General features: G+C 41.1%; 2 protein-coding genes across 3 annotated transcripts; both read right to left on the bottom strand.

Moving 5' to 3' along the window:
* Nucleotides 1–22,793: 22,793 nt before the first annotated feature.
* On the bottom strand, nt 22,794–49,328 carry AMER1 (APC membrane recruitment protein 1). 2 transcript variants are annotated; one of them, XM_056130120.1, is made up of 3 exons: nt 45,202–45,264; nt 28,053–28,184; nt 22,794–26,801 (listed from the first exon to the last, which is right to left on the bottom strand). In XM_056130120.1, the coding sequence occupies exon 3, from the start codon at nt 26,701–26,703 to the stop codon at nt 23,350–23,352; it is 3,354 nt and encodes a 1,117-aa protein (XP_055986095.1). In that variant the 5' UTR covers nt 26,704–26,801; nt 28,053–28,184; nt 45,202–45,264; the 3' UTR covers nt 22,794–23,349. The 2 variants fall into 2 exon arrangements, with proteins under 2 accessions (XP_055986095.1, XP_055986096.1); XM_056130121.1 differs by lacking the exons at nt 28,053–28,184; nt 45,202–45,264 and adding an exon at nt 49,248–49,328.
* ASB12 (ankyrin repeat and SOCS box containing 12) lies at nt 48,035–50,078 on the bottom strand. Its single transcript, XM_056130122.1, is given in 2 exon segments — nt 48,035–48,168; nt 49,248–50,078. Coding segments are annotated over 2 exon segments (960 nt in total). The 5' UTR covers nt 50,074–50,078.
* Between the last annotated feature and the right edge of the window lie 22,011 nt (nt 50,079–72,089).

The raw sequence follows: 72,089 nt of genomic DNA, 5'->3' as shown, positions 1-72,089 counted from the left end.
GATCTCTGCAGGCCCCTATACTGAGTCAGTTTCATCAGGGCATCCCAGATGGAGCAGGTGCAGTCTCCTCGCCTACTTCAGATGGAATCCCTTTGACCAAGAGCTTCCACAAGCAAGGCCCAGGTATGCAGGTTCCAGGACTAAATATCCCTGCCACGTGGTGGCAGAGGCACTGGGCTATTCCTCCCCGGGTCCCCACCTGCTTGTCGGGTTGGGCGTCACCCCCATAATGTGCCTCCGGGCGCCATCTTAGAGCACCAACAGCCCTGATCCAAAGATGTCCAAGTGAATCCCAAAATGGATTAGTGCCCTACAGAAATGTCTCTGGAACCCAACCATTTACAATCTAGGATTCCAGAAGTGTGTGGCCATAGCACCCATGATATTCAAAATGAGCAATGGGCAATAAATGATCTAGCATCAACCCCTGGCAGTCAGGTTTGAATGGTGGAGGGAAAATCAAGTAAAACATAATGCTCCAAAGAAGAGAAAGAGTATTGGGGAAATTGCCTGCCATGGAGGTAGGGTGAGGACTGGGATGGGGGGAATATACTGAGGACACTGGTTTTGGAAAGTGCACACTGGTGGAGGGATGGGTGTTTGATTATTATACGATTGAATCTCAAACATATGAACTTTGTAACTGTATCTCACGATGATTCGATTTAAAAAAACTGTAATGTGGAGCTCATGCTCAATTCAATCAGCGTGATCAATGACTGAAAAAAGGCAGTACTCCTACATTTAAAAATAAATAAAATCATGTCCAAAACACCAAATCCTTAGGAATCAACTTAACAAAAGCGGTAAGAGACCTATACCAAGAAAACGTCAAAACAAGAAAGAAATTGAAGAAATTTCTTTCTTAGGAAATGGAAAATTTTTCCATGCACATGAACTGGAAGAATCACAGTTGCTAAAATGACCACATATAGATTGAATACAATCCCTATTCAAATACGACAACATACTTCAAAGAGTTAGAACAGTCAGTTGTAAAGTTTATGTGGAATCATAAAAGACCCGGTATAAGCAAAAATACTGAAGAACAAGAAATGGTTGTCATTTCACTACCTAACTTGAATTTATATTATAAAGCCATTGTAATCCAAACAGTATGGTACTTGAATAAAGAAAACTTCTGCAACAAATGGATCAAAATAGAATATCCAAGAATAAAACCCCATATATATGGTAAACTAAACTTTGAAAAAAGATCTGAGAGCACAAAATGGAATATAGACAGCCTTTTCAAAAACGGTGTTGGGAGAATTGGTAACTACGTGCAAGAAATTAACATAGGGCCTATATCTAACACCTTATAGAAAATAAATTCAAAGTGGATCAAAAACCTTGAGATCAGACCTGAATCTATAAAGTACATTGAGGAAAATATAGGCAGAACATTCCAAAGTCTAGATTTTAAAGGAGTCCTCAATGTTACAATGACAAATGCTACAGAATCAAAACTAAAATGGGACTACATCAAACTGAAAAGTCTCTGTACGGCCAAAGAAACACGAGCTTAAACTAAGTAAAAGCTGAGTGGGATAAAATATTTTCACTCAACACATTAGAAAAAGGGTTGATATCCAGGATCGATATTGTACTCATAGCAATCAACAACAACAAGAGAAAAGCCCCAAAGCCTCATAAAAATGGGGAGAGAACATGAATAGACACTTCTCTGAGGATGCCCAGTGGGTGGTCAACAGGCATATGAAACATTGATGCTTTATTGAAAAAGTAAAAAAAATTTCACAAACTTGAAATACACTAGGTATTTTTTGGCTTTTGGGTCACATAGGCGATACACAGGGGTTACTCCTGGTTTTGCACTCAGGAACTACTCCTGGCGGTGCTCAGGGAACCATATGGGATGCTGGGGATCAAACCCGGATCATCCATGTGCAAGGCAATTGCACTACCCAGTGTACTATTGCTCCGGCCCCTAAACTTGGTATTTTTTAATCTAGTAGTGGAAAACCATGAGAACAATGAGTGAATGTCTTATTTAGTGGTAAACTGCTAAGAAGTTCGTCTTGTCTGTTAAGGAAAGTATAGATTCCTTAAACGATTGTCCTATAATAAATATAGTTTAATATATATTAATATAGTTAATATATTTAAAAAGATCTGTGTCATTTCTTCATGATATTCTATCAAGATAGTGTTAGTTCGTTTCATTTGGAATGTTAGTACATGTGCTGGCAAATTGAGCACTTCACTGATATTTTTAGCTATAACCTATTTTTTGGTGTATAGAGTTCCATTTGATGGATAAATCTATGAATATTATGAGTATTCTTTTGTATTTATATTCCTTTATTATCTTGCCGCTTTCAATATTCTGTGTCTTTATGTCTTTAAAATTCTTATTATAATGTGTCTTGTACTTCAGTCTATTTTCACTGAAACACTTCAGACCTCCTAGAACTTATACTTACACTCCTGAATTCTGGGAAATTATTATCTATGATTTCTTCACCTAGTCTCTTCATATAATTTGCCTTCTTTTTCTTCAGTGCCTCCTGTGATTCTTATATTGTTCCTCATTAACTTACCTCTGTAATTCTGTGGTGTGCTTTTCTTTTCAGATTTTTCCATCTATAGCTTTTAGAGGTGTTCTGCATCTCATCTTAGAGCTTACTAATCTTTTTCTCAGCAGCTATTATTATCCTGCTCAATCCTTCTATTGAGGGTTGATATGCAGTTCAGGAGCTGTGGAGTAGAGGTAAGGCCTGGAGTCTTTTGAGATCTCAAATGGAAGGGAGATAATTCCAATTCAGGTTCTAAAAAGCCTCTGGTATGTCAGCTAGGAGGTTCAGCTTACCTGGTTGTTGGAGGAGCAAGCAGAATTTCTGGTATCTGGAAGTGAGCATGCAACACCACTCCCTTTTCTTTCTGTGATTCATTTTGTCTTTCGTTGCATTTGGTTTAAAATATGCTTGGTACAATTGCTATTTTTATGACTTTATGTACATTTAGCATAGCGGGTAGGGCGTTTGCCTTACAAGCGGCCAACATGGCCGACCCGAGTTCGATTCCTCCGCCCCTCTCGGAGAGCCCGGCAAGCTACCGAGAGTATTCGATATGCCAGACACAGTAACAACAAAGTCTCCAATGGAGACGTTACTGGGCCCGCTCGAGCAAATCGACAAAGGGAGGGCCTTTACCTTTACCTTTTACCTGAATTATATCCAAATATATGGTCTATCCTGGAGAATAATCTTTGTGCACTATAAAGAATGTGTACGTAAACTTTCGAGAGTGCAGACATAGTTTATGTGACTTAATTCTAGTTTTTTCAGGGTTCTTTTTTTCTTGCTGACATTCTATTTGTTTGATATGCCCAAAGGTGGAAGTTGGGTGTTGGGTGTTGAGTTTTCCTATTTTTTTTTTTGTATTTTGGAGAGCCCAGCAAGCTACCGAGAGTATCGGGCCCGCACGGCAAAGCCTGGCATGCTAGCCATGATGTATTCGATATGCCAAACACAGTAACAAGTCTCAAGCAAATCAATGAACAACAGGAAGACAGTGACAGTGACAGATCCATAAGTATTTATAAGTCTCTGAGCAACAAATTTTGTTACCTTGCTATTTTGTGCATATATGTTTAAAAGAGTCAGAACCTCTTAATCTATTTACGCCTTATCTAGTATATTATAAATGTCTATATCTGACATAAAATTTACTATTTTATACTATACTATACAAAATCATAGATATTCTCTGTGATAATATAAAACAGTGTGAAAGTATAGTTTTCTCTACAGTGTTACCCCTACCTTTAGATTGTATAATGGTTGTCCATCATTTTACTCTGAGCCTGCCTTCATCTCATAAATTCATGTGCATAGCTCCAAACATTAGAGGTTGGAGTTTATTTCCTTATTCATCCAGACATTCTACACACTTTATGGACTAGTTCAGTTCATTTACATTCAGAGAAACTATTGATATTTTCCAGGTGGAATTTGGGTGGTTTTGCAATTAGACTTTTGCTTTTTTTAAGTAGACTTTGAGTAATTTTGAAGGTTTGGTTTAAATGTAGCAAATGTAATAACTCATTTGTCTGAAAATGATTTTATCCGTTGCATATCTAAACTATAACTTTCAGGTTAGTGGACTCTAAGTTGTAGATTTTGTTCATTCATTACTTTGAATATGTCATCCCATTTACTCCTTGCTGTATGGAAGATGAGTTGTAGCTTATTGACTATTTCCCTTGTAGTTGATACTTTGCTTCTTTTCTATTGATTTAATTAATCTACTTCTATGTTTGTTTCTTTCCATTTTATTTCAATGTGTTGTTCTTTTTGAGTCTATGCTGCTTCATACACATGGGGGCTCTTGAATCTGTGCACAGGTCTCCTTCCAGAGAGGAGGGAATTTCTGAGCTATTGTCTCTTTTACCAGTCTTTTGTTCCCTTTCTATTTTTCCTCTTCTTCTATAATTTGGACATTAATCCTCTTGCTGTTATCTATTTAGCATATCAAATTTCTTCTGTTTTATATGCTGTTATCTATTTAGCATATAAGATTTCTTCTGTTTTATAACATCTAATTTCTTTTGTCTCTCTGTTTTTCTTGATCTGTTTTTTTCAATTGTTCTGATAATATTTGGCATTCAGAATTGCTACACTGATCTGAAGTCATATTCTTTAACTTTGTCAATTCAATTTGTATGAATTCTATACTATTATACATTGGTTTCCCTTTGAGTTTCTTGAGTTTCAGTTCTTTCGTATTTTACACTACCATCATATTGAGTATCTTTCTGAGGTCTGACTCAATAAAGAAAAATAATTCTTGTGATCTTGAGAACTTATCTGCACTTTTGTTCCTTATCTGCTGGGGAAGCTGAATTCATTTGTTTTGCTTTACCACTGTTCTTAAAGTTTCATGGGGATGAATATGGAGCTACAGATTCCAGAACATCTGTGTGTTGACTTGAAGAGTTTACACTATAGGGGTATTCCTCATTTCTCTATTCCTTTTTGACTATCTGCCTTGTGAATATATTCCAACAGGAAAGAAAATAGTGGTGCTAAGTCCACTGTTCTAAAAGTGGGAAATTTTATGGGATATCCTGGAATTAAAGTAAAAACCCTTTGGATCCCCAGAAACCTTAGAGTATGTGAAGTGAGTGATGCACAGCTTTTGCATTGTTGCATAAGCAGCCACTTGGGTCCCAGTGGATACTGCTGTAGGGTGTGCTAGGAAGATCCCCGTTTGAGCTGGAGCAGATGCACACCTATAGAAGTGAGATATTGCCAGAGTTCCATGGGGCAGGGATGTTGTCATCTTTCATTTTCTGGTGGGTTCTCTGGTGGGGTCAGGATACCCAAGATTAACTTTTATGCATGTAGAGAAGTCCAGACGAAAGAAATTTGGAAATTATCCATATATAGTTCCTCTCTCAAGACCATTCAAGACTCTTTCCCCTCTGGAGAACCCATATTCTCTTGAATTCATGGCTCACCCTTGGATCTATCCCCTCTAAATTAGCCTATTTTCTCTCTTAAACACCTCTCTCAAACATATCTTGAATGTTGTTCTCATTCTCTAATCCACACACTCTCTCCTATATACCCCACATGTTTTTTTATAAATTATTTTATTTTGATATTTGTCTTCTCCTGGAATCTCTTCTATTGCAGTAGATAATGGGTCTGGAATGCTAGGTGGAAGTTAGAAAGTAAATTCCTTTTCCTGCAAAGACCTTTCCCTCACCCCAGCCTGAGGCCACAACTCCTCAAGAACTTGGGTGTTACGGTCAAGTTTCCATGCCATGGATATCAAATGAACCTCAGATTCAACTTGATGATTGAACAGTTGGACTGGTGGAATGCATAGTAGACAGATTCTTGTGACAACAGTACTAGTTGGAACATCTGGGGAACTTACCATGGAAACTGAGGTGTGTTGAGCAGGAAAATTCATACTTTCCCTCTTGAGTCATCTTTCCAGGTTAAAACCAGCTATGTCAACAAATGACTAGACTTTGATATAAGTCTCACAGACATACCTATACCTCTAATTCCATTGCAGACTTAAAACTTATTTTTAAGAGAAACTAGACACTAATATTCTCTTTTAAAAGCTAAATAATGAGTCTTTCTATAACCAATACAAACAGAAGTTAATATTTCTTTCAGTAAATTAACCATTATGAAAAATAAGAGACACCAAGTTCATGCTGTGATCATGGCTTTGATATTTATACTGGTATATGAAACTTTAAAAATTATTTGCTTACTATAATGCTTTCTCATGGGCATAATTCCACCACCACACCAATCATCACTGTAACCATCTTCCTTGCTCAAGGATCTCACACCCTCCCTCTCACCCATCCGACTGTGTGACAGTTCCTCCATTATGTTTCCTTTGGTTCTGAGTGAAGTCAATCAGAATAATTATTTTTTCTGGGATATTATTTCCCTGTTCTTATTATATTTTCCTGGTCTTATTAAAAATAAAGGTTGCAAGGGTTTTAATCCCTTATGTAGATAGGCCTACATAGTTATGTAGATTACAATTGAAGATAGGTTTTCAAACATACACCCCATAAGTATTTAAGGGAGTTAAATATCTAAGGGTGCAGGAAGGAAGATAAGGGAATTATAGCAGAATTATATGGAAGTACTAGAAAAATTATCCTTTCACCAGTCTTGAAGCAACCTAACAGCATAAAAGGCCACAACCCTTTGGATACGTAGAAAACTAAAGGACCATCCAGAGAAAAATATACTCCCTAAGGAAAGGAAAACTTCAAATAGGAAAAATGGCTGTGATAAGAACATGAAAAGACAAGCAAATATTCAAAGTTATTTCCCTTCCCTCTAACAACATAAATATGTTTATGTATGCAGAGAACCCCAAGTCAATAAAATGTTGGGAATGTATCTATCTATCTATCTATCTATCTATCTATCTATCTATCTATCTATCTATCTATCTATAGACTCTCAAATAGCCATTCAAGGCTCTCTCCTTTCTAGAGAACCCCACATTCTTTAAACAGAGCTTCTTCAGATCTCTCTTTAAATACTACTCTTTCTACCCCCTCATATTTTCCTAAATAAAATTGTTTTACTCTGCTATTAATCTCCTCCTTGAATTATTTCTTGGAGGGAGAAAAAGTGGATGCAGAAACCTTGATGGCTGCTAGAACTGATTTTCTTTTTTCCTGCAAAGATACCCTTAATTCAGCATGAGTCAATAGCTTCCCAAAAATTTGGTTGTGGGGATGACTTGCCATGACCTGTAGATGAAGTGAAACTCAGGTGCATCTTTATGGCTACTGATTAGTGCTGGTGGAATGGTCATCCAAATCAGACAGCTATTTGTGGCAGACTTAATCAGTTAGAAGTTCCCCAGGCATTTCTTATGGAGATTAATGTGAGTGAAAGAGGAAGGTGTTAGCACTTTCTCTTAAACTGTTACTTCACTTGATCCCCATTTCACCAAAGTCACCTACAACACAAAAAAAATAGTCAGAAGTCAATGGTTTGTGTAGAGTGTGACTTGGGTAAAGCATGGACCAGTGCTAACAGTGCTTTCACCTCTCTTCTTGACTCACCTGTGCCACCCAGGAATGCTTAGAATGGTCAGAACTGATAAAGGCTACTACAAGCTCCTACATAGCATTGGGGCTCATATCCCACTAGCCCTACGAGGCAGCCATGAAGGTTCACCTGAGCCCACTTGCTCTGAACAGCATGGGAAGTTGTCCCCACCACTTGAGATCTTGGGGAGTCATGGACTGAGGCTGTAGCAATGAATTGTTCAATATGTTATTATTGATGGGCTGGAGCGATAGCACAGCGGTAGGGCGTTTGCCTTACAATTGGCCAACATGGCCGACCCGAGTTCGATTTCTCTGCCCCTCTCGGAGATCCCAGCAAGCTACCGAGAGTATCTCACCCACACGGCAGAGCCTGGCAAGCTACCCATGACATATTCGATATGCCAATACACAGTAACAACAAGTCTCATGATGGAGACATTACTGGGCCCGCTCGAGCAAATCAATGAACAATGGGAGGACTGTGACCGTGACCGTTATTATTGATATAGCAGGACTGGAAGAGTGGAGAACCTGGTGAAATTATTAATTTAGATGGTCAGTTTAAAACTTTCCCACCAAAAATGGTATCAATTAAAGTAGATAATGGGATTATTGAGGTTGAAGGTGATAGTAGATAAAAGAAATTCCCAGTCGAGTTCTCTTTTTTTCTAGCCAAGTTCTCTCTTTTAATTCTAACACTCATCTAATGCCCAAGGCAGAGAGCAGAGTCACAGTTGTTGCCCAAAAAGAATGTAGAATGAAGTAGGGCTCATATGCCTAGATGAGCACTGTCAGCACTGTCCTCCCGTTGTTTATCGATTTGCTCTAGCATGCACCAGTAACATCTCCATTGTGAGACTTGTTGTTACTGTTTTTGGCATATCGAATATGCCATGGGAAGCTTGCCAGGTTCTGCCGTGCGGTGGGATACTCATGGTAGCTTGTCAGAATCTCCTAGAGGGATGGAGGAATCAAACCCGGGTCGACCGCATGCAAGGCAAACGCCCTACCTGCTGTGCTATGAATCAGGGCTCTTGTGCAAAGACAAAAGGCAGGACAGCAGGTATAACACCCATACATATGTGGCCATAACATCAGGGAACCGATGTCATAAATATTTCCAGGTTTGTTGTGATACACCTTTGATACCTACGATATGTAATGCCATTTAATATGGGCAGATAACAGAACTGAAGAGTTAGTCAACAGAACTTAACTTAACCGTTAGGTAAATATAAGAAGGGTCCTTAGGACATTGGTCTAGGGAAGCAGTGGTGGGTGTTGTATTGGATCAGAATGCATAGAACTATCATTAGCACTATTACAAATCACAGTACCTCAATAAAAACAAATAAAACAACAGGGCTGAAGAGATAGTACAGTGTGTAGGCTGCTTGCTTTCCAGACAGTCAACTCAGGCTAGAACTCTGGTACCCCATTTAGTTCAAGCTCCATCAAGAGCAATCCCTGGGTATGAAACCAGGACTAAACCATGAACACTGCCAGATGTGGGCCCTTAAAATAAATATAACCAAGAAATGGTAGTAAAAAAAATTTTTACCAAAGAAGATGTTTAGATACCCAACAGTTAAATGAAAAAAAATCATTATTATTTATGATCAGGAAAATGCAAATCAAATCAATGATATATCATCTAATATCTGTGAGAACAGCCTAAATATCAAAAGTGAAATAAGAATATACATGGAGGAAAAGGGACCTTCATTCACATTAGTAAAAATATAAATTGTTTTTATTGGAAACAGTACAATTTCTCAAAATATTAAAAGTAGAACTATCCGCCTTCGCCCGATGGAATCCCGGTGACCATGAGCTTCTACAAGGATGGCTCTGGTATGCGGACACCAGGACTATTTTCTGAACTGCATAGGGACCGCCCCAGTTCCCAAGCAACCTCTGATTCTGGTAGTCAGACCCACAATCCGCCCCCAGCGCCATCTTACAGCACACAGCAGCGAAGAAAACTGGCTGGTGGGCTCCACAACTCCCAGAGAATTCTCTGGGCCCCATACTAAGCCGATATCACTGGGAGGTCCCAGGTGGGGTAGGTGCTATCTCGGCACCTTCTCCCAATGGAATCCCGGTGACCATGAGCTTCTACAAGCATGGCTCTGGTATGTGGGCACCAGGACTATTTTTTTTAGAATGGTTAGTGTTTTTATTTTTTATTTATTTTTTTTTATTAGTGAAACACCATGAGGTAGTTATAGACTTACAAATTTTTGTGCTTGGGTTTCAGTTATACAATGATCAAGTACCCATCCCTCCACCAGTGCCCATTTACCACCACGGGTCCCAGCATCCCTCCCATGCCCCAACCCCCCATCCCAACCTGCCTCTGTGGCAGGGCATTCCCTTTTGTTCTCTCTCTCCTTCTGGGTCCTGTGGTTTGCAAGAGAGGCATTGAGGGGCAATCATGTTTGGTCTATAGTCTACTTTCAGCATGCTTCTCCCATCCTGGGAGGATCCTCCCAACACTCTTTATTTGGTGCTCCCTTCTCTATCTGAGCTTCCTTTTCCCGTAGCACGTGTGGCTGGCCTCCAAGTCATGGAGCAAAATTACTGGTACTAATCTCGGCCACTCCTGGGCACTCGGCCTCCCATTTTGTTACTTTATGTTCCCCAGATGAATGCAATCTTTCTGTGTCTACCCTGCTCTTTCTGACTCATTTCGCTTAACATGATACCAGGACTATTTTAAGAAATGCACGGCTGCTTACGCAGCCGCGTGACACTTCCTGATATGCAAAGTGATCAATAGAAAGTAAATGATCTAGTGTTTGTCCCTGAAAAACAGGTTTGAATTGTGGTGGGAAAATCTGAGCAAAATATAATGCCCAAACGAAATGCATCTAGGCTGTGCATTATACTATGGTACTATGCCGCCCTGGGAGGGGAAGGGTGTCTGTCCCTCCGCCTGTTTCCCCTTGCGGCAGCGGCACGGTGGTCTGCATCTCTTAGGGCCTAATGAACAGCCAGGTATGACCCTGCATTGACGAGGCATATGGGGCCTCATAGGATGGGGGGTGGAATCGGCCCTGCTCCTCACCATGACAAAGCTCCAGATTGCCACCCTCAAACGCCTCCTCTGGCTTCTGAATGAATGTAGGATAACACTCTTTTGTTCTTCCTCAGGTAGCTTAGTTTTATCGGATCACACCCATCTAAGGACACTGAACTTGTATTGTAAGCAATGTCCTTTCTGTGTGGACACAGGAAGACAGTTAATATTGTGCTTTGTAACTTGTGAGTTGATTGACTCCGAATAATATTTACTCCTGGGCATCTGATTTCTTGACTCAGTTGCCCTTAGTTCCTAGCACCCCAAAAGCAGGGTCCCGACAAGGGATTGAATGGACGCAGGGCAAGCTGTGAGCTACCCTGGCATCAAAATGGGCCAGGCCAAAGAGCCACGATACTCAACTATAAGTTGAGGACATGATCATGGACAAATGCTGTCATGATCCAAAAGTAAGTAACTACGAGACTAGGACCCTACTGGAGCTAGGAAGATTAACCTGGCCTGAGGACTGTGGAATGTATAGTGAGATGTTCTCAGGAAGAACCAAACTAAGTTTATATCTCTTACTGTGCTCATACAGAATGACATTGCTAGAAATATTAGAAGTAGATTTATTACAACTATTTAAGTAGATTACTAACTGAGGGAAGAACACACCCTTGTTGGGATCCCACCCTTGAGCGGATCTCCTAGTAATCTGGAGTAATCTCTGTAGATGAGATTTTATCCTTGAGTTAATCTCCTGGAGGAGTGGTCTTACCTCTCTTTGTTGATTCGTCAATATTCAACCCACCTTTATGTCACCACCTTATGTGACTGCTATATAAACTAAGACTGTAAGCTGGGGGGAAGAGAGTCAGAGAGAGAGGGACTCAAGCTTGAGAGAAAGAACAGTCATCCTGATCCAGGCCACACACAGGACTCAAGAGCACCGAACGCAGGCGGTGAGAAAGAGCCATCCAGTGCGCCTGTGAACACACAACCTTCGGCGTGGTAAGATCTTACAAACGACCATGATCCCAGAGACACAAAAACCAATCTCGGAACCCAGGGACTTTTGGCAGCAATCCCTCTAGATTACTAAAAATTTATAATTCTAAATTCATGTGGCCGCTATTGTGGCCACATGACATCATATGCTCTTCATAATCAGTAATAGAAAACAAACTATCTAATGATGTCTTTTTGGCAGGTCTGAATGTTGGGGAAAATTCCAAATAATAATGTTGGGTCTTTTGTCATAATATTGAATGTGATCAACGTAGAGAGAGAGAGAGAGAGTAAAGTGGAAATCTGCCACACAGGTGGGGGATGGGTGGTGGGGTATACTGGGGTTTTTGGTGGTGAAAAATGTGCACTGGTGACGGGACGGGTGTTTGATCATTGCATGACTGACCGAGACTTGAACTGAAAGGCTTTGTGACTGTTCTCACGGTTATTCAATAAATAAATTTAAAAATGGGCTGGAGCGATAGCACAGCAGGTAGGGTGTCTGCCTTGCACGCAGCCAACATGGCCGACCCGAGTTCGATTCCTCCGCCCCTCTCGGAGAGCCCGGCAAGCTACCGAGAGTATTCGATATGCCAGACACAGTAACAACAAAGTCTCCAATGGAGACGTTACTGGGCCCGCTCGAGCAAATCGATGATCAACGGGAGGGCCTTTACTTTACTTTTACTTTACTTTTTTTAAAAAAGAACTACCATAAGATCTGGCATATTGACTCCTAATTTTCTATTAAAAGAACACATAACTACTAATTGAAAAGATATATGTATGCCTGTTGATTAAAGTACTATGTACAGTAGTCAAGCTCTGTAAACAAGCCAAGTATCCCCAAACCTGTAAATTGATAACAATTTTATATTTGTATTCATAATGGAGGGCTGGAGCGGTAGCACAGTGGTAGGGCATTTGCCTTGTGCGCAGCCAGCCCGGCCGAGCTGAGTTCGATTCCTCCGTTCCTCTCGGAGAGCCCAGCAAGCTACCGAGAGTATCTCGCCTGCACAGCAAAGCCTGGCAAGCTACTCGTTATGTATTCTTATGCCAAACACAGTAACAAGAAGTCTCAAAATGGAGATGTTACTGGGCCCGCGCGAGCAAATCAATGAAAAACGGGAGGACAGTGCTATAGTGCTATTCATAATGGAATACTACTCACTATTAGAAAAGATGAAATATGGCATTTTGCTGCATGGACGGAACTGTGGGAATTATATTGAGTAAAATAGGCTAGAAGGAGAAAGACAAAAATGCGATGATCATACTCATATTGGTATATTTTTTTAAAAGCAAAAGAATAGACAATATTCAATTAAAAACTCAGACTGACAAAACTAGGACTATCAAATTTGATGGATATTAAGACAGATGAAAAGATTCAATGAACTACGATGGAGGTATATTAGCACTTTGGTTTGGATCTGGTGTAATATTATACCCATAAAAATAAATATTTTCAGTCTTGTTAAACTGTTCTTTCAAAAACATCAATTAAAATGTGAAATAAATAAATAAATAAATAAGAAGCCAAAATCACATGCTCCCTAGTAAATTTCACAATTAAATATGTAACGAAAGAATCTGTTTGGTTCTGCCTGAGTAAAAGATGTCATTCCGACAGTGTAGCCTCAGTCTCACTACTGGATTCATTTTGCTGTTGTTTTGGGAACTATTCTCTGTCCTGAAAAGCTTACTTATGGTTCTTTGGTCAGGGATTACTCCTGTTGGGGCCCAGGGGAATCATATAGGGTGTTAGGGATTGAACTTGGATTAGATCTAAGGCAAGCATCATTATGCTCTCACTGGTCCCTGGACTCATTTTTTGACAGAGCTGTCAATATGAGGGTACTAGCTCTGTCCCTCTGGCTGGTGTGGAGACAAGAACACTAATATAAACTGAGATTCATTTAAGAAATGTTGGACAGACCTATCAGTTTTCAGAGTAAGGAAGTGTAGTAGGTAAAATATAAACAAATCATGAGATTAGAATGGAAGGACTGTCTTGGATGAAGTACTGAATTTTCCTCCACTTTCAGTTAAAGCTCTGGCTTAGGTTTTCCTTACTGGATTCATCTATCTTAGGTTTTCCTTACTGGGATCATCTTCTATCTTTTTTCCTTTTCCTTTTTAAAATAATTTTATTTAATGATAGAACAGTGATTTACAAGTTATTGATATTTGAGCTTTAAGAATATAATAAATCAAAACCAATTCCAAATCCAGTGTCAACTTTACTTCACTCGTGTTTGTATAAAACATCTCCCACACTTAACTTAGAGGCCAGCCGGGTATCCTAGAGGAAAGGGCTATTCAGATAGAGAAGGGAGCACCAAATAAAGGATGTTTGGAGGATCCTCCCAGGAGGGGAGATGCATGTGGAAAGTAGACTATGGACTGAACATGTTTGCCACTCAATGCCTCTTTTGCAGACCACAACACCCAAAAGGAGAGAGAGAACACAGGGGATTGCCCTGCCACAGAGACGGGGGGATGGGGGGATGTGGGTGGGAGGGATATTATCCATGGTGGTGGAAAATGGGCACTGGTGGAGGGATGGGTATCTGATCATTGTATAATTGAAACCAAAGCACAAAAAATTGCAAATCTACAACTTTAAAAAAAATAAAATAAAATAAAGGGAAAAAAAAAAAACATCTCCCACACTAAAATGCCATGCCCACCTTCAACCTTGACAGACACATTTCAAAGTCTGTTGCTTGAAGTTTAGATGTCATATATTCAGTGTTTTTAGTCTGTGCTTTGGATATGTAGCTATACCATTATCCCACATCACAATTATAATCAAACCCCCGGCCACTGTTACCCCCAATACTTACCTTTTTATCTTCTTTACCCGCTGATTTCCTTCTCTACCCCTTTCCTCCCTAAACTCCAGAGTTAAAAGATATGCCCCCTTTACTATATTACATTTCCAGATCCAGGAATTCTATATAAAACAGATAAGTGAGGTCATCCTGTGTTTGTCTTCTTTCTCACTTACTTCAATCAACTTATCTTCCAGGTCCAACCAGGTTTCAGAAATTGCATGAGTTAATCTTTCCTTGCAGCTGCATAATATTCTATTGTGCATATATACCACATCTTCATAATCATTCATCTGTCTTTGGGCACATGGGTTGAGTCTTAGCTATTGTACTAAGTGCAGCAATTAACAAGTGTGCATATATTCTTTTCAGTGAATATTTTTTGTCCTTGGGTTAGATTTACCCAAAATGAAAATTCTGGGTCATATGGCAGCTCTTTTCTAAGTTTACTGAGGACTCTCTGCTGTCTTGATATGGATTTTCCGAATCATAAGTGATGCTGAGGACTTTTCCATATACCTACTGGCTGTCTGATGTCTTCTTCTGAGAAGTGTCTGTTCATTTTCTCTGCCATATTTTGATATGATTTTTGAATTATTTTGTTGATCTTTGTGAGTACTTTATATATCCATATATCCTAGATATAATCTGATGTGCAGAATGTGAATATTTTGTCCCATTCAGTTAGCTTTTAGTTTCAGCCTGCGTTTCTTTTGCAATACAGAATTTTTTTACTTTGATGTAGTTCCATTGTTTGCATTTTATTTTGTTGCCTTTAGATGATTAAAGATGCCTTTAAGGTTCAAATCTTGAAGCATTCAGACTATATTTTCCTCAGTGTACTTTACAGTTCATGGGCAGAAGATCCTTGATCTACTTTTTCCTGTAACAGTTATCCCATTTTCCCATAACCATTGTTTATTCCATTTCATTTTCTCAGCTTCTTTATTGAAAATTAATAGTCCACATATATGGGGTTTTTGTCCATGGGAATTTGACTGAGATTCATTGATCAAAGAGCTTATATTATTCCAGTACCATGCAGCTTTGATCATTATTGCTTTAGTTCCTAATTCCAAATTAGGTTATCCCCTAATTTCTGATTTTTCACTATCAATTTGTATATTCATGTTCTCTTCTAATTTCTTACAAATTTTATTATTTACTTTTCTAGATTCGTGAATGATGTTATATGAATTTGATTGGGGATTGCATTGGGTATAAAATCGCTTCGTTAGGACAGTCATTTTGCATTATTGATTTTTCTATGAGCAATGGAAATTTTTCCATTTCCTAAAGTTTTCTTCCTTTTCTTACATGATTTAAAAATCACAGTGTAGGTCTCCCATATATTTTGCTAACTTGTGTCCTAGATACTCACTTGATGTTTTGGATACTATTTTCAATGGGATAGAATTCTTTCTTGCTTTCTTCTTTGTTTCATTCTTTGATTATAAAAATGAAACAGATTTTTTCTGTACTGAATTTTTAGCTGGCTACTTTGCTGTAGTTCTTTATGATTTGTAGGAGCTTTTTTGTCAACCCTTAAGGGTTTTCTGTATATACATACTATCATTTCATCTGCAAATGGTGATAACTTTACTTTTTATTTTCCATTTCAGATCCCTTTGATTTATTTTTCTTGCCTAATTTCTGTGGCCAGAGTTTCTAATACTATATTGAATAAAAGTGAAGAAAGTGGATATCCTTGTCCTATACCTGATGTCAAAGGGAATGCTTTCAGTTTTCCACCATTAAGAATTATACTCACATATAGTATAGTGAAAGCTATATTCTTCTTAGAGTCAGTGTGGGCAGCATCCCCCTTGCCCTGTACTCCCCAAAGCCCTGACAGCCCTGCCACCTCCTATGATCACCACCATTTTAATTCACACACCTTCCCTGCTCAAATAATTCTTGTCTAAATCTCTGAGGAAACACACACCAAGCAACTGAAATTCATGGAAACACTGGTACCTGAAGCTGAAAATTCTGAGGAGCTTTCAGGAGGCGGGTGGGCTACGTAAGTTCCCTGGCAAACCTTGGCAGCTATATACACACACCACACTGCTGTAGCCACCCAAGGGCTTAACTTTACCTCTTATTGAACATACTCTGCACTCTGTGAATAATTTAAGGTATCCCAGTGTGCATGTTAAGACTCTGGAGTCTTTTTGGAGTCAGAGTGGGCAGTCTCCCCAATATCCCATGCTTTTGGAAGTCCCTCTCTTCTTATTGTGGTTAGCTTCTACTTTCATGGCACTGTGGTTTGAGAAGACACCATATAATTTCTATATTTGTAAATTCATGTATGTTTGAGTTATGTTTATAATATTTTATGTATCCTAGAAAAAAGTTCCATGTGCAGTAGAGAATTTTATTGTATATTATTGTTTGGAGAGATGAAAATCCCAGTATATGTCCAACAATCCCAGTTCTATAGTTCTTTAGAACTTTTGTCTCATTGCTGATATTCTGTTGTTGATCTGTCTAGTGGTGAAAGTGGGGTTTTGAATTACTACACTACTATTGTTTCTGACAATGTATTTATGTAGGTTCTTGAGTAGAAGTTTTATGAACTTTGCTGAGCCTTCATTTCATGCATAAATGTTGATGACAGTATTTTTGCTGGGGGTAGGTTTGGGGCCACATCTGCTTGGTGATTACTCCTGGCACTACACTCAGGAATGACTCCAGGCAGGCTTTGGGGACCATATTTAATGCCATGTCTGAAACCCTGGTCTGCTGTGTGCATGGCAAACACTGTCCCCACTGTACAGTCTTTGTGGCTCCAGATGACAGTTCTTCTTGATATATTGTTCCTTTTTCCAATAAGTAGTGTCCAACACTATTTCTAATTACTTTATTTATATTGAATGCTATTTGGTATGATATAAATATGACTGTTCAGGCCATTTTTCCCCCTCATTGAATTGTTTTCTGTTCTTTCACTCTAGATTTGTATTTAACCTGAGTTTAATTGTTTCCTATAGGCACCAGATGGATATTTTTCTTTCCTGATCCACACACCTACTCGATACCTTTTTACTTGGCAGTTCAATCCATTAACAGTGAGAAAAAATTTCAATATAAAGGGATGTGTTGTCTTAAGTAGTATGTCTTGGTCTTTTGATTTTACCATTCTGAGTCCATGGTGCCTTGGCATTGTTTTGTTTGTGTCTATTTTGTTTGGTGTTCTCTGGGTCTCTTGGAACTGAGCAAGAGCCTATCTCCAGAGATCAGCAAAGTTCTTAAGTATCATTTCTTCCACCAGCTCTTCTTCCCCTTTCTTTTTCCTCTCCTTCTTGTTTTCCTATGTTTCCAAGATTATTCCTCTTGTTAGTATCTATCACAAACCTTACATTCTTTTCCATTCGTTTACTTCTCTTTTCTTTTTTCACTTCATTATTGGTGATAGCTAGTATTTTGTCTTAAATATCACTGACATGATTCTTTGCGTGTAGAATCATTGTGGCTTGCTGTTGTATTTTTTTAAGCCTTTAATTCATTTGTAGGGACTTTTTGATATCCTAAATCAGTTCATCTTTGAGTTGGTTGAATTTTTCTTCCAGTGACTGCTCTATTTCATGGCAATTGCATGGATCATTGATTTAAATCCCTTATCAATGAGGTCTGAGGCTTTATTTGAGGTGGATTTGCTGGGACTTGCACTTTGTCTGCCACACAAATGATTCCCTCCCTCCATTTATCTTAAATATCTGTTGGTGCTGTTATTTGATCTTCAGATTCCCAATATCTGAGGACTGATATGATTTATAGCAAGCTGTTACTCCAACTAATCTGTTAATCTAACAATCTTGGGGCTTTAAAATGCTGTTTCAGTGGCCATTCAGGTGATTATCTAATATTCCTGTTTGCATAGCAAAATTATTATGGACATATTTTAGGAAAGGTTTCTAAATCAACAACCTTTATAGTTGGCGGGTTGAAGTGGTGTAATTAACACATTCACTCAGCTTTGGGTTCAAGAAGTGGGCAGCGGGGTTTCCTCTTTTCAGGCACCCAGGAAGAGGTTGCTGTCCGGGGACAATGAGGTAGGAAGAGGTTCAGAGACCTTGACACACCTAGATGATCAGACAGGCCAGTGTTATCATAATGGAACCATAGAGATGTGTCCTGGGTTTTGAGAGCTGGGAAGCAGGGGGCTTTATTAGTTCAGGGGACCAGTGAAGAGGTTGTGGTGCAGGGGCAACAGGGCAGGTACTCTATCTTGCTTTCTTGCTTTCCCCACTTCCCATCAGGAGAAACCAAATTAAACATGGTTTATAGGCACATTGCTATGGAATAAACAAGAATGCACTTTAGTAACTGGAGGGGAGGGCTCTTCTTGAACCAAGTTTATTAGCAATCATCAAGATAAATATGTTGTTACAAACAGGCATTGTATCAACATATCAGGATGTCAGTAGGAGAAAGGATTGGGGAGGTACTAGTTTAAAATTTATTCACTCTTCCCATCCCCCAGCCATTTTATTTAACATGATCTAAATATAAGTTCCTGGTTTCTTCCTCCCTCCTTCCTTCATTATACAGCAGGGAATGTAAGCACCAATAGTAACCATAATAATGTACCACCTCTCTGTAGCTCCAACCCTTTCACATAGATATGCCATATAGATTTTCTTTGGAGCGACTATAAGGTATAACAGTGGGATATGGCCAGCAAGCCACCACCCTTACAGTCACTGTTCACCAAAGTACCACCCAATTGTGTGTTGGAGCAGTGTAGGCATAAAACAATGGGGATAATGGGAGAAATTATCCTAAAGCAGCAACAAGAATAAATTTATCTTTTGAGTAAACTCACAATCAACTAAGCTCCTGAAAAGTCCCATGTAAGGAATCCCTCAATTAGTCAATTCCTAGTGACTTAAGCATCACTGCCATCTGTCTCCCAAAGCTTCCTGGAGAGAGTGGGCATAGATGAAAACTCTTGCCCACCCCATTAAGTATATAATGACCCAGATGTCTGTTTGGAGAAATTTAATATGAAAAATAGCAAACCATGAGTACTTGTATTTAAAAAAATCATACAAAAGGGCAGGAGAGGGAGATGAGTGCTTTCAAAAGGACTATACATAGGAAAGGGTGGGGCAAGGTCCAAAACCAAAAAAAAAAAAGCCATAAAACATATTATTTACCAGGTTCTACATGCCTGTGTCACCCAGCATTTGTCTTCAATACCCATATCTTCTGCTTGTCCCTATCATAGAGACAAAGGATGGACAGTGAGATGTATCAGTACTGGAAGGAGAAAGAGGGCTCTGGGCAATTGAGATGCCAGCCCTCTGCACAAGCAGCAACATTTTTTAAATCTTTGTTTGGTTTAAAACTGTAAACAGCACCACTTTAAAACAAAATATATCAGAAAAACAACTGATAAACATTGTTCTCCATGAATACAAAATGCAAATAATACAAAAATAGATAATTGGCTTTGATATATATTAAAAAAAACTTGGGATACAACATGTACTTGGATAAACTTGGGAAGTCTCCCTACTAAACCATCCATGCCTTCTAGCAATTGAGCCTGGGGACCAAGAAAAGGTCGATTGGTGGCGTTGGCAAGGATAATAATTTTGTTGGAAGGAGGAAGAGAGACAAAATACTGAGTATAGAAAGCTACTCATCTCCTTGGTATAGCATGAAGACAGGAGGAAGACAGGTGTTGACCAAAACATTTAGCCCAGGAGGCTCATGGACTGTTACCAAGCTGAGTGAAAATTGTCAGGTCAGGCCTAAATAGGTCCCAATGGTTTCTTTGAAGATACTAAATTACTGAGAAACTAGAAACCCTGGGAGAACTTTGTTAGGTGACCTCCATTAATAGTCACTCGTCCCTAAGGGCCATCCATCTGAAAATTATTTGGATCAAAGCTAACACTAGATAAGATTCCAGCACTTTACAATGGAGATATAGTGTTCATGTACTATTTAACTTAGGTATTATAGACTGGATATTGACATGTGTTTTCTAGGACGTAATTGGTATTAGCAAAGTAAGTACTAACTGGGAATAGGCCTAGAACTTTTCTGGCTCTGTTGCGTCACCTTGTGCTATTATCACTGTTTGTCATGAGCTTGGTATTTCTTCCTTTGCCATGCTGCAGTTGGGATTTGGCTATAAACACTTGGAACTAGAATCAGATTCAAAGGAGCCTGTTTCAGAAGCCATGCACCCTTACTGTTTCTGATAGCACGTGTATTTTTACCGGGAACGGCCAGGATAGTGAATGTACTTATAGCAAATGGTGTCCAAACAATGTGCCACTCTACAATGCTCTACCTTTGAAAAATCCAAAGTTTGTCACAGCTATGACTCTTCCCCTCAGACAGTATCTCTGGTTGTCATGTTTTCCTTAAGAATAACTCTGACCCTATTGCTTAGGGCTAAATATCTATTTTTCTTCCCAAATAGTCTAATGGCCTAATGGGCTCTAGAGGCTGGTGATAGCTCTACTGCTTGCTGTAGTTGGCACAGTCCACATAAAAAAGGAGTTCAAAATGCCCTGAAGGAAATGAGATAAAGGAGGAAAGTGGTGGGTTTTCCCCATTTGTAAAGGCATTTGGTGAGTGTAGACATTTTGCCATACAGGCCAATTTCAGTCCCACCTTTCCAGGACAGCTTTAGTGAAAGACCAAGATAGTTCTTGCCTTAAAAACTTGTAATAGAAGAAGGAACTTCCTTACCCTCTTTTACTTTTCAAATCCATGATGAATTTCTTCATAGTGTAGAAAAAGTCATCCTGCAGAGCAGGTCTTGGTCCCTTGAGGGATGGTTTTTGTATCATTCAAACTTATGGTGCTTCCACAGATGTAGTTTCCATCAATCCATCTGTTCTTTTAGAAAAGGGGCACTGGCCCAACCTCAACCTAACAAATGGTGACAAAGACCAGTACAAACACATTTTCTAGCTAAGAATTAATTTGTCCACAAAGTCACTTAGATTCAGAGAGTTCACAGGATCTGTTCCCAAGCAAGAGATTTGTTGTCCTCTTTCTTCTCTTAAAAGGCATGGAGGTGGGTAGGTGTGGGGGCCTGAGAGCAGGAACAGGGGGCAGAATCATAATTTGGGCCAATATATCCAAGCAAAACTGTTCTATAGTCTGGTCCAGGGAGATAGACCAGTGGATTATAGCACATGCTTTGCATTCCAGAGGACTGCACAGTATCCAGAGCACTACTGAGAGTGACTCTGAGTACTGCTGGAAATGACCCTCCAATAAAAAGGTTTCATTTCTAATAAAAGGAATTTAGGATGAGTAGACCCATATTAGTGACTAGTGAGAGGTTGTGCCTGGTAAGATTACCCTGTTGCAATGGCTTCCTGAAAATAATTCTAAGATCACATTCGCATTTTCAAACTAGTTTGACATGAAATCTATGTGAACATAGCACAAAGTAAGGATTCATTAATTCCATATAGGGTTGCAACTAATATGCAAATCAGAGTTTTAGAAGTTTAGCAAGGATGAGTGTAAGTAGATCAGTCATTTTTCTCAAGAAGCTTGGTCCTATGACTATGCCAAGAACTTGGTTAATTGGAAAATGACAGCTCTCTTAAGATAACTTGGATAAACAGTCTAAGATGCCTTTGGAATCCTGTATTTTGGCAGTGTTAACCTACAGCTTCTTTATGGCATTTAAATATAGGGGTGGGTAAAGTTTAAGAGACTTTTTAAGGAAAGGCATTTTTATATAAGAAGTTAGGGTGTCTCAAGCTCTACAATGTGAAGTGCTCTCTCCTTTTGACTGAGACAGATAGACAAGCAGTTTTCCTATCCTTTCCCTGAAACCAACAAAATCCTCAACACCAACAATTAGGCATAATTTAGGCCATTCTTCATTGAAAAGAATGTGTTCAAGCTAGAGTGATAATACATCAGGTGGAGCATTTGCCTTGAATACAGCCAATCCTGATTTAATTCCTGTCCTGCCATTAGGTCCCCCAAGCCCTATCAGGAGGGACTGCTTAGCACAGCCAGAAGGTGAGGTCCTAAAACAACAAAAATGTGTTCCTTGTGATGAGACCACAAAAACTTCCTTTACAGGGCAAAAAGAATTCAAAAGCATCTGCAAATCTGACTTGAGAGGAAGGGAAAATACTATAATTTCAGAGCTCAAGATATATGGCCGTATATATATAATAGAACCCCATTTTATCTTCTGCTCGCAACTAAATAATTTTTTTGCTCCATTAATGGTATTAGCATTTGTTTTCAATTCCATCCATAGGAGACTGGGTTAAAAGGTTCCCATATGTTATGAAACCAAAATCTATCGCAAGAGGTTTTGAGACACATGCTATCTCAAACAACTGGGATAAATAGATTATAGTCACCTGGTGTAATTGTATCAGGTATGCCAAAACCAAATGGAAGAAAGATGTGAGATTGGGGAGTATAAGTACCATAATTTCACATTACTAATAGCAAACAAGACCCCTGCTCCCAATTAGGAGTCAGTACAGACCTTGATGCACAGTGGTTCCTTAAATTGAGAGGGTGGGGTATTGTTGGCAAAGGGTGCTAAGGATTCAGCCTTTGTCAAGGATACATGCTATACGTATAATCACCAAGTTGGGAACTGGAAGAGGCACAAAATTACAGCATCTGAAACCCTACATGAGTCACAAGAAGAAAACCCAAAAGCAAAGTCAGAGTAGCAGCAGCAGCTTCCCAAGGCAGATGTACTTGAGGTGAGTGTTAGAATAGATAGCAGAGAAGAAACATGGGAAAACAAAGTTAAAAACTCATATAAGCTTTCCTTGGCTAAAAGTATTTTCAAGTTAAAGGCAACCCCCCCACCCTCTGCCCAACTCCTGTTCCCCATGCTCAGGCCCCATGCCCCGACTCTAAAATAGATGATGATTACTCAGCTAGGTGGTGGGGAAAGAGGCAACTTGGTTAGCCCTTTCCTTTGACAGATCAAAGTTGGAAGCCCTGTAGTGAATGGGCTGAGGCTGCAGAGACTTAGGATGGACCCTGGACAACTGAGGGATTCCACGATTAATACCCACAGGCTTGGTCTGGGGCAGGTTATGACTGTAGTCTCCAGAATGAGAAGAGCAACTGGACCCATCAACAGGCAGAAGCACATTTAGTGGTCTTGCCCTTGTACTCTGAAAGGCCTGTGGTTGGAGGTTATAGCAACCCATGGGCACGGGTAGATGCGAAGGATGAGTTATCTGAAGCCCAGATTCGTCAGATGCCCTTAGCTCTGATCCTGGTATTGATAGCAACACTGATGAGGCCAGAGGAGACACAGAACAGGTTCCCTGCCTATATGAAAACTGGCTGGTAGATCTATTCAACTGGTTGGGACTTATTGAAGCAGATCCTGGCCCCATTGCTAGAGAACAGTGAGCCAAGGTAGGCCAGTCATAGGCCCCTGGGGGTTCAGTATAGAGGGATAAAGGACTATCTCGACCCCAGTCTTCCTCTTCTTCTTCATCTGAATCTTCGTGCTGAGCCTGAAGTGCATCAGACTCCATATAACTCTGGGCCAGGTGGGAATTAGACAACTCTAGCTTCAGAGTCTCTGCAGTTTCAAGTGAACGGCTCCTTCTATTGAGGGCCATGGCAGCAGGTGGAGGTCTAGGATGCATGCCATGTAGTCCCAAGTATCGAGGAAGACTACTCACACCCCAGGGCAGGCCTTGGTAGAAACGGCTGCTGCTGTAATTGTTAAAAGTATGTTTCTGATAGTATCCCAGCTCAAAAGCTTCCAAGGATGCTGCAAGGTCCTCATCATTGTGAAACTCAGGATTCTCTTCACACTTGCCTTCCCCATCCCGTTCAACATCAGCAATGTCAAAGGTCACCATGGGAGGCAGCTCAGGGAGGTTTTGAGTGAAGGATGAGTCAGAGTCAGAGCTGCAGGACATGCTGGAGAAGAGATTTCCATTGCTGGTAAACTCCACAAGGGCCTGTGAGAAACTCACAGTAGCACTTCCTTCCTTCTCAACTTCCTCATCGTCTGGTTCCTCAGCAGGTGAATATGTAGGGTAGGCTCTCCTGGGAGACCCTCTAAAATTTTCTTCTTGCATGTCTGGTTCAAACATAGAATCACTCTGAAAAAGCTGCATGAGGCAGGTACTTTGATCTTTTTTGGAGCAGTTTCCCTCAAAACGCTTTTCCAGAGGACGAAAGTCCCTCCAGTCAGGCTCACTGCTGCCAGTGGCAGGGAAAGCAGAGGTGGTCCCCCTGTGGGTACTCTGCGAGGCTCCGGATGCTGCAACCACCAGACCCATCACTGATGAACCAAAATGTCTTGCCTGATACTCAACGGGCTTCTCTTGCCAGACTTGGATCTCTTGTACCTGAGCATCCTGAATATGTCCATTTCTAGCAGAGCCCTTCCTGTCATAGGCCTCCTGGACTTGGGACTTTCTGACGTAAGCTTCAAGAGTATGCAATTCTCGGGAATGGGGCCCCCTGGCATGAGTTTCTTGGGTATAGGCTTCGTTGGTGAGAACCTCTCCAGCATGTGCTTCCCACACCTCTTGGGCCTCAAGCTTCTCCCGCTGAAGCTCCCAATATAACAACTGTTTCTGAATGGTTAATAGCCTTTCTTCTTCTGTCTCCATTGCACCAGGTGGCCGTGATGAAGAAAAGGGCTCAAAAGTGAAGAAGGGGTCAAATATTTCAGAACTATGACCATGGAGGTCATAAATACAGTCATCCCCAGATGGAGAATTCTCAAGACTATTATCTGGCTCATAGAACTCATAAAGGGCATCTCCACTATAGCTGTCTCGGGGCAGGCAATCTCTGTGGACAAGTCCTAAAGCCTCACCAGAATCATCTTCAAATCCAGGTGTGGTAGAGTCATAATAACCCTCATCACTATTGGGTGCAGAATCTTGCTGGTCACTCTGAGGTGTCAAAAGATCCCCAGGGACTAGGTCAGGATAAAACTGAACTGGGTCATGGACCATGTAACCAGGATGCCTTGGGAATGTAGTGGAATGATAGTCCAGGTTCAAATTGGACCTTGAATACATCTGAGTACTTGCCCACACATATTCTAAGTCATCATCCTCTTCCTTGACTTCTTCCTCAATCTCTAATTCTAATTCCTCTTCCTCCTCATCATCATCATCTGGCAAGGCCATCTCCTCCCCACCACCTTGGTATGTCACCAGGCAGGAACTTCGCTTGGTCCCATCCCGGTTGGCCCTCTGGCCTCCAGAAGCCATGCTGTCTGTCATACTGTCCATGTCCTGCTCTGCTATGATGTCACCACAACCTGTCAGTGAGTCAAAGCTTTTCAGAGATGTGACATCACCAAATATAAGGCTCAGCTGGTCTCCTGCTGGACTGCTGGATGGATTTACCTCTCCTGCCATCACCTTCTCCCCTGCTTCTGGGCTATGTGGTTCCTCTAGGCCACTAGATTTAAGGGCAGGTTTAGGCTGCAGGAGTGCTAAGACACAGGCCTCCATGGGTTTTTCTGTATCTTTATAGACTCTCTTCTCAGAGGCTGCTAGAGAAGGCTGTGGTGCTGAAGAAACTTCTGGCTCAGGAAATGGTTGGAGTTTGGCATTTTCCTTTTTGAGAACTTGGGAGGACTCCTCAGCATGGCTCAGAAGGGCTGAACTCACATGCTCATGAGGCCTCACTCTAACTAATGACTCGTTGGAACCTGGCTCAATTTGTCCAGCCCCAGAGACCTTACTCTTCCGGTGACGACGGATACTACTAAAAAACCCTTTTAGGCCTTTTTTTGGCTTAGATACAGAGGAAACTTTATTGGCCGCAGCCTTTTCTGTAGCTCTAGTCACAGGTATCTTGCTTCTGGAGCCTACCTCTAAAGTCTCGTGGGTACTCCAGGAACTAGGAAGCTGGCAAGGTGGCTGAAGCAAAGGGATGGATAAGCTTGTTCCCTCGCTGACAATGTCTTCAGGGACTTCGTCTACTTCAGTCAAGCGAACATGAGTTTTGCTTTGGCTAAGGCCCTTCTTAGTGTGGCTTTTTCCAGAACCTTTGCTTCGGCTCCCTCCAAAGAAATTAGGAAGGGTACAGATACCCTTCTTTCCGCCAAAGAGTTTCATTGCAGTTTTCTTTAGCCTACCTGGGCCAGATGAAGGTGACTCTGACACTTCTTTCATGGTCCCTTCAATCATCTCAACTACTTTGTTTTTGGCCCCTTTATCTTCATTTTGGCACTGGGATTCCCCAGAGGCTGTGGGTCTTTTAGTCTGAGCAGTTTCATCTTTCCGGGTATCCATGGTGATGGTGATAACTGGAGTATGTTCAGTCAAAAATGTGATGTTGAACTTCTGGACACTGTTATAACATCATCAGTCAGAAATCATCAGAATTGGATCTAGAGGATATGAGAAAGACAGACAATGCTGGTAAGCAAACATACAAGCTTGTTTGTTTTCATAAATGTCTATGATTTCAGGTTTGACTAGAACTAGAAATAAATGGAAGATATAAGAAAATACTTAATGCACTATATGCTTAGCTAGATGGGCCATTCTCTTCTGGGACCCAAGACCACAATACCCTACATTAAGCAACAGACAGTCATTACCACAGCACCTCAACACTTTTTTCAGGTATTTCAGTGCTTTTGGTTGCTGGAGAGATTCTCAAAGGGTTTGGAGAAGGATGGCAGAAATAATGTGGGCTCCGACATCACAGAATTTTAAAAAACATCTAGTAAAACAGTCTACTGAGTTCTCATTAGATTTCAGGGTCCAGGCCACAATTTTACAATGTTCTCACTAACATTTTGCCTGGGGTTAGAAAGAAAATTCAACTAGACATTTTACCATCTCTCCAGTCTCCCTAAATGCCTGTAGGGCGATGCTAGAAACTTCAGAAGGTCAGAATTTCAAAGACCTGTGCTGCAATCCAAGATCAGATAACATCTGATTGCCTCCTAGCAAGACTTTCACTGTAGTTCACTATTCACAATCTAAGAGTCACAAGGAGTAGTACTATAGCCCTCAGCAACTAGAACTCTAAGTCTCACTTCAGATCTCTAAGGCAAACTATTTCCTCTCCATTTATCTCATCATTGTGGTCCTCTTCTAGTTACCTAACTTAAAAGGGACTTTCTGAAGGTATATGATTTATGTTTGAGGCCTGGCAATTAGGCTTTCAGCAGCTATTTACATAAATAAAACAGGTATTAAAGTACCTTCTAAACTAGGCTCTAATCCACCAAGTTTTCAAATATCACAAAGACAGAATAAAAAGGACTAGCTATTCCTATGAAGTCTGATATATTCATTCCAGTGACTTCAACTGGTGGACAGCTGGATCAGGGACCCCCCTACCTGGAAAACTCCTCACCACTATGTGTCCTCTGTATAATATCCAACAGTAGATGAAATCTTGAGCCAGGAAGGAAAGGGAGCCAGAAAGAAAGGGAGCCAGAAAATAAGAGCAGTCTGTAGTATGGTTGTTCTAGAAAGAGTTGGCCAACACACCAGTCCTACAACTGGTTGCCACTGTAGTCAAAATCCACATTCACTTTCACTGAGAACCTACAGAACAGCACTGTGGGCAGAGAGAATCTAGAAGCTACAATAATCTTACTTCTGGCCTCATTAGAGGAACCTACCTGAGGTTTCAGATCTTTGTAAACATTAATTCTGTACTTTGTGTCTTTCTTCGCTTGAAACATCAGCGTTATCCAGGATTCCATCAGGAATACTTTGCAGTGTTGAATTTTAAACTTGGAGCAAAATAATGGCTGTTATATAGAAAATAAAAAAGAAAAAATAACAATCTCATCTGCAAACCTCTCTGCTGATACTGCTATTGCTGTTTGCTTGGTTTAGTTTTTTCCCTGTGTGACATATAATTTTTATAAATTTTATTTTATTAAAGCACTGTGATTTACAAAGCAATGCACTGTATGGCATATTTTATCTAATATTGTTTTAGTTCAGCCCTGCAACATTAGCCCTACAACTGAAAATGTCACCAACATTCCTTCTCTCAAACACACAAATCATACATACAATATAACCAGAGTCTTCTGCTTTGGGGTATAATTGACTGTATACCCTCACTTTTCAAACTGATGTTTTTCACTTTGTAAATCACTTTTCAGAGAGGCTTTTACCTCAGGCCTGCAACTTCTGACAATGCTGTCATGATGAGGGTGAGCTAGCAAGGGTGAGCTAGGTTTATAGTAATGAAGTTGTTTCTTAAATTCCTCTCTGTAATTCATAAAATAAATTTCTCCCTAATATTTGGCAAGTTTACAGACATTAAGCTCAGTGACTCAAAAGAGCCCAAGAAATATCCACACCTCCAGCTCTTTCCTTCCCCAGCAAATACAAGTAGGATAGATAGGGAACCAGGACAATGGAAAACTGTCAAATATCAGCCCAAGCCGTTCAGCCCAGAGGGTTGCTCAGGCAGACACACCCCTCCCAGATTCCATACAATTATATATTAAAACTCTCTAGGAATGCAGTCTCACATCCTGCATTCAACAACTAAGACTGACCAAGAGTCACCATTAACCTAACAAATCACCCTGATACCACTCTGGATTCTTCCCTTAATCCCATAATAAAAAAAGGTCTGAAACATCCAGTATGCATCTTCCCTCTGACTTTGTTTAATAAAATACCTTCCAGTTTCATTGATATTACAGTGGTCTTGCAGCAAGACTTTATAATGTTGTATAACGGCAAAATAATCCATTATATATATACATATATATATACATATATATTACAACTTCTCAATCCATTCACCTGTCATTAGACATTTGTGTTGTCTTCATATTCTGGCTATCATAATAAGCACTATAATGAACATAGGTGTACATATATCTTCTAGAATAATTCTTTTTGCTTTTTGCTTTGTGCCAAGAAAATTGTGAATATGAATTTATTTTTGGAAATCTTCACATTGGTTTTCATATAGCGACTGAATCTGACAACATTCCCATTAACAGAGAATGAGGTCTCCTTACCAAACCACATCTCTACCAACACTAGTTGTTTCTATTTTTGTATATGCCATTCTCCCTAGTGTGTGATGATATCTCATTATGGTTCTGACTTATATTTATCTAATAACAAATGGTTATGAGCAATTTATCATATGCCTACAGACCATCTGTATGTCTTTATTGTGAAAGGTATGTTCATCTCTACACATGTTTTGATGCAGCTACTGTATTTTTGTTGTTGTTGTTCTTGAAGTTTATGAGTGCATTATGTATTTTAGATATGAGACCATTGTTTGATGTCTTGGGTGCCAATATGTTCACTCATTCAATAAGATGACTTTTAATTTTAGCCTGTATTTCTCTTTCCATGCAAAGCTTTTTCATTTTGGGGGCTAGAAAGATAGTACAGGTAGTAAGGTGCCCCTCCAGGGTATATGCTTCCCTGAGCACTTCCAAGAGCAATACATGAGAACTGAGCCAGAAATAAGTCCTGAGACCCACTGGGTATGCCATCTCCCAAAATTAATTTGATGCAGTCCCGTTTGTTTATTTTTGGTTTTGTTGATTTTACCTCTGGAGTCAAATTATTGAAGACACTTCTGAGGTTTATTTCCTGTAAATTTCTGCTCATATTTTAATGCATTTTAAAGACTCTGGTATAGTCTTGAGGTCTTTAATCTATTATTATAAACTTTTGTGAATAGTGTTAGATACAGTTTTAGTTTCATCATTTTAACTTGTTTCTCCGATACCATTTGCTAATAATATTTCCTTTGAGACATATCATGTTCTTAGCTCCTTTGCCATGGAATAACTGTCCTTAAATCTGAGATTTTATCTCAGGACTCACAATTCTGTTACATTAGTCTGAGAATCAACCTCAATTCCAGTACCAAGCAGATTTGATTACTATAGCTTTCTAGTCAGGAAGCTCCCTTTTGTTGTTTTATTTTTCATTTTCTTAAAATAGCTTTGGCTATTCAGGGAGTTTTAGGGTTTCATGCAATTATAAATAGATTTGTTTCAACTTCTTGAAGAACATCACATACATTTTAATGGCAATTGCAATAAGTCTTCATAATGATTTGGGAAGGTTGGTCATTTTGCCACAGTTATTTCTTTCAAACCATGACTAAGAAGTGATTTTCCATTTAATGTTGTCCTCTACTATTTCTCTCAATAATGGCTTATAATTTTCACATGTCTTTTACATTCTTTTACCGGTTTAAAGGTATCTGCTGTTTGGAACACTTTTATTTACTATTTTTGAGACACATCTGGCAGTGCTCAAGGTTTACTCCTGGTTCTGCAAAAAGGTAACAACACTCCGGGCAGTTCTCAGGGAACCATATAGGGGGATCCAGGGATCAAACCTGGGTCAGCCACATGCAAGGCAAGCATGCTGCCCACTGCACTAACTCTCCAGCTCATGGGGCAACATGTTAAAGGGAGTTGTCTTCTTTCTCCTTCAATTCTTTATTTGCATAAAAAAATGCCACAGATGTTTGCATTTTAATTCTGTGACACTGCTGCACCACTTTGTTTCTAAGAGGTTTTTTTGGTGTAATATCTAGGGTTTCCTACATATAAAGTATCATATAGGGTTCAAATGGTTTATAGGGATCATATATAATATATATCAGGTTTATATTATAAACTGTCATATGGAATTTATATTATGCATTATATAGGGTTTTCTATATATTTTCATGGCATTTGCAAATAATAAATTTAACTTTCTCTTTTCCAATCTTGATTCCTTTGATTTCTTTTTCTTGCCTGACTACTGTGGCAAGAATTTCCATAAATTTATTGATGAATACTGTGAAGAAAAAGGGCAACCTTTACATTCTCTGTTCAAGGGTCAGAATAGAATATCCAAGGACACACCCCACATATCTGGTCAGTTAATTTTTGACAAAAGAGTGTGATAGCATGAAATGGAGTAAAGAAAGCCTCTTCAACAATTGGTCCTAGCAAAAATGGATCACAATGTGAAAAAATTAAAGCTGGATCTGTATCTTGCACCTTACCCAAAAAATAATTCAAAGTGGACAAAAACTTTGAGATCATACCAGAAATTTTAAAACACACTGAGAAAAATATAGGCATAATTCCCCAAGCTTTGGAATTCAATGATATTTTCAGTGATACAATGCCACTGGCAAAGGTGAAAGAATTAAAAGAAAAGGAATGAGACTACATAAAATTAAAGAGTTTCTGTATGGCAAATTAAATATTGCCTAAAACTTAAAGAAAGTTACCTGAATGGGATAAAATATTTGCCCTCAACACATCAGATAAAGTGTTGATATCCAGGATATATGAAATACAAAGATCAACAACCAAAAAGCCCATCAAAATATGGGTAGAGCAAAAGCAGACAGAGAGACCACAAAGAAAAAGAATAACAGGCCGACATTCCAGATCAACACAGATGCAAAGATTCTCAACCAAATACGAGCAAACACAATCCAATGAATGATTCACCAAAAAAATCATACACCACGACAAAATAGAATTCATCCAGGGATACGAGGATGGTTTATCGCTCAAGTCAATCAACATAATACAACATGCAAATAAAAGAAAAGATAAAACCATATAATCATATCAATAGATACAGAGAAAGCATTTGACAAGATCCAGCACCTATTCACGATAAAAACTCTCAACAGAATGGGAGTTGAAGGAACTTTCCTTAGTATAGTCAAAACCATCTACAACAATCCCACAGCAACCATTATTCTCAATGGGGAAAAACTAAAAAGCCTTCCCTCTAAGATTAGGGACAAGACAAGGTTGCCCATTCTTGCTACTTGTATTTAAGATAGTGCTAGAAGTACATGATATAGCAGTTAAGCAAGAAAAAGATATCAAAGGAATCCAGATATGAAAGGAAGGGGTCAAGCTATCACTATTAGCAGATGACATGATACTATATATAGAAAATCCTAAATACTCTACAAAAGAGCTCCTAGAAATAATACATTTTTATAGTAAAGTGACAGGTTACGAAAATCAATACCCCAAAATCCATGGCTTTCCTATATACAAGTAATGAAAAAGAAGAAAGAGATACTAAAAAAAAAATCCCATCCAAAATAGTGCCGCATAAAATCAAGTACTTTGGAATCAGCTTAACTAATGAAGTAAAAGACCTATATAAAGAAAACTAAAAAACACTACTTCAGTTAAAAAAAAGGGGGGGGACCCTAGGAAATGAAGACAGAGCCCCTACTCCTGGATTGGGAGTACTAACATTGTCAAAATGGCAGCATTTCCCTAAGCATTATACCCATTCAATGAGGATACCCATGACATTTTTCAAAAAAAAATAGACAAAACATTCCTGAAATTCATATGGAACAATAACCCCCACAAATAACTAAAGCAATCCTTGGAAAAAAGAAGTTGGATGGCATGAACTTCCCCAATTTTGAACTGTACTACAAAGCATGGTATTGGAATAGAAACAAACCCACAGACCAATGGAATAGAGTTGAATATTCTGACACAGACTCTCAATTAAACGATCACTTAATGTTTGATAATGGAGCAAAAAATGTGAAGTGGAGCAAAGAAAGTCTCTTCACCTAGTGGTGCTGGGAAAACTGGACAACTACAAGTAATAAATAAATAAACAAACTTCCTAATAGAAACAAAAGCAAGACCAAACTCTTGCCTTGTTCTTTTCTACATGGTGTTTTAAAACTTTCACAGAGCAAAAGAAATTGCTACACCTGCAAAAAGGCAGCCTGGGGATTACAAAAGTAATTATCTGTATATCATATATTCAACAAGGGATTATTATTAGCTACATTCAAGGCAAATGCACTACCCACTGTACTATTTCTCTGGTCCCAAGAAATGGTAGGCATTATTCTTTGTCAGAAAGAACGAAACTACCTAAGTTTGAGAAAAGACTTGCCTATAAAATCACACAATGGAATGCTAAAGAGACAAGGCAACTCCCAGGCATCTTGAGTTCAAAATTAATGCCATAACCAGTTGTCTGTTCTCAGGCACTCATATTGTTTCCAGATTCTGGTTACTGTGAATAGCGCTGCAATGAACACAGAAGAGCAGATGGCATTTGTGCTGTGTGTGTTTGTGCTCCTGGGTTATATCCCCAGAATTGTTATAGTAGGGTCATATGGAAGCTCAATTTCTAGTTTTTTGAGGAATGCCCATATTGTTTTCCAAAAAGTTTGGACTAGTTAGTATTCCCACCAACAATAAATGACAGTCTCTTTCTCCCCACATTGGCACCAACACTGGTTGTTCTTGTTCCTTTTGGTGTGTGTCTCTGTGGTATGAATTTATATCTCAGAAACTATAGTACACCTACACAATGGAACCCTATGCAGCTGTTAGAAAAAATGAAGTCATGAAATTCACTTATAAATGAACATTAAGAGTATTGTGCTGAGTGAAATAAGTCAGATGGAGACTGACAGGCATAGAATGACTGCACTCATTTGTGGGATATAAACAAACATAATATGAGACTAATATCCAAGGAGAGTAGAAACACAGGCCAGGAGGATTGGTCCACTATTGGAAGTCTGCCTCAAGTAATGGGCAAGAAGGCATCTGTGATATAGAAGGAATCACTATGACAATGATAGTTGGAAATTATCATTCTGGGTAAGAACTGCATGCTGAATAGTTGGTAAAGGAACAAACATGATCACTTCTCAGTTATCTATATTGCAAATCATAATGCCCAAAAGGGGAGAGACAGATAGAATGAGAAAGAGAGATAGAAAGAAAAGTACCTGCCATACAGGCAGGCTGGCGGGGGATTGGTGAGATTGGCAAGAGAAAAACTGGGGACATTGGTGGTAGGAAACGTACACGTGTGGATGGATGGGTGTTGGAATATTGTATGACTAAAACTTGATTGTGAACAGCTTTGTAACTGTGTATCCCACAGTGATTCAATTAAAAACAACAACAACAAAACCTTGTTAGGTCTGTAAATATTGAATGACTTCAGACATGAGAGACTGTGACTGAGGACTGAGGGTTATGTTCCTATCACACCTGTAAGAGCTCCTGGTTCTCCCACTCCCGACACAGCCCACCTGAGCTTTCTAGATAGGATTTCCAGTATGGAGGTATCTGTTTTGGTCCACCAAGTACATTCTAGAACACCTGCTGAGTTCAACTTCCATTCATCAGCAATCCCATAATCACCACCAGGACCACCACTCCCAAACTGTGTAACATGTTCGAAAACAAGTTTGAGAAGTAGAAAAAAGGCAAAAAGGAAAAAAAGTTCAAACACTGATTATGGGAACAAAAATGCAGAATTTGAGGTATTCAATTAAAATGACCTCTGCGATAATTCTGAATTTGAATTCCTCAGCCAAGACCTACAATCAAAACAATTTGTCTTTAGGCATAAACAATCTCCAAAACATTTTTTCAGTCAGGGCTTTAAGAAAGGATTATCATCTGGGTACCTCCTTTGTAGAGCTCTAGAGGCTAATAGCAGAGGCCAACTCAAGCTGTATCTTCAACCACCTCTACTTAATTTGCAGCCAGCTGTCAGGGAGACTTCCAGAAAGGGCATCTCCAATTCAAAATATGTAGTAGACTCTAAAATAGGTCCTGTCATATTTACTTTTATTACTTCACCAATAGATTCCTGAGTTATATTTGTCTGGAGGCCCCAGTGAATCTATTCATCTCTCTCTCAGATAGACTATCCTTTATCCTCTAGTCAAAACACTTCAGCTAGAATATGTAAATGTGAAACTAAAACATTGGCATCCACATCCTGAGACTTAAATCTGTGAAATAAAGAAAATGCTACTCACCTAAATTAAGGATTAGAGATGATAAATTTAAAAGGCAAACTGCTCTCTAGAGTTCCTGGTCTGGAAAGATAGTAGACTTGCCTTGCACATGGCTGGTCCCATATATAATCCCCAGCATTATATATGGTCCCCTGAATACCACTACTATTAGGTGTGACCCACCCACAATTCCCCAAATAAAATTGCTCACTAGGGTCTGAGTAGATTTTCAATAAAGAGCCCTTCTGATTGAGCATAATACAGCTAATTCTTCTACTTCAACTCCTCAGTTACCAACTCTTAAAATGGTCCAAGTCTCTTAGTTGAACCGATCCACTTCCCTGCAACAATGCTGAAATTCTGCCCCCTCTGACTCCTCTTCTCCTTCTCATCCAACTTGTGCATCCTCTCCAAATTAATTTTACAACTCTGATTTCAGTGCACCATACCTCTATTTATAAATTATTCTGCACTGCCTACAAATCAGTGCCAAACACCTTTTCCTGACCTTCAAGCCTTCAAGCCTTGCTTTCCTTTCACACCCCTTATAGATTTTCTAGGTTTCTTTCCTGGTCTTTACCCCCAAATCCAAATATACTGGGACTTCTCCAGTTTTCTCTGCAGTCTGACAGAGTTCCCTGTCCAGTTTTCCTGGGGGTTCTGAGAGCCATCTACTTGCAACTTACCTCAGGTTCCCAAATAAGCATATGCATAGTAAGGGCTCCACTATCTCAGTTCTAATCCAACAGGTGCAGAAAAACAAATGCCAAAATACTCTTCTCCAAGCTCAAATGAACAAGAGAGGAGCTATCCCCAGGGAAATGGAAGCAACAAGAGCTGAGGAAAGCCTAGAGAAGAGTAGTTGGACCAAGTGAGCAATGGAGAACCCTGGATTTCCTATATGTCAATATCTATACTCACATCTTGGTGAAATGCCAGGTAAATGAAGGCAAGTGAATTGAGCTTGGAAGGCATCTGGAAAATGATATCATAGGATGAAGCCTTGAGTTAAGGACTAAGAATATTGTGACCCTGTGGAATATTAATTAAATCCATTCCCTGTTATGTGCCTCTGTTTACCTATGAAAAATAGGAAACAGTACCAGGGTGTTGTACATTTGCTTGCCAAAGGATGTGTAAGAAGTCAGGGTTGGTCATGATCCCAGTTTCTAACCATTTCTGAGGTATGATGGGGGATGTGATTTGGGGGGGTATGGGGCCTTGATGGCAGGCCTAGGTATCTAGATGATTAGGTAGATCAATGTACACAACTCTTAGCCTCACTCCTCACAACTCTCCTTATCTCTGTATCCTTAAAGTGAACCCTTGCTCACAGCCTTACCCAATATTTTACATTCTTAATGTATTAGTTTTTCCTATGAATATTTTCTGCACACTCAGAGAGAAGATGGGCCAGAACCAGACCCATCCAAACCTTCCCCCTTTTTCCCCTCAAAAGAGCTGCAGCACTCATGGAGGTTAAGCAGATGATAAGGGATTTTTGAGGAGTCTTGACTTTGAGGAGGTGATCAGCTTGGAAGCCAGTAGAGGAAAAAAACCTGTAGTAGATAAAAGTGATAAATATTATGCAACAAAAAATGGAGATCAAAAGTTCAAAAAGTCGGGGGTATGGTGCCACCAGCAGGTCAATCTGTATCTGTGAGGCGAGTGCATCAGCAGCCTGTTGGCACCGCCAGACTTTCAGATACCCCCAAATTGCTGCTGTGCCTTTGGTCAGACCCCAAAAACTTGGGGGAAAGTTTACCAGTAAAGTAAATGGCCAAAATTTAGGTATGTGGGAAACATACCCACAAACCACCACCAGCTCGGCTATATAATTGGAGACATGGCCTCTCTGTTTCCTAATCAAACTGCTTAATGGCCATGATCCCCGAGACTCAGAAACGAATCTCAGAACGCAAAGGCTTTTGGCAGAAATGCGTCCTGTACCTGCAGTAGGTTACTGGTGCTGGGCCACTGCAGGTGGGAATAGGTTTCGTGCCTTGGCCTGTTCCCCTTGGCGGCCCGGTGACCGCCATCCTCCAGAGGCCACTAGACAGTCAGGTTTGGGCCTGCAATGATGAGACACACGGGGCCTCACCAGATGGGGGTGGAACCGGCCCTTTCCTCCCCATCCCAGCGAGACCCCAAGTTGCCGCCTACAAATGGCCTCTCTGGTGCCTGATCAATCTGCTTAACGTCCGTGAACCCAGAGACTCAGAAACAAATCTCGAAACCCAGCGGCTTTTGGCAGAAATGCATCTGGACCGCATACAAGGTGGCCATCACCTCAGAGCTTATTGGAAAGCCAGGTATGGGCCAGTGGTGACAGGGCAACTGCAGTCTCATGGGAAGGGGGGCAGTACCGGCTCGTCCTTCATGCCCTACTGAGGTCATGAGTTGCCCCCCACAAGCGGCTCTCTGGCACAGCCATGGCTCCAGAGGCAAAAGGACTTAATCCAGAGCTCGGCAGCTTGCAGCAGAAAAGTAAATGGACCATGTGTTAAACTATGGCGCCATGCAGAGCTTACTGGAAATCCAGGTATGAGCAAGCGGTGACGGGGCAACTGCAGTCTCATGGGAAGGGGGATGGTACCAGCTCGTCCTTCAAGCCCCACCGAGGTCACGAGCTGCCCCCCACAAGCAGGTCTCCGGCACGCCATGGCTCCAAAGGCAAAAGGACTTAATCCAGAGCCTGGCAGCTTGCAGCAGAAAAGTGAATGAATCATGCGTTAAACTCCGGCACCATGCCTCCCCGGGAGGGAAAGTGGGTTGCTCCCTTCCGCCTTTCTTCCCACCTCCCTCCCCCCCCCAACAGCAAGGTGGCCGCCGCCTCAGAGCGTATAGGAAAGTCAGGTATGAGCCAGTGGTGATGGGGAAACTGCAGTCTCATGGGAAGGGGGGCGGTAACGGCTCATCTTTCACACCCTACCGAGGTCATGAGTTGCCCCCCACAAGGGGTTCTCTGGCACAGCCATGGCTCCAGAGGCAAAAGGACTTAATCCAGAGCCCAGAAGCTTGTGACAGAAAAGCGAATGGATCATGCGTTAAACTACAGCACCATGCATCCCCGGGAGGGAAAGGGTGTTGCTGCCTTCCGCCTTTCTCCCCACAGGCAGCAAGGTGGCTGCCACCTCAGAGCTTATTGAAAGTCCAGGTATGAGCCAGTGGTGATGGAGCAACTGCAGTCTCATGGGAAGGGGGGCAGTACAGACTCGTCCTTCACGCCCTACCGAAGTCACGAGTTGTCCCCCACAAGCGGCTCTCAGGTACAGCCATAACACCAGACATACAGAAACCAATCTCGTAATTATCTGGCTCTTTGCAGAAATCCAAAATCATTATATGATTCTCATAACCAGCTATAGAAAATAAAGTATTTCACAATGCCTTTTCAGCAATTCTTATTGTTGGGGGGTAAATTCTAAAGAATAATGCTGCATCTTTTGTCAAAATAATGAATGTAATCAATGTAAAGAAAAGTTAAGTGGAAATCATCTGCCTCACAGGCATTATTGGGAGGGGTGGGAGGGGGGTATATTGGGGCTCTTGGTGGTGAAAAATGATTACTGGTGAAGGGAGAGGTGTTTGGTCATTGTATGACTGAGACTTAAACCTGAAAGCTTAGTAACTTTTCCCACAGTGATTCAATAAATAAATATAAGAAGAAAAATAAATAAACTATGGGAAAAAAAGTAAGGTGGATTCATGCCCAAATCAATCAGCTAATCAGTAGCTGAATAAATAGCAGTACTCCTACATTAAAAAAAAACAGAGAATGACCAATGCCAAATTATCTTGTGAAGAAATAAAAACTTGCTCCTGTGTTTTCTCCTCGGAGCTATGTAATTTTAGCTCTATTTTTTTGTTGTTTGTTTTGTTTTTGAGGCCACACCTGGTGGTGCTCAGGGCTTACTCCTGGCTCTGCACTCAGGGCTCACCCCTGCTAAAGCAAGTGCCTTCCCTGCTGTACGGCCCCTATGGTGTAACTGGGTCAGATTTTACCAAATACCTTTTCTGTAGACGTTGACATGAATGTGAGGTTGGAGTTTTTTTCTCTCTTCGACCTGATGCTGCTTATTGCACTAAGTTTGTCCTAATATTGAACCATACTGCATTCATTCACTGACCTCACAAATGAGAAAAAATATTATATGGGGCCAAACTGATAATACGGCAGAGAGGGCTCTTGCCTGGTTCATGGCCAACCCAGGTTTGATCTCCGGCACCCCAGATGGTCTCTCGTGTCTGCCAGGAGTGATCTGTAAGCTCAGAGCCAGGAGGAAGCCCTGAGTACCACTGGGTGAGTCACAAAAAGCAAAAACAAAAAACAACAAAAATAATTTACAACTTCGGGCCAGATAGTACAGCAGGTTAACAGCAGGCTTCGGTCCCCAGCACCCTATAAGTTCTCCTGAGCCCCACCAGGAATGTTCCCTGAACACTGTTGGGTGTGACCCAAAAGAACAATAAAAAAATTACAACTTCAATGGGAGTAAGGTCTTAAGAGGAATTCCTGAAGTTCTATTATATTTTAAATAATAAGTTGGTAAAAAAATAGATTTTTCAAGAATAGCCGAGATCAGTACCAGGAGGATTATTCCATGGCTTAGAGGCCAGCCGGGCATTCTAGGGGAAAGGGCAGCTCAGATAGAGAAGGAAGCACCAAATAAAGGTTGTTTGGAGGATCCTCCCAGGATGGGAGATGCATGTTGAAAGTAAACTATGGACTGAACATGATTGCCACTCAATGCCTCTTTTGCAGACCACAACACCCAAAAGGAGAGAGAGAACAAAAGGGAATGCCCTGCCACAGAGGCAGGGTGGGATGGGGGGGGGATCGGGATGGGAGGGATACTGGGATCCATGGTGGTGGGAAATGGGCACTGGTGGAGGGATGGGTATTTGATCATTGTATAATCGAAACCCAAGCACAAAAATTTGTAAATCTACAACTGTACCTCATGGTGTTTCACTAATAAAAATTAATTAAAAAAATAAATTTTTAAGTGTAAAGAAGGGACTGAGGGCTGAAGCAATAGCACAGTGGGTAGGGTGTTTGCCTTGCGCGCGGCCAACCCAGGTTTGATCCCCAGCACCCCATATGGTCCCCTGAGCACCACCAGGAGTGACTCCTGAGTACATGAGCCAGGAGTAACCCCTGTGCATCACCAGGTGTGACCACCACCCCTCAAAAAAAAGAATTGGCCAGAAGCTGACTTCACCGGAGCAACTCAGAGAAGGGTGGGTGAATCCCCCTCCCCACCCCAGCAGAGCCCTAGTAGCCAAAAACCTCCAGAACTCCAATGCCACCGTACTCATGGCTGCCCTCCACAGTCTCGAACGAGCCTCCCCCATGAGGAATCTGCTGTAGAATCATTCTAAATTTTAGAATTCCTGGAGCACGCAGCTGCTATTGTGGCCGTGACCTCTCATACTCTACACCACTGATGTACTAAGAGCAGCACATACAGGCTTACTGACTCCAGGATGAAATACAATAATCTTTACACACTTACCTCTAAGGAAACTTTATTGGACCATTTTTACCAGATTATTCATAAAAAGCAATACAAAATTAATTGTTCCGTTACTGCTTTGGGAGGCACGGCTTGGGATGTGGAGTGGAAATATTCGAAATATGGTGGTGGGACAGTGCAATGTGGTAGGATTGGTGCTCGAATATTGAATGTAATGAATTTTTGTGAAAAACTTTATAAAAATTAAATTTTAAAAAAGTTCAAAAAGTCCATTTTCTGAAGCACAATTATAACCAACTCTAATTTCATAAAACTTCTCAGTATTTTCTCCACAGATTATATTATCCCATAACCCTAAAAGGAAGATGAAGGAACTGACAATACCCTCACTCAGCTGGAAAAATAAAACCAAGGAGAGGAAATGAAAGACTGTAATTATTTTAATCAGAAGACAGAATTTGAAATGGGAGGGTTACATTTCCATGAAATTTCCAATGCATTGTTAATAAGAAGAGAAACGTGGCCAACTCTCTCTCTCACACAAACACACACACATGCAAACAATGAGTTTATAAAGCACAAGAGGTTAATATACCCAAGAAAGAAATAACTTCCTAATGATGAGACAAGGAATGAGAGGCACAGTAAAGTTATGAAATGCTTCTTCTGGAATCTTAACGTTTACAATCTAGTTTATTCACCTGGAGAGGATTTGAGGCCAGGGAAAATGATAGCATAGCATAGCATGGATCTTCCTTTTCTAGCCTCAAGTTGTCTATAAAAGTAAAAGTCAAGTAAAAGAATCAAGAAATACCTATTGAATCTCCATTTAGAACCTCTTTGGATCTACAAGCAAGTCAGTAACCTCCAGGGTTTCCTGGTATTTCTCTCATTCTCTATTCCCCGCCATAAAACAGAGCAGGAATATTCCACACACATCCAGGTTAGGGAAATGTAAAAAAAATTTGAGGAATTTTTAGCACCTCTATTATACTAGGAGAGAAACATTGGAGTACCAACATTTCCAGCTACTGAAATTTTCAGCTTCTGACTGCCTGAGGACCAAGATCAAGAAGGAAAAGAAATGAAATAGGGACAGTGTTACCTCGATGGAATCCCCAAGCTAAGACAGTTACTCTTTACTCTTAATGAATGCATAAAGTGAGATTAGAAGTCCTTGTTTCTCTCCAAATCTCAGGATAGTCATCTGTAAGTACAATCAAAACCAGTGCTCCATAAAAACCCATCACACTGTGATGAATGGGTTTAGCATAGGCTTAGGAGACACTTAAACCCACAAAATCAGTATGTGATCCAGGTTTCCTGTTTTCCATACTCACCCCTACAACTTCCCTTAATCTACTTGGCTGCCTCCAGTTCTACTTACAGGTTCAAACATGGTCTTGAACCTTACTGTCACTGTCACTGTCACTGTCCTGCCACTGTTCATCAATTTGCTAGAGCGGGCCCAGTAACATCTCCATTGTGACACTTGTTACTGTGTTTGGCATATTGAATGTCACGGGTAGCTTGCCAGGCTTTGCTGTGCGGGCAAAATACTCTCGGTAGCTTGCTGAGCTCTCCAAGAGGGGTGGAGGAATTGAACTCAGTTTGGCCATGTTGGCTGCATGCAAGACAAACGCCCTACCTGCTGAGCTATTGCTCCAGTCCGGTCTTGAACCTACAGATAATTTTTAGATCCCTTTCTAAAACCATTTTTAAAATCCTGTTTTTTAATGGTACACACAAAAATGTTTAATGCCCTCAATTCCTTATTCTTTGATAGATAGCCTCTTTCCCCATTATCAGATATCCCACTCTATAGATTGCATCTCGGGGACCCCCACCCACTGGACACCACCTTTCCTGAACTTTAGAACCACACAATCTCAGCCAGAAAAATTTTAGTTACCTCACCCTGTCTGACTATATGTCATCCCCCATTCCTGATTTTGCTTTTTGATTGGTACTTTTTGCCTAGCCTTATACTCTTTGGAAACTTCTCAGAATGATCCCCTCATTCCCCTGAATGTATAGACATCTCTTATCTCTCTAGAGGAGTTTGTCTCTTGCCTTGTGAAGGAGAAATTAAAGGTATATAACTTAGTTTGGGGGTCTTGGCAATATAGATACAAAGCTTGCTTTGTTGTTGAATGAAGACGTCATGATTTTTTTCGTTATTCGCAACCCATGTCTCTTCTCTACCCTCATTAGGCATTGTCAAGAAATATCTGAGTCATGGGTATTATTTCCATAATCACTTGTTTGGAGGAGCCACACCCAACAATGACTGGGGTCACTCCTGTTGATGCTCAGGGATTGAACCCAAGACTGCCAGGTACAAATTATGTGCCTCAGCACTTTAAGCCATCGCAGCTGTTCCTAATCACTTTCCTATGCCTCAGAAGAAGCTGCAAGTTCTTAACATTCTAAAAAGACTGGCATTATACCTATCTGAATCAAACTATTAAAAATATAACCTAAACATCAATAATTTAAAATAAAATGTGAGGCAATTTGAGGTGATACAATTACTTTGTATAAGAGAACTATTGATATATTAAACTACTTTAACCATGTTACTCAAACTATAATTAAAAAATCTTAGCTTTCTGAAAACAAAATACAATAAAATAAAAGTATGAGCATTAGTCGATCTCCAGTACTACGTATGTCCACCAAGCACTGTCAGGAGTGATTTTTGAGCACAGAGCCAGGAATAATACACTCATACATATATGTGTGTGTGCGTGTGTGTGTGTTTGTGAAATAAAATAAAAAGACTTGAAAAGCTTTCATTAATTGCTATGCATTTCTAGGTTTTGATGGTGTTGTAGCTTACTTCCAGGTTCTCTTTAGCTCTCTTAGGAGTTCTTAGCCATCTTTGTTATCACAGATTTGAGACAGAAAAACTTAATTATAATTTGTGTACTACTGTAACTTAAGCCTGAAAATGATCAGGGATCCAAAAAGCCTGGAAGAGTTCTGAGAAAGAAGAGGTCGGGTTTTAAAAATACACAAAAGCAATGAGTCCAGAGCTGAGGAGAGAGGATTTGAACAGTAAACAGATTTAGGTGTGGAAGGGAATTATATAGGACATATATGCTCAGGTGACATAAGGTTTGAAGCAGGATAGAGGGCCTGAGATGGAACTACCTAGCAACAAACAAGGGAGCCAGTCAAGTCCCTCAGCTACTCCCTCTCCAGTTCTTCATAAAGGCCTAGAGTGAGCAACAACTGGACCATAATGGTGTAGGGTGGGTATGAGCAAAAGAAGAACTGCACTGGGGTGGGGGGGAGCTTTGCTGTACTCCTCTAGTTGGGAGTACAACATAGTGCCCTCCACCATGCCTATTCCTAAAAAGCTGCAGTATGCTGGCAGTACTGCAGAGGAAAGTATTTGAGGGGGGAGATGCAAAGCTCACCTTGATCCCACAATCCACACAAGCATAATCCTGGCCAAATGGAAGTCAGTTTTGTGGTCCAGTCCAGCTGCTGTCAGGTTATCTGGGTTGAATGGTCTTTGGAAGACACAACCCCTCACAGTATACTGTTGGAGCACAGATAAAGCCTGATGATCATCAGTGTCAGAAGTGTCTACAGAAGACAACAGCAGCAGTTTAGTGTGTTGATATTATTAAAAAAAAAACCTGAAAAGTTGAAGGTTTTGGCTTTGTGTATCACAACCCAGACAATATGTACCATGCTACAATAATTGATCCCTTGGCCTCTGACACAGAACCCCCCCACACACACACACATACACATACATACACATAACACCTTACTTAATACTATTTTTAAACAGGAGTCTGTAAAGAAAAAAATACCTTCATGCCCTCTGTAGAAGAGGAAGTAAGACAAGGCCAGAGGAGTGGAGATACAGGCAGTCTTGCAGTTCTAATCCAAAGACTAGCTTGAGCTACAGGTCTACAGAAAACCTCCGGTTAGGAGTCAGCGTATATCCAAATCCACATCAAAATTAAACAGGCCCAGGTTAGATCACTGGATTCCTATGCAGTGCCCAGAGCCCAGAGAAGAGGGGGAAGCAAGTGATGCACTGGAGAAGGAAGGGTAGGGCGGAGGCAGGGCCTTCAGGGTGAGAGGTACTCGCCCTAACAGTAGTTTCAGCAAATGTGTTACAAAAACGCAGTGGTTTCCCAGGTTTACAAAAGCACCACTGTGGGTGCTAGCTGACGGTTCCCCTCCCAGGACCACGAGGCGGCAAGTCCGGGCCCATCCGTGACTCCCCAGAGAGGAGAATCTAGAGGTATGGCCCACGACGGCCCACCAACCTACCCACCTCTTCTTCCCGCTCTAGCTTAGGCCGCCCGCGTCCAGCTGCATCCGGGGACCTAGCGGCTGCTTCGCGAAACGGATTGTAAGGCGAACCGGAGTGAGGCCCAGACGACAAACAGCCCAGCCCTTACTCTCTAGACTGCAGGAGCAGGGCGCTCGAACTGCAACAGGACGACCCGCAGGCGGAGCCTCCTGGCCGCACACAACGCTTACCCGGCCGGGTCCGGTTCCCGGCTTTGCTCTAGCCGGGCTGAAACCTTGGCTGCCAGGGTTAAGGACACAGCCAACACAACAGCCGCGGTCGCCTCCTGCACTGGACCCCCCTTCTCCAGGCTCTGGGCAGGTCCCCCCCCCATAACACGCCCCCCCGCCCCCCCGCTCACACATACAATTCCACAACCATAGGGTGGGGCGTCTGCGAACTGATCGGCAGGCCTGTGGTCCAATCACCACCGCGAGAAGACATACCTAGTCCACTCCCCTTTCTTGGTGCGTTTTCCTTTAAATGAGGGCGTGGCGTTGTCCGGGGGAAGGGGGCGGTACTGAACCCCTCGCTTCCTGCAGTCTCTGCGATTCTCCAATGGTTCTCGAGGCTGCCAGGCCGCCCCCTGGTGACACCACGGGTTCAAGGCTTTCTCCCAAAAGGGGCGCGCCAGGGCCCTAGATCTCGGTTTCGGCTTTACATGTGCTTTCATTTTCTTGCTGGTGTGCGACAGTGCTACGGAGACCCGGCCACCTTCAGGCGACTTGTTTCCGAGCGAGAAGCGGAAGTGGAGAGGCAGGCCTGGAAGACTTCAGAATGCATCTCTCCCTCCCCCCAGCGCCCAAGTGGGCTGACCCAGATGCATAAAAATTTCTCTCCGTTCTACGCGCCTCCTGGCCTTGAAAAGGAGGCACTCGCCTTCCAGAAGACAAGCAGTGTCCCTCTGTAGCAGTGTCCCTCCGTACGGCTTATCTACCTTTCCTACATAATATGGTTTTAGGAATTGCAAAATCAACTTTCCCCATTTGCAGAAGGGTCTGCCGCTGCCTAGAGCGCGTCTCAAAGGTCACCCAGCCTGCCAGAGACCAGAGCTAATTTGAAATTCAGAACCCACTGTTTTCAACTTTTGTCCTTGTTGTGGGAAGATACCTGTTCGAACCTCATGGGGTCGATACCTCCAACCATTCGTGGAACTTGAAGGGATCTGTACGGATAAGTGGAGTTCCACCGCAACCACTTATTTATTTATTTTAATGACAAACCAGACTTTGTTAAGTTTCCTGACCCCTGGAAGTCTGGTACAAAACAAATCTCTGGGCCCAGGCCATCTGAGAAAAGAGCGAAAAAGTCTGAACCAACCATCCCTATTGCTGTGCCTGAACTGTGTCAGAGAGTGCTTCCTGAGCTTTGAAGTCCAGCTTGTTGTCAGTTAAATAAATGGCAGCAATGGGAGACGTGAGCCGAGATTGAGATACAGAATCTAGTTTTACCCCTAGCTTACGACTATCTAGAAGGCTCATTCCAAGAACCCAATATCTAAAAATAGCAGGCAGCTAGGGGAAAGAGGAGTCTTAATATTGAGAAGAGGGGAATGATAAGCTACTCCTGCCATTTCTTTTGACTTTTGGGGGTCACACCTGGCAACACTCAAGGGTTATTCTACACTCAGGAATTCTGGCGATTCTTGGGGACCATAAGGAATTGAATTACGTTGACGGCTTGCAAGGCAAACACCCTACCCTCTATACTATCACTCCGGCCCCAGCCTCCCATTTTTTTAATTGCTGGGAAGACTCTTCTCTGCAGTGCTAAGGGTTTGTGACTGTTTTGTGACTCAACTCTCATAGTGGAAGGATAGTACATGTGCAAGTGTGGACTACAAGAACTGACATGACTGCTGGAGCTGGCATCTGACTCCAGATCTGCCTCACACTTATACTGCCTCATACTGTATGAACCTGGACAGCTGCTTTTCTTTTTTTTTTTTTTTGACAGCTGGTTTTCATGCCTGCCAGTCCTTCAGTCCATCTCCATAAAGACTCGTCAAGCATTTTGGTCTCTTCTTTCACTGACAGTTGGAATCAATTCTCTCTATAATATTTTGTGATGGGCCATAAACTTCTATACATTTTCAACAAAACCCAGAAATGTGAACACTCTCAACAATTTATTCTATTCCCAAATCTAAACAAATGGCAGCATAGAGGAAGCTACCACTGGTTCACTGTGCTTCTTAACTTCAATTTCCCCATTTGAATGACTGGACTGAAGTATTTTCCAGGAACATTGCTTTCCTGTTTTGCCAAGTCCCGATTAACATTTCGTGGACCTTTTTGAAGTCATTCATTTCTTTTCTCCTAACACCTCCTTCTTAGGTTTTCATGATGCTTGCCTGGTACCAGTTCACATTTCACCTTGATTATCTCGAATGGGCCAGATATGATAATTTTGAGAAGGAAAATTTGAAATCTAGAACCCAGGGAGACAAAGGATCCTGACAGTCTGAGTCTTGGGAACAGGGTAAAAAGTACAAACTAGCAAAGTGGTGAAATTGAAATAATCCTATTGAATAATAGCTAATTTATAATAAACATTAAGGAATAGTTTTGCACTGATCACGTCACAGAAGTTAGTCCCCCACATCCTCCCCCCACCTGTCAAATATTTTTCCATACAGGTCAGCTTTGGAACTGACATACATTAAACACTGAGCTGGGCTCAAAAGAAACAGATTCAGGACAATGAAAGTATTATTTGACATGACAAAGGGTTTTCTCTTTTCTCCCCCCAGTGGCTAGAATGCCAATGCCTGTTAAGCTGACAAACTAACAGCATCCATTTCATCCAACCAGACCTCTTCCCCAAAACCTCACCCCTTCACATATGCCCCCACCCAATAGAGATGAAAGCCACCAGGACTTACTTTTGTTAGACTTTTATTTTGGAGGATAATGCAGGAGAGTTTCTGTTCTAGGTAAGCAGGTGGAATTGTAGTGCTCTCCAGCTACCTAGGTCCCCAGGTGGTTTTAGGAAGCATTGCAGGTTTCTGTGAAGATTGTGAGATTATAGTTGGTATTTGAGATAGTTAATCAATACGGGAGGAATATCCAGCTGGTCAATGTTATATGGCTGGTTTGCCTGGAGGAAAGCTCTGTGAATAATTAAACGGGCCTGTGATAGTAGTGACCTTGGAAAGGCTATAGCAAAGAGGAACAGAACATAAGAATCATTTCTATCTATAATCCTCCCATCCAAACAACTCTTCCTTTGATGTTGCAAGCTAATTATTCTCTCTAGTCTAAGAAATGTCCCCATCTCCCTAGATGCATGGTACCAGTGGGAACATACTAAGACCTAGAAAGGGCATTCTCAAGACCACTAAAGTTACTGGCAAAGGCAGAACCAGAAATTGGGCCAGTGCATATGTTCAAAGTTGTATTTGATATATACCCCCATCACACACACATGCACACACCACTACCACCACTACCACCACGACCAATACCACGACTACCATATAACCTGAAAACAGACCTTCCTTAAGCAAACAATCTGAAAGTGCATCCCATTGGCATCTGTGGCTCCTACCACCCCCACACATTGATCCAGCTTCCCACACAGAAGGTGATAATGCCCACTTTGATCAACACTATAAAAACAAGCTCCCGGAACTGCGCAGCAGCATTCGCGGCCGCGGGACATCTTATTATGACAACTTATTATATCATTCCTACTTTGGACAAACTAGCAATGAGGTACAGCAATACTGACCTTTATCGTTTTGCAAGGTCAGCTGGGGGGAGAGAGATGGAAGGTAGATATTAGCACCAAAATCAATTAACAACTGGATGTACTCTGGCTCACAACCAAATGTAGCCTGCCCACACGGCAGAGTCTGGCAAACTCCCCGTGGCGTACCCAATATGCCAAATACCAGTAACAATGGTGGGTCTCATTCTCCTAAAGAGCCTTGAATATAATCTCAGTGCTAGGATGAAAAAGACGTTACTGGGGCCTGCTCGAGGCAATCGACGAATAACAGGATGATTTGTGATTTGTGATTGTGATTGGTCAACACTGGGCAATTGCTATCCTACAGTTAGACAAGTGATACCTCCTCTAATAAAGAATATGTGACTGCTTTTCTACAGGGGCCCCAAGAGAGGAAGGGAAATGATTCTTTCTCTGATTCATCCCAGAAGAAATAGTTTGGAGTGTTTAAGGGCCTGGGTTCTTCAAACTAAGTGTTTAAAGGACTGATTACCTTGACACTCACCTCAGGCCTGCAGCAGCAATACTGTACCTTTATCGTTTTGCAAGGTCAGCTCGGGGGAGAGAGATGGAAGGTAGATATTAGGACCAAAATCAATTAACAACTGGATGTACTCTGGCTCACAATTATAGTGGAGGCAGATTTCAAGGAGTGTGCGGGATTGTGAGACACGAGCCAATAGATTCTGATCAGTGCAGTTGTAGTCAGGGTCTGCTCCATGTAATAAAAGAAGTCGGAAACAGTCAAGGTGACCATAGACTGTGGCCAAATAGAGGGGACCAGAACATGAAGCTATGTTTGATGTCAAAGCTTGTAGTTTAGCTTTGACATTGACCTCTGCACCATGACCCAGGAATTCTTGAAGAATGTCAAAAGCACCATCAGGGGCAACTGTGAGAACAGGAGAGCAGTTGTTTTGGATGCTACCACCAGGATAGGCACCAGCTTCCAAAAGCACACACACACACTCCAGATGACCATGAGTGACAGCAGTAAAAAGTGGTATCTGTGCTTTGACATCCAAGCTATCAACATCAGCACCATGTGCCAGCAAGACCTACAAACAGCTCAGGTAACCATAAGAAGCTGCCAAACGCAAAGGTGTCCCAGGAATGCCCCAGCCACTCCTACTGTTGATGAAAAGTTTGTAATGCTCCTGGTGCAAAAGCTGGTCCAAGGTATAGGAGTCATTGTCATATACTGCTTGATTGAGAACCAGCTTTTCCTCTGTGTCAGTATCCTCCTCCTCATTATCAGGCTGAAGAAGGGAGAAGATCTTGTTGATGTCCATGAGATTCATCTTGACTGATTGGAGCAGAACTATTCTCATTATGTGTCAGAACCATTGGTAATAAAAAACAAAAAAATATTGAGGGCCCCCATTAAAAGCCTGTATTTGCCCTGCCACCCTTCAGAGACTTTAGTCATGAGTTCCTTGTTTCTTATTCCTATCCCATCTGTTGTCATGTCTCAAAGATAGCTGCCAAAACAGACTGGGTTTTTTTCTCAGCTTGGTGCCTCTGTGTTTGTTGTGCTGCCTGCCATTATAGCTCTTATTTCTCGGTATCCACCCTTAATCACTTCCTCTCCTTGCTCCAAAGGATTATAACTGGAATGTAGTGATTAATTTTCATTTTGTTTTTCTACGTGTCTTTACTTTTATCTGTAAAGTCTAATATGAAGATATCTGTATTCATCAACTGTATTCCTCTACTCCTAGAAGATCTACATCATGCCTTAAATTTTTGTAGGTGCATCTTCATCCTTTCAGAATATGTAGACTAATGAGATAGCTATGTTTTGGCAATTCCTAGGCCAATAGAATCACAACAATATTCTATTCCTGAGAATTCTATCTCTCAGTTTTTAAGATGAAGTTATGTCTCTTGACAACACACCATATGTGTTTCCCCACATGCTCAGACTTTGTGCTTTAGGCAACATAATTGCTCATAAAATTGAGCTTGAGTGACAATGTTTCATTAAATTATTCCAAAGAAAACAATGCTAGTAAAATGAAGTAAAAAGCAAATGTCAGAAAATAGTTACAGTTTTTAGAGCAAGTAACTCTCTCTCCTGGAACCACTTTAATCCAGAGTCCTTTTGATTGCCATACCTCCTTTGAAACTATGGCTTCCCTATCACTTGAAGTTAAGCGTTTTCCTTCCTCTCTGACCTATCCATCCTGGAGTTTCTTCTCGTCCCATTATCTCCAGGCCCCATGGAATCACCCATGGCCCAATTACTGATGCAATGTAACCTTACCCGTCTTGTTGCTTGTGCTCCAACGTCAATATCACCCACCTCAGTTTGGCATTAGATAATGTAGTAGGCTTTTCAGAGCTCAAGTCTCCCTACTCTCCCATACCCTGCAGTATCTCAGGGCCCCATGCCTCCTTTAATCTTCTTTGACCACCGCCACCCTTCTTTGTTAGTCTGTGACTTCAGGTCCATACCTCATAGAAAAATTGTGAAGTTTGTGTGTGGGTGAGAGTGGGTGTGATCTCTTCAAATTTAGGCCTCTTGCTAACTGCTAATATCTTCATTTGGGGAGTAAAATGATAAGAAAACTTTAGAAATAATGAAGATTTAAATTTGTAATTCAGCATATCCTCTTTCTATCTGAGTAAACTTGAATGATTCTCTTCCCTTCTTTGTGACGCAGATTCATCAGAAAGAAGACTGAAAATGTGAAACTCTGCCTTAGTAGGCTGTAAAGAAGAAGAAAGCTACAATTAATTAGCTTTTCATAGAAAAGCCTAATCTCAGCAGCTTTAAATTCTTAACTAACTCCTCCCCCTCAATCATTTTAAATTACCTTTCTCTTCTTTCTTTCCTTCACAAAAGAATTTTCAAATGTTCATTTCTCCACCTACTATTCACTCCTCCATGTTCTTCACTATGATCCACCTACTCTTGATACAAACTAAGAAAGTTCTTAAAAAATTTCCTAGTTTCTTGTCTAAAGAGATAATACAAGGGGGTTGACCCTTGTCTTGCTGACCCAGGTTTGATCCCCACCACCATATAGGATAACCAGGTGTGATCACAAAGCCACCAGTAAGTCCTGAGAACTGCCAGGTTTGTTCTCAAAACAAGAAAACATAAAGTTTCCGTATGACCCTGGGATTCCAGTTTTTGTAGCTACTCACAACCTAAAAGCATTCATTCAAATATATCCATGCACTACAATGTTAATTTCAGCATAAATTTAGATAATCAGAATATGGAAATGACCCTAGCAAATCAGGGTGTTCAAACTCAATATGTCAAGATCCTCCGTGAGCTGTATTACGGATTCACTACCAGGATCTCACCATACTACAAAGAAGTGATCATCAATGTCAAGAGAGGGGTTCAACAGGGTGATACTATTTCACTGAAACTCTTCAGTGCCACCCTTGAGAACGTCATGCAACGGCTGGAATGGGAAAGAATGAGAGTGAAGATAGATGGTTGACAACTACACCATCTCCACTTTGCTGATGACATCGTTCTAATAACACCAAACATCAGCCAAGCGGCACAAATGCTGGCCGACTTCAACCGTGAGTGTGGAAAGGTTGGATTACAGCTGAATCTCACAAAGACAATGTTCATGAGAAACAGTCTTGTTCCTGGCGTTCCATTCACTCTCAACGGAACAGCCATCTCTAAATGCAACAGTTATGTGTACCTAGGTAGAGAAGTCAACATGACGAATGACCTGGCACCTGAGTTGCACAGGAGGAAGAGAGCAGCTTGGAATGCCTTCAAGAGCATCGAAGAAATAACTAAGAGGACAAAGAACCTCCAGCTCATCTCTTCGATTCCACTATTCTTCCTGCATTAACATAAGCCTCAGAGACTTGAGCCCTAAGAAAACAGGATGAGAATGCTAGTCGGGTCTCTCAAAGAGGAATCGAAAGAGCTATGCTAGGAGTATCACGCTTCACTTAAATGAGAGAAAGAATCCGGAGTTCTGACCTCCGTCAATGCTCAAGAATTAGGGACGCTGGCTCGTTTGCCAAGGCATTGAAAATCAGATGGGCTGGACAAGTAATGAGATTGAGAGACAACTGCTGCACTAGAGCCATTACTGACTGGATTCCACGGGACGTCAAAAGATCGCATGGACGCCCACCTACGAGATGGTCAGACTTCTTCATCAAGACCCTGAATGATCGGTTTGAGGCTCTTCATGTTCCTAGAATGAACAGATGCCATTGGGCTACACTAGCACACAACAGGAATGAATGGAGACGTTACTGGCACCCGCTCAAGCAAATCGATGAGTAACAGGATATCAAGTGATCATGGAAATGGCCCAAATGTCCAAAAATGGATTAATGGAAAAAGAAGTTGTGATACATACATACAATGAAATACAATGAATCAATAAGAAAATATGAGATATTGACGTTTTGTTCAACCTGGGTGGAGCAGAGAGTATCATTACATTAATCAAACTAAGTCAGAGTTTTAAGGGCAAATCACAAATTATCTCATTTATCTGTGATATATATAGAAACAAAACAAGGAAATATACAATACTACATATGACAAATCATTAGTCTTGGATTATAAAACTGAGATTTTGAGCAGTGAGGAAAGGGGAAGGATGGAAAAGATGAACGAGAAGGAAAAGCAGACTAGGAAGGGTGTAGAATAGGGGTGGAAAAGGTGAGCATACACAGTGGTGGAAGGTCTTGGATACTTTGGTTATGGTGAGGTGCAGTAAGTTTGTATGTGAAAATCATTAAAGTTAATAAAATTGTAACCAAATTTACATAAATTACAATTAAAAACATTTTTTTCAAAAAAAGAATCTACTGGCTGCTTCTCTCACTTCTTAGCAACATCTTTTCCTATTGACACAGTTTCTTACTCCTTCTGATCATCATTCTCATCTGATTTTTACCCTCTCCTGAATTAGGTATGTTCTATCCTTGATTTTTTTTATTTCCAGTTCCAGAGTTGTCTCTATCACTATTATTCTCATGATTTAAAGCTTGATTCTCATCATCTTCCCAACTACTCTCTCCTTAGCAAAAAGTGTGTATCCACCATGTTTCTTCAGAAACTTCTAAGTCAGCAGTATCACACTGCTTTTATTATCACCTTCATTAACAAATGTTATCACTACCCCAGTTCCTTAATATTCGTTTTCTCAATCAAACCAATATCTTAAGACTCATCTCAGTCCTACCTTTGTCTCATTTAATTTCAGTTGTTAATCTAGTCCTATGAATCTTTTTCTCAAAGGCCTCTATAAGCAAACCACATGTCTATCCTGATTATCAATCCTGGATACCATTATCTTTCACCTTTATTGTCACAAATGTGTCTTAGAAGACGCCCCCTTTCAATATTTTCTCCATTGTGATTATGGGATTCTAAAAATATAAATCTGACAAGTGTCAGTTCCTGGCTTTAAACAATTTAATGGCTCCCTTTTCTCACAGAATTAAGCCCAGATGCCTTAACCTGTGTAATGCCATAATATTCCTCTAATTACACCACAAGGTCAAGTGATAACAGAAGGCAAATGTGTCTATGTAGGTCACATTTCTTTCTGTCATATATTAATAAGGCCCTCCCGTTGATCGTCGATTTGCTCGAGCGGGCCCAGTAACGTCTCCATTGGAGACTTTGTTGTTACTGTGTCTGGCATATCGAATATTCTCGGTAGCTTGCCGGGCTCTCCGAGAGGGGCGGAGGAATCGAACTCGGGTTGGCCATGTTGGCCGCTTGTAAGGCGAACGCCCTACCGCTGTGCTATCGCTGTCATATATTATTCTTTCAAATAGCTTGGTTCTAACAGAGACCTGCTCTAGAGTACTGTAGCAGTTATTATACTGTATTGTAACTTTAACATAGGTCCATTTTATCTCCACTGCAGACTGAGATACTTTATAAGGTAGTGGCAAAACATGGGGCTTGAAATTCTGCTTTATTTACAATTCACTCATCGAGATTCTGAATTTATTTCAGTGGAATTCTCCACCACTTAATGGTTGTGTGACCTGCGACAGGTTATTTTATGTGTAAATTCCATCTGTAAAGAGATAATAACACTACCCCCTCATTTAGTGTTACAATTTAAATTAGTTAATAAAGTGCTTAGGACAGTGCCTGTAATAGAATTAGGTAATTATATTTACTTTTATAATTAGTGCTTTCATTTCTATGACTATTGCTCATAGCTCACTTAAAGAACCTCTGAGATGGAAGGTACCATATAGATCATTTAATTTAATCTATACAATACAGATTTGCTAAAAACAAGGCTCAGAGAGATTCTTCTCCCTAATGTGATATGACTGTTGTACCAAGGAGTATATTTTGCAATGTCAGTTGTATCATTATCAAGAACCCAGAACACACCTATAATCTTCTGCTTTTCAGTTATTTCACATAGTGAAATAGGAAACACTAACCACATTTTATGTAAAATTTCAGCCCATTAGGGGGAAATTATTTCCTAGGCACCTTACATTGTAGCAATTAGGAGAGACATAAATAAAACCGAAATGTCCTCACTCCCTACCTTGTTCCTCACTCCCTTTATCTGAAATCCAGAAAGCATTATCTTACTATTTTCTATTACACATGGATTACTCCAGCAGTTTAGGTCTGATTGACCTATTGATGCTTGAGAGATACCAAGACTGGTGGTCCCCAGGTGGACCATACATTGTTTAGGATCAAGCTTAAGGTCTCACACATGACAACCATGTGCTCTACTTGAGCTATCTCTTTGTTTCTCCCTTCTTTCTATTTTGTTTTGGGAAATACTGGTATGGAGATGTAGGGGGCATGGAATGCAGAGGTAAATGCTTAAGCTATCACCAAAATCATACTAAGAACTCAAAGTAGGTCCCATTTGATGATTCTCTAGAGGTACATCAACCCATGAAACTTACCTGGATTGGGCATTCGAATTAACTCTGCCTTAAAAGGCAGGATGAGAAAATATAACTAGGGACTGGAGAAATAGTACAGCAGGTATTAGCTGTACAATTGCCATTCATAGAGCAGATTCAGGTTTGATCCACAGCATCCCATATAGGTTCCCCAAGAACTGCCAGGAGTGGTCTCTGTGTGCAGAACCAGAAGTAACCCCCAAGCATTGCCAGGTGTGCCTCCCAACCCCCCCAAAAAACAACAAAAATAAAATATAACTAGTGTATTTTCTAACTTCATCTTGCTATGATTTATGAATCAAAGTGTGTGTAATGATTTTGTGCAAGAATTCCCTATTGTAGAATTTTAACTTTTCTTATTTGTTATACTGGTACTTGGGTGTTGGATTTCCCACTGATTCTGCTCTCAAATGATCTGGGGGGTTCTCCTTGAGGCTAGAGAGCTTCAGAGGTACCTCCTCTGAGGCAAAAGACAGTGTCAAAAGGAGCGCTGGCTCCCCATAATTCTCAATCATTGTTCCTCTATTATGAATAGTTTGGCTTGACTAAGGTCTATTTCTCTTGCTAGGAGGTTATCTTAATTGAGTTGCCTGCCACCTTTTGTTTCCTCCATTGAAGTGTTCCATAACTCACTGGCTCCTCAGGAAGTACAGATACCTATGCCTGTGTTAAATTTCTCTTTTGTGCTACAGTTCTGCTGCATTTCTTCCCAGTCTATGACTGTCTCCCCCCACTCTCTCCAGGTTGCTGTCCCCTATAACTGTCACTGTCACTGTCCTCCCATTGTTCATCGATTTGCTCGAGCGGACCCAGTAACATTGTGAGACTTGTTACCGTGCTGGGCATATCAAATACATCATGGGTAGCTTGCCAGGCTTTGCCGTGTGGGCGAGATACTCTCGGTAGCATGCCAATCTTTCCAAGAGGGGCAGAGGAATCGAACTCTGGTCGGCCCGGTCGGCCGCATGTGAGGCAAACGCCTTACCCGCTATGCTATCACTCCAGCCCCTATAACTAGTCTGCAGAATTGGAATAAAGGTTATTGATTATTTTCTGGTCATTGGTCTGCAACCCATTCCTCCTCATCTATCAGATGGAGAAAATCTACCAGCCCAGAATGTACCAGGGATCCTGGGCACAGGGGGATAGTGACTTAGACACTTGGTTATTCTGGTTATATCTATGGTCCCCTAAAAATAATTTTAGTACACAAAATACATAAGATTAAAGGAAACCAATTATATTGAAATGTTATCAAAAATGTTTAAACTGCATGATGTGCAAATAGATGTTCTTTATTAACACATTGAATAATCATATACACCAGTAAATTCTAAGTGATAAGTGACTTCCATATGTCTGCTAAGATAAATATGAAATATCTGCCATTTCTTCAGATGACCTATTTATAGGAACCAGTAAGACTGCTGTCATTTGCTGATTGATTACATTCTTAAAGAAATGGTAAATTCTAGTCATAGTTTGGGTGGCAAAAAAAGAATAATAGCTTGCCCAATCAACAGTTTTGGACCTTTTGAATTTTATCTGAGGTTTCTTGGAGGTCTGTAAATTCAGGTTAAGATATCCTAAAGGCGGGGCTGGAGTGATAGCACAGCAGGTACAGCATTTGCCTTGCACGCGGCCAACCCGGGTTCCATTTCCAGCATCCCATATGGTCCCCCGAGCGCCGCCAGGAGTAATTCCTGAGTGCATGAGCCAGGAGTAACCCCTGTGCATTGCGCGGTGTGACCAAAAAAGCAAAAAAAAGAAAAAAGAAAAAAGAAAAGAAAATATATCCTAGAGGAAACTGACTGGTTTTCTGGGACCCTAGAAAATTCCTCCAGGTATTGTAAACCCTTTAAACCTCACATTGCAACTCCTCCTACACTGAGGAGCTCTGTTTATCTGCCCTTAATCCATTCACTCTAGCCTTATCCCACAAGATTCACACATATCACACAAGGCAAAGAGACAAACCTTCACTATATATTTCATAACCACAATTTCCCTTAAAAGTATACTTTTGTGCTGCTAGATCTGAGTAGGCACATTATCTTGAAATAGTTAAGGCAAATGCTGATAATTTTCCTTACCAGGCATCAGAAAACAGACTTGAAAAATAGCCTATGAAGAGTGATGGTCACAGATCCTGGGGTACTAAATAGAATTGTACAAGAAAAAAAACCTCCAACCCCATCAAAAATGGGGAGAAGAAATGAACAGAAATTTCCTCAAAAAAGAAATACAAATGGCCAAAAGGCACATGAAAAAATGCTATATATCGCTAATCATCAGGGAGATGCAAATCAAAACAACAATGAGATATCATCTTACACCACAGAATCTGGCACACATCAAAAAGAACAAGAACAAGCAGTGCTGGTGCAGATGTGGGGAGAAAGAGACTCTCATTGTTGGTGGGAATGCTGGATTGCTCAGCCTTTTTGTAACAATATGAAAACAACAAAACAACAAAAACTAGAAATTGAGCTTCCATATAAACCTGCAATACCACTTCTGGGAATATACCCCGAGGATGCAAAAACAGCACAGTAGAAATGACATCTGCACTTGTATATTCATTGCAGCACTGTTCACACTAGCCAGAATTTGGAAACAACCCGAGTGTACAAGAACAGACTGATTAAAGAAACGTTGGTAGATATACACAATGGAACACTATTAGAAACACAATGGAATACTATTAGGAAAGGTGAAGTCATGTTATTTGCTAATAAGTTGATGGTCTTGGAGAGCATCATGCTAAGTGAAATGAGTTAGAAAGAGAGAGACAGACATAGAATGACTACACTCATTTGTAGAATATAAAATAACATGAGACTGACACATAAGGACAGTAGACACAAGGGCCAGTAATATTGCTCCATAGTTGGAAGCCTGCCTCATGAGTTGGGGGAGAGGACAGCTGGAACAGAGAAGGGATCACTAAGTCAATGATGGTTGGAGAGATCATTCGGGATGGGATATAGATCCAGGACCTAAAAGTAGTGTGCTGAAAGTAGATAAAGGACCAAACGTGATAGCCACTCAGTCTCTATATTGCAAACCATAATGCCCAAAGGTAGAGCGTGTGTGTGTGTGGGGGGGGGGGATTGTCTGCCATAGAGGCAGGGGGAGAGTTTGGATGGGGGAGTGGTATTTGGGATATTGGTGGTGGAAAATCTGCACCGGTGGAGGGGTGGGTGTTCGATCATTGTATGACTGAAACTCAAAAATGGAAGCTTTATAAGTGTATCTCATGGTGATTCAATAAAAAATAAGACCCTGTTATTTTGGATGTTAGTTGACTCCCTAGTTCACTACCTGACCAGTTTCTTCCTGGATAAAATGAATACAGCCTCTTTGCTCTTTCACATCTGAGAGTAATGTGTCCAGCACTAGGAACTTCGTTAAAAGTTCAGCTTATTGTAAAATTTATCTCCCTGGCTACAAGTAAAATTAATGGTAGATGTAGCACTGTATCACTGTCCTCTTATTCTTCATCGATTTGCTCAAGAGGGCACCAGTAACGTCTCCATTGTGAGACTTGTTGTTACTGTTTTTGGCATATCGGATATGCCACGGGGAGCTTGCCAGGCTCTCGCGTGTGGGCGGGATACTCTCAGTAGCTTGCCAGGCTCTTGGAGAGGAATGGAGTAATCGAACCTGGGTCGGCCTCATGCAAGGCAAACACCCTACCCGCTGTGCTATTGCTCCAGCCCAATATGAGATGTATACATCTATAGATGGTCACACTACCTATTTACATGTCTTTCCAAAGGAAACTGTGAGTCTGAACTTTATTTTCTCTGGAAGTATATGCCATCCCTACATTTAATATCACTTGATCACTTAATATCCCGTTACTCGTCGATTTGCTTGAGTGGGTGCCAGTAACGTCTCCATTCATCCGCATTCATCCCTGTTGAATGTTAGCATAGACAATGGCATCTGTTCATTCTAGGAACATAAAGAGCCTCAAACCAATCGTTCAGGGTCTTGATGAAGAAGTCTGACCATCTCATAGGTGGGCGTCCATGCGATCTTTTGACGTCCCGTGGAATCCAGTCAGTAATGGCTCTAGTGCAGCAGTTGTCTCTCAATCTCATTACTTGTCCAGCCCATCTGATTTTCAATGCCTTGGCAAACGAGCCAGCGTCCCTAATTCTTGAGCATTGACGGAGGTCAGAACTCCGGATTCTTTCTCTCATTTAAGTGAAGCGTGATACTCCTAGCATAGCTCTTTCGATTCCTCTTTGAGAGACCCGACTAGCATTCTCATCCTGTTTTCTTAGGGCTCAAGTCTCTGAGGCTTATGTTAATGCAGGAAGAATAGTGGAATCGAAGAGATGAGCTGGAGGTTCTTTGTCCTCTTAGTTATTTCTTCGATGCTCTTGAAGGCATTCCAAGCTGCTCTCTTCCTCCTGTGCAACTCAGGTGCCAGGTCATTCGTCATGTTGACTTCTCGACCTAGGTACACATAACTGTTGCATTCAGAGATGGTTGTTCCGTTGAGAGTGAATGGAACGCCAGGAACAAGACTGTTTCTCATGAACATTGTCTTTGTGAGATTCAGCTGTAATCCAACCTTTCCACACTCACAGTCGAAGTCGGTCAGCATTTGTGCTGCTTGGCTGATGTTTGGTGTTATTAGAACGATGTCATCAGCAAAGTGGAGATGGTGTAGTTGCCAACCATCTATCTTCACTCCCATTCCTTCCCATTCCAGTCGTTGCATGAAGTTCTCGAGGGTGGCACTGAAGAGTTTCAGTGAAATAGTATCACCCTGCTGAACCCCCTCTTGACATTGATGATCACTTCTCTGTAGAATGGTGAGATCCTGGTAGTGAATCCGTAATACAGCTCACGGAGGATCCTGACATATTGAATTTGAACGCCCTGATTGGCTAGGGCTTCGATGACCGCTTCAGTCCCAACAGAATCACAGGCTTTCTTTATTTTTTTCAATTTCTTTTCTTTTCTTTTTATTAGTGAGACACCATGAGGTACAGTTGTAGACTTACAAATTTTTGTGCTTGGGTTTCACTTATAAAATGATCAAATACCCATCCCTCCACCAGTGCCCATTTCCCACCACCACGGATCCCAGTATCCCTCACACCCCCCATCACCCCCATCACAACCTGTCTCTGTGGCATGGCAATTCCTTTCCTTCTCTCTCTCCTTTTGGGTGTTGTGGTTTTCAAAAGAGGCAAAGAGTGGCAATCATATTTGGTCTATAGTCTATTTTCAGCATGCTTCTCCCATCCTGGGAGGATCCTCCCAACACCCTTTATTTGGTGATCCCTTCTCCATCTGAGCTGCCTTTTCCCCTAGTATGTGTGGCTGGCCTCCAAGCTATGGAGCAAAATTCCTGGTACTAATCTCGGCCATTCTTGGGTGTTAGTCTATTTTGTTACTTTATATTCCCCAGATGAATTCAATCTTTCTATGTCTATCTCTCTCTTTCTGACTCATTTCGCTTAACATGATACTTTTCATGTAGTATCACTTGCATGTAAATTTCATGACTTCGTCTTTTCTAACAGCTACATAGTAGTCCATTGTGTAAATGTACCAAACTTTCTTTAACCAGTTATCTGTTCTTGGACACTTTCTTTAAATCAATGAACTTTAGACAGAGCGGCATCTTGAACTCCCAAGAAGCCTCAACGAACTAGGTTATCGTTTGGATATGGTTGATGGTGCTTAATCATTTTCGGAACCCAGCTTGCTCGAATGGTTGTCCTTCACCTAGTGTTCTGCCAATCCTATTCAGGTTGACTCAAGTGGATATCTTGTAGATCACAGACAATAGGCAGATTGGGCAATAGCTGCCAATATCATGGATGTCTCCCTTCTTGTATAGTAGTACAGTCCTGCTGGTTTTCCATTAGGATGGAACCTTGCATTCAGACAGGTAGCGATTGAAGAGCCGAGCCAGTGTATTGATGAGTACTGATGGTAGGTTCTTCAGATGTTACTGAAGAAGGTCTGACCTTGGCTGAGCCAGGTTTCTTTACCGACGAGATGGTATGTCGGATTTTGAAAGGGAGAACATTGGGAACAACATATTCATCTTGCGGAATTTGGTATGTGGGCAAGTGAACATGGCTATTAAAGAGATCTGAGTAGAAGTCATAAATAATCTTCTCCATTGCCCTTCTGGAAGATGTGATATATCCATCAGGACATCGGAGGGCAGTCATCTTGGTCTTATAGTTGGTGAAGGACAGGCGAGCGTTTCTAATGCTTTTCCCAGCTTCTGCCGCATCTACCAGCACTGCTGCTCTTCTCTCTTTGAGCTCTTCCTTGATCGCTTCTCTGCACTGTTTTGTGAGCTTGGACATTCGCTTGTGGTTGCCTGAGGCATGCACCAAGCCACATTGGCGAATAAGCTCAAGAGTTTTTGAAGACAGTCTTTTTTTTTTTTTTGGTGGTTATCTCTCTCAGCGTTCCTTACACAATCATGGAGGTGCTGAACCAGTTGATTGTATTCCTCATCAATGTTGTCAGTGACGGCATCTTCCCATGTTGCCACAACAAAGCCAAAGAGCTCATAGTTGGTGGTCGTTCTGGGAGTTCTCTTCTTAAACTTTGCATTCCTTTCTCCCCGATCTGTGAAGTAGAATTTTGCACAAAGGAGACGGTGGTCCGATCCCCTTTGGAATTTTGGGATAACAGCAACACCAGTCAGCCAAAACTGTCGATTGAATATGATGTGGTCAATCTCATTGTGGAACCATCCACCGGGAGACTGCCATGTCCAACATTTAGATACGGCCTTCTGGAATTGTGAGTTACCATGGATGGTCTAGGTCAACATGATGAACTCAGTCTGTCACCCTGTTCGTTCCATTCTAGGCCATGGGTCCTGATGTGGATTTCTTTGGCTGATCGTCTCGGTCTTATCTTGGCATTAAAATCACCGATAACGATCTTGTAGATGGTGTGGTCTTCTTTATAGAACTTCTCTAACTCCATGTAGAATTTCTCAATTTCTCCTTCACCATTATTGGATGTTGGTGCGTAGACAACGAAGATAGAAACTGGCAGCAGTGAGCCACATATATTCAAGTGTAGTCGTTCAATTCGGGTTGTTAAGCATTTGAATGAATCAATGTTCATGGCTAAGTTCGTGTTGACAAGACACCGACGCCAGCGATGCCTCTTTTGTGGCATGTTCCAAATAAGAGTTCTTCTCCAGTGTCCAAAACACCATGATGTGATTGATGCCTTCTTGTCTCCGTCAAACCAATGATGTCATACTTGATCTTTCACGCTTGTACCATCAGGTCTTTGATGGATGTATTGGATGCCAGCATACGTGCATTGAAAGTACAGACAGTCATTTTTGTCTTTCTTCGTTTTGGCAGCCGAATTCGGCCTTGAGATTTTATCAGCCTTTTCTTCCACATCCTTGTCAACGCTGCCCCATTTAGGGTCAGGGGAATGAGACCCTTGTATTTACTGGATTTGGCATATCGAATACACCACGGATAGTTTGCCAGACTCTGCCATGTGGGTGGGATATTCTCGGTAGCCTGAAAACACAAATAAACTTTACAGGTGTTCCTATTCAGGCATATGTGCTGGTTTGATATGCTCAGTAGCCTGCCAGGTTCTCTGAGAACAAGAATTGGAGAATACGAAGTTGCTTAGTTTCTGGATCCTGGCCGTTGATGGGGTTACACGGCAGTTGGTGGGTGTAACTGTCTAGCTATGGGAAGGCCCAGTCCAGAACTGTGCAGTCTTGGAGATCTCAGTCCCAGATCCCGCACATCTGGGTTCCTCTGCCGGTTCTTTTATGCGTGAGGCTCATCCAAGCATGTGGAGAGTGGTATCAGCATGACTTTAGTATACATTTAGTATACATTTAGTGAGGCTTCTTCCCAGGTAAAAATCCGTTGCTAAGGAGGTTACCAGGGAGGATGGGAGTGGTGATGGTCTTCTTTGAAATTCCTTTTCTGACCTTTTGTTCATGCAGGAGCTTCTTTGGGTCTGTTGCTGGAGCCATGTGAGGGTATTATTAAGCCTTAGTTCCTGTTTTCCTATTTTCTGCAGGGCTGCTTTTGTCATTGCCTCGGGAGGGGGCCTTCCCTATCTACCTGCCTACCTCACTAGGACTTAATGGCTAAGTAAAATGAAGTAGCCGAGATAATTCAACAGCTCAGGGTTTTGCCTCCCTTATAGAGAAGAATTAAGCTCTTCATACTAATGCTCACCATCTGCATGCATGTTACCATTTACCCAAAAGTAAAGCTAAACAGATTATTCATGAACACTTGTTCCTCTCCATTGTACTCCCCGAAACAGCAGGTGCCAACGCACGGGGCCTAAAGAGAAATAAATTTTAACAGATGGATGTTGTTTATACTTTATCCTTTTCTTAAAGACCTTATCTTCATATTATTATTGATACTTATTCTCATTTTATATAAATTGTATTTATATAACTAAAACAGTTTGTTCTTTCTTCCTATAGTGTTTTGCTTATGGTTATCCTTTTTACTATTAAAACAGCAATGGCCTGGCCTACTATGATTCTCGAACCTTTTATCAAGAGTAGAAAGTTTCTTGAGAAAATGGCCAGGCCTAATAAATTTCTCAAAACTTTTATCAAGAATAGCAAATTAAACATATTACTTAATTTCTAATAACCCTCAAGGCCTAGGCCTTGAAAAAGCTTAAAGAACTTTGAAAACACAGCTACTAAAAAACCAAAATGGGGGATTCCACCTCTGGGTGCTTTAGTTTTCAGGTTTTTAGCTAAAGTTTTAAGATTTGCTCTCAGGAGAACCTTATATGGCAGGAGAATGTCATTTTGGATCTGAAGCAACTGCCAACAATCATAGTAATGTATTTGCTTGCGTTAAAACTGACAATGAATGAGTGACAGAAACACTTTTAATTCATGAGAAAGGATATGCATATGTTTCAACAGATGTCCACCCCCCAAAAAAGCAGTGGGCTCTACATTGACTAGTCAGACCCCAACAAGCAAAAAACAGCCATCCATCCAACTCAACCTCCAGACAATCTGAGAGATACAACCTCCATCCTCTAGCTCTGAGCAGACATCAAAGGAACTAGACTCCCTGCTGGTGAATATTCAGACCCTGGCCTTGGGGGAAGAAATTCCACCACTCCTGACCTCTCTCTCGAATTTGGGGACTAATAAGGCTCTCAAGAGAGGAGAAGCTGTTCTTAAAGTGACCAACACCCATTTCAACCCTGAGAATCTTTTCTTAGGTATGCTTGTGATTTTATTTTGCAGCTCTATGATGCAAAATGCTCAGTATAATTTTTGGACCTTTATTTCTCACCCTCCTGCCATGCTGGTCCTGGACTATGCCTTGGACTAATGACTGTCACCATTTGCTCAGTCCTTGGGATTTTAGGTGACCTCGATTTCCTGGTAAAGAAGGCACACTCATCAATTTTATTCCAGGATATAATCTTAACCCTATTTGCATAGGTCAACCTCCCTGGCTGAGACCATGTGAACAATGGCTATATATACTTCCACTTATCTGGACTCTCTCTTCTTTTCAACATTCTGTTTATGCTTTAATTCATGCGCTTTTTATTGATATTTCTCATATCAGTCTTAAAGATATAGATTATCCTCATATTCCTGTTTGTGATACCATGTCTACTAAACACTGAAAACCTAAGTCCCCTTGATGTCGGTGGGTCCCACGAGTGACTTATGTGAAGCAGGAAGGAGAAAGACAGTCACTTTATCCCCCATCCGTCTCTGCCACCCGGGACCCAGGGTTACTGGGTTTTTGTCTCACCTCGAAGAAAGGAATTTCAGGAGTAAACGAGCAGTGAAATTACAGTTTTTATTTGGAAGTTTTGAAGGGAAGGAGGGAGATAAAGTGGGAGAGAGTGGAGAGTAACCTACTCAAAAGGGAGCCCGGGTTTCACCAAGGGCAGAGAGAGCCCCTACACACATCCCAGCATTAGACATGAAAACATAAAAGTACACATCTCAAGAGGGGAGATGAAGGCAACACATGTGCTCAGGAAGCATATGTGCGAGTTTCCTTTGTTCCAGGTGGCCTTTATAGGGTTTCTTCCAACCTTCCCCCATGTGGGACTTCTACTTAGGTAAAAGTCTATTGCTAGGGAGGTTACCGAGGGGGTTGGTAGTGGTGATGGTCTTCTTAGAAGTTCCTTTCTTGACTTTTGTTTCTGAAGGAGCTTCTGTTGGAGGGGGTTGGTCAGTTGTCAAAGGAACAGCTTTGGAGTTTCTGGTTAATCTCTCTCTGGTCTTTAATTGGTCTCTATTTCTTCTGCCATCATCCCTGTAGACGGTCAGCCTCCACAGGGTCTGTCACAGACTGGTGGACTGGTGCCAGTTAGTTCTCCATGAGGTCAGAGTTATAGCTTCCCAGGAGATTTACTGCCATTGCCTTGGGAAGGGGCCAACCCTATCTGCCTGCCTACATCACCCTCAGAGAAAGAAGTGTTGCTCCCCCCCAGGGAACTTTTTTCCACAGTCATGCTTCAGTAGAATCAATAGAATCAATTGGGGGTCCTCATGGAAGATTTATTTCTGACTGTTTTGAAGATGACAATGTTACTCTTTGCTACTCTCTATTTGGAACCTTTTAGATGTACACTTCTGAAGACCATTTCATGAGTAGAGGACAGAAGATTTTGGAATAGCATGGTGGGGGAACAAGCCCTTCCATGACTCCGGGCTATTAAGGACAGTCCACTTTACCCTGAGCATAAAAAATTGTGGAAGATAAGTTTTGTTGCATGAATATTCGTTCAGTCAGAGGGACTGAGACAAGGAACACAAAAGAAATTTATATCATAGAGGGCTCAGTTTCTCTTAGACCTCTAACAAAAATAGAGATCCCCGAAAATTCCTTTTATTAATCATGGTACCTTTAAAGGGTGCAATATAGTGACGTCATCAAAATAAGTTACAGAAAGAACATTGAGGCAGGCATGGCATGTATTGTTACCTTGTATCAGCAGGCCAGTGCATCTTGGCCTAAGAAAAGAAATACACAACTAAAACAGAAACCGCTCTTGGGCTACAAGTATTTGGGTTTGCATCCCAAAGAAAAACTGTGCCTGCACCTGAAATCTACAAACTGGGCAAACATTTGCATCCCAAAGACTAGGCTAGGCCTGAGTCTGGAATCTACATATCAAAGACCAGGCTGGGGTTCTGTGAGTAAAGGAAAGACTGACTCTTTCAATATACTGAAATTTACAAAATTATCTACTGATGGCAGTTTGAAGGGGGAAAATGTTCAGCTTTATCTAAACCAGTTAGGACACACTAGAAAGCCCATTTTCATGGGCTCACCTTGATGGCTCAGTCCAGCCCCAACAGACTTTGGCCTTAAGCCTGGCCAGAGTTTGGGTAGGAAACATCTCTGCTGACAAATATCATAAAACTTAAAACATTCACCATAATTCTTTTTTGGATTCAATCTTGTGTAAAATTTTCCTCTGTTTTTGCTTGTAGAACTACTACGTTTGATAAAATACTTAAAATTATTACTTGTAATATTTGCCTTATTCACTTGTTTGTATACATTCTTATTTCTATATGATGTAAGACACTGTATTGCACTGCTGAAAGCACAATCTCATGTTTGGCTGAATAAGGATTGGCAGCATTCCTCCACCGAAGGTCTTTTGATTGATGTTGCCACAAAGTTCCTAAAAGTTCATGTTGGTTTGTTAGACTTTTGATTATTACCATCATTGGTCCTATTGCTATAGTAGCTACAGCAGCAGTTTCTTGAGTTGCCCTGGAAACTTCTGTTCAGACCCATGACTTTGTTGAGTGATAGCACAATAAAGCTCATAACCTATGTACGCTCGAAGCTACTGTCAACAAGATGTGGAGCAACGACTTGATACCTTGCAGCAAGCATTACTTTGGGTTCACAGGTGGCTTGGTATTTTGGGACAACAATTTGGACTTTTATGTGATTGAGACACTTCTATTTGTATTACCCCGAAGCCTTATAATGAATCATCCCATGATGGGGAAAATAGGGCATTATTTGTTAGACCTAAAAGGGAACATTTCTCTCAATTTCCAATTCCTCTAGAAAGATAATGTTGGTGTTTTCAGAAAGAAACTGCCTAATATATGCTAGGAAGGCCCAGTCAATGGATTAGCCGATTCCTTGCAGGGCATGGATCCCTGTTCTGTGGCAATGCATGACTCATGCTGTAGGAAATGCTAGATTGGTACCTATAATTGTATTTGTGTTACGGTTCTTAGGATTCTGCCTATTGTGATGAGGAATAGACTACAAAGAGGAGGCTCAGTGTCTAACCCATTGCAGCTTGCTTTGGTTAACAAATATACAAAGACCAGTTTTATATCCACCAATAATATATAAGGGTTCCTTTCTCCCCACATTAGCGTCAGCACTGATTTTCTTGTTCTTTTGCATGTGTGCCAGTCTCTGTGTTGTGAGATGATATCTCATTTTTGTTTTGATTTTCATCACCCTGATGATTAGTGATGTAGAGTATTTTTTCACATGCCTTTTGAGCATTTGAATTTATTCTATGGGAAAGTTTCTGTTCATTTCTTCTCCCCATTTTTGATGGGGTTGGATTTTTTTTATCATAGAGTTCTGCCAGTGCCTTAAACATCTTAGATATTAACCCTCTATCTGATGGGTGTTGGGTAAATAATTTTTCCAATTCCGTGGGCTGTATCTGTATCTTAGTTTTATATTTCTGTAGATGTACAATAGTTTCTTTAACCAGTCCCCTATTCTTTGGCACTCAAGTTGTTTCCAGATTCTGGCTATTGTGAATGGTGCTGCAATGAACATAGAACTGTAGATGGCATTTATGCCTTGTGTTTTTGGGTCACCTCAGGAGATATATTCCCGGAAGTGGTATTGCTGAGTCATATGGAAGCTCAATTTCTAGTTTTTTAAGGAATGCCCATAAACCCAGATTTTTTTCCAAAAGGGCTGGACCAGTTGTCATACTGAAAGTAGGTAAAAAAAGAAACATAATAACCTCTCAGCATCTATATTGTTAACCATAATGCTGAGAGAGAGAGAGAGAAAGAAAGCTTGTCATAGAGGTAGGCTGGGGGTGGGAGGGAAACTAGGGACATTGGTGGTGGGAAATGTATGCTCGTGGAGGGTTAAGTGTATGACTGAAACCCAACTATGAACATCTTTGTAACTGTGTATCTCAAATGTTGATGAATTAAAAAAAATTAAAAATTTAAGAATTAAAAACAAAAGAGTAGGGGGAGATATTAGACTTCTTCCTGGCACAACACTTTGACCACTAGAGACCACTGGGCCTATAGGAAGTGTCCTGGGTCCTGACTTCTCTGGGAACTGAGCTGTTGCTAGGGAAACCTGACATTTTCAAAGAATAATATAGATTAATTGGCCTTGATTGACAGAAGCTGATGGCTTGAGACATGGGAAATAGACATATTTGGGTGTCAGCAATTCTTTAGTCTTGCCTCTGCTTTAGAGCATCAAGGGCAGTGCTCCAGTAGCTTCTTCCTAATTATAACAATACCCTACTTCCCTTTACCACCTGCTTGTTAGTGCACGTAGGCACATCCCCTCAGCTTCTATGTAACCATTGCTTTTCTTAATAAACGTTGTAATATAACTACAAGTCTATGGCCTGTGTGTGGCTTTGTCTCGGCAATGCTGTGTGTGTAAGTCTTGAGCATCCGTTGTCCCTGACTTAGGAACAGTACTTCATTTCCTGGGGCCCAGGCAGTTACCAGATAACTACAATCAAATATTTATACTTAAAAATTTCCAATAAGAGAGCAGTTTATGCATTCAGAAAAAGTACTTTGCATTACCATTCAACTCATTCATCTTTTTCAGTAAGACAGTAGAGCAATAATGCAATTACTTCCTGATCCTACATATGGTCCCAGAAAACATGGCCATTTCCCTATGCCCCAGCACAGTCTTTTGGGGTTTGAATGCAAGTACCTATTCCTTCATATCTTCTGATCTGAGGAACTCCAGCTCCCAACAAATAGCTAGTCAGGCTACTTGACATTGACAGCACTGGGGAATTCTCAAAACAGTCAGATGACATCTTAGGAAAAATATCAGAATACGCTAGTGTGATCAATGACTCTGAAGATTAGAAACATGAACAAAGAATATTTGCTTCAGATTCATTTGAACCTTCTCCTCTATACTTTTTAAAGTCTACATCATCGTGCAAATTTGATTACCAGTCAATATATTATTATAACACTAAAGATGAAAAACAAAAGCATCATTCTCATAAAATATTATGCATGTCTAAAATGTTTAAAGAACTGTATTTTATGAAGTGTGAGTGAGATACTCTCGGGCGATAGCACAGTGGTAGGGCGTTTGCCTTACAAGCGGCCAACATGGCCGACCCGAGTTCGATTCCTCCGCCCCTCTTAGAGAGCCCGGCAAGCTACCGAGAGTATCTCGCCCGCACAGCAAAGCCTGGCTACTTACTACCCGTGACGTATTCGACATGCCAAACACAGTAACAACAAGTCTCATGATGGAGATGTTACTGGGCCCGCTCGAGCAAATCGATGAACAACGGGAGGACCGTTTATTTATAATTTATGAAGTTATTAATAGTTTTAGATAGACAATATTGGGGCACCAACCCCACCATCAATGTCAGCTTTTCTCCACCAATGTTCCCAAGTTCCCTTTCATATCCCCACCCTTTCAGACTTCCCTCTTGACAGGTACTTTTATAAGTTTTATTGTTAAAGTTTGGGTTTCTCGAGTGCCCAAGAACAATGACTGGTTAAAGAAACTTTGGTACATCTACATAATAGAATACTATGCAGCTGTTAGAAAAGATGAAGTCATGAAATTTACATACAAGTGGTTCTATGTGGAAAATATGCTAAGTGAAATGAGCCAGAGAGAGACAGACATAGAAAGACTGCAATGATCTGAGGGAATATAAAGTAACAGAATGGGAGTCAAACACCCAAGAATACTTGAGATAAGTACCAGGAGGTCTGCTACAGGCCTTGGAAGCCGGCAGCATATGCTGAGGGAAAAGGCAGCTCAGAAAGAGAAGGGAACACCAAGTAAAGGATGTTTGGAGGACTCACTCGGGATGCGAGATGCATGCTGAAAGTAGACTTTAGACCAAGCACGATGGCTACTCAATACCTTTATTGCAAACTACAAAACCCTAAAGGAAAGAGTGAGCAAAAGGGAATGCCCTGCCACAGAGGCGGGGTGGGGTGGGGGGGGGAAGGGGTGAGGGGTGGGAGGGCTACTTGGATCCTTGGTGGTGAAGACTGGACACTGGTGGTGTAGGGATGGGTACTTGATCATTGTATAACTGAAACCTAAGCACGAAAGTTTGTAAGTCTACAACTGTACCTCATGGTGTTTCACTAATAAAATAAACAAAATTTTTTTTAAAAGTTTGGGTTTCTTGATTTCAGTATTGTTGACTCTTTGGTCTGGATATTTGGCTGTATCATTCCATAACACCACCATTGTACCTTACTTCCCTGGCCTGGGTCCCATTTCTTCTCCTCTGTCTCTTATCCATCTACCCTCCACCCTTTCTTTCCTCATACTCTGGGCCAGGGTAGATCAGGAAATTCCTTCTTTAAAACATTGCATTCCCTCATCCAGTGTTTCTAACTATCATAAATGTTTATTTTGCAATGCAGAAGCTCTTGAATTTTATGTAGTCCCATTTGTTTATTTTAATTCTGTTTCCTTTGTCATTGGTATTAGATCATTGAAGATGCCTTTGATGTCCAAATCCTGAAGCGTTCTGCCTACATTTTCCTCAATGTGTTTTATAATTCTAGTCAGATATAAAGGTTTGTGCACTTTTAATTGACTTTTGTGTAAGGTGTAAGATATGGACTCAGCTTTAATTTCTTACATGTTTTCAAGCACCTTTTGTTGAAGATGCCATGTTTACTCTATTTCATGTTATCTACTCCCTTATAGAAATTAACTGTCCATGTACATGGAGTTTTGTCACTGGGTACTTGATTCAGACTCATCAATCAGAGGGCCTATCATTATTTCAATATCATCCCGTTTTGATCCCTGTAGCTCTATAAGACAGTTCCAAAATAGGTAATGAAATAACCTCTAATTACTAATTTTTCAGTATAACTTTGGCTATTCATGGTCTTTTTTAATCCATCCAAGTTTTATTACTGACTTCTATAAAACCCAGCTCCCGGAAGAGAACAGCGCAGTCTCTTGCCCCTGTGCCTGGCTGTCCTCGCCGGGGCACCTTGGAGGGGAGTGGGTTGAGTTTTCCTCCCCGCCCTGACCAGGGCTCCGGCAGCTGAAGACCTCCAGAACCAGCCACCACCATGCTGAGATCACTTTCCGCACACATGAAGGTACCTGCAGAGGAACAAAGGCATGCGGGTCCTGGGGCTGAGATCTCCAAGCCT

Source organism: Sorex fumeus, unplaced genomic scaffold, assembly GCF_029834395.1.
Source record: "Sorex fumeus unplaced genomic scaffold, SorFum_2.1 ptg000073l, whole genome shotgun sequence".
Classification (NCBI taxonomy): domain Eukaryota; kingdom Metazoa; phylum Chordata; class Mammalia; order Eulipotyphla; family Soricidae; genus Sorex; species Sorex fumeus.
The sequence above is the reverse complement of the archived record's forward strand: the minus strand, read 5'-3'. Positions and strand labels throughout refer to the sequence as shown.

Excerpts from the sequence above, each read along its gene's own strand:
- AMER1 (XM_056130121.1), bottom strand. The coding sequence starts at position 26,703 with ATGGATACCCGGAAAGATGAAACTGCTCAGACTAAAAGACCCACAGCC.